Source organism: Pseudophryne corroboree (assembly GCF_028390025.1).
Source record: "Pseudophryne corroboree isolate aPseCor3 chromosome 2 unlocalized genomic scaffold, aPseCor3.hap2 SUPER_2_unloc_5, whole genome shotgun sequence".
In the NCBI taxonomy this organism is placed as follows: domain Eukaryota; kingdom Metazoa; phylum Chordata; class Amphibia; order Anura; family Myobatrachidae; genus Pseudophryne; species Pseudophryne corroboree.
This window is the reverse complement of record NW_026967492.1, coordinates 348,405-412,500: the sequence shown is the minus strand read 5'-3', so window position 1 is coordinate 412,500 and position 64,096 is coordinate 348,405. Positions and strand designations below refer to the sequence as shown.

At 53.4% G+C, this 64,096-nt stretch overlaps 1 protein-coding gene across 1 annotated transcript; it reads left to right on the top strand.

Annotated features, from left to right (window-relative positions):
* The first annotated feature begins 24,458 nt into the window (after positions 1-24,458).
* Positions 24,459-47,039, top strand: LOC134983071 (serine/threonine-protein kinase SIK1-like). Its single transcript, XM_063948767.1, has 14 exons — positions 24,459-24,650; positions 28,290-28,434; positions 28,514-28,630; positions 30,096-30,159; positions 30,901-31,062; positions 32,397-32,521; positions 32,618-32,741; positions 33,619-33,812; positions 33,928-34,050; positions 34,907-34,993; positions 35,076-35,199; positions 35,282-35,476; positions 46,009-46,159; positions 46,249-47,039. Exons 2-14 carry the CDS (start codon positions 28,291-28,293, stop codon positions 46,424-46,426), a joined length of 1,788 nt encoding a protein of 595 aa, XP_063804837.1. The 5' UTR covers positions 24,459-24,650; position 28,290; the 3' UTR covers positions 46,427-47,039.
* The last annotated feature ends 17,057 nt before the right edge of the window (positions 47,040-64,096 follow it).

The following is a 64,096-nucleotide window of genomic DNA, read 5'->3' as shown; positions in this document are numbered from 1 at the left end:
GCATTACAGCTTAATCATCGGGAACCCGAGTAGCGGGTGGAAGGGAGTTAAATAGCCTGCCTCTAATCTTCATTGGTTATATCTTTTGATTGATAGGTCATTCAACCAATCTTAATAGAGATGATCAATTTTTATTAAAATAATCAATTTTTTTGGTTATTGACAAATCTTAAATGATATTTGAACATACTGAGAATTGGCTGTGTATGTATGATGTTTATAATATAGTTTCTATACAGAGGAGCTGACTTATCATTAGAAATCTTCAATATCTCTTAATATTTAAGATTAGTTATTGTGGGTGTATCTGATTTTTTGAGGAATAGGTCCTATTCCTCAAAAAATCAGATACACCCACAATAACTAATTTGGTTACAGAATGAGAGAAAAACAAACAAAAAATATACAAACAATAAATATTAAGAGATATTGAAGATTTCTAATGATAAGTCAGCTCCTCTGTATAGAAACTATATTATAAACATCATACATACACAGCCAATTCTCAGTATGTTCAAATATCATTTAAGATTTGTCAATAACCAAAAAAATTGATTATTTTAATAAAAATTGATCATCTCTATTAAGATTGGTTGAATGACCTATCAATCAAAAGATATAACCAATGAAGATTAGAGGCAGGCTATTTAACTCCCTTCCGCCCGCTACTCGGGTTCCCTATGATTAAGCTGTAATGCGAAACGATCGTTAGGCAGGACGGGTCACGTTTAGAACGTGTCCGTCTCTTTGTTAGCTTTACCACTGTTAATATGGATATTTAGCCTTTACAAAGTTAATATATGTTTGTGCGTGTGTTCTTCCATATTACATTGCTGGATTGATTATATTAGCCAATAAGTGTGACGTGCTTGCTAGCAGCACGGGCACACTACTAACGGCTGAACTGCAGACGTATTCACACCGCTGATAGACACCTGAGAGCAGGATCTATCGAGCGTTTGTCTGCAATTACACAGTACACTTAGTCCAGTTACCCTCTGACCGCGTCAATCGGGAGATCCCGATCACGGTCAGCTGCAACTGGTTTGACCACGTGTATCGGAAAACGCCGACAGCGGTCTTCAGGACTACTATTACATAACCCTTGTTACCTGCATATACTTTAGTTACAGCAGGGAGATGCTTGCTGCAGCTTAATGTAATACTGGGCGCTGGGACACACTGAAAATGCCCTGAGATGCCTGCTATTATTAATTAAACATCCAATATTTAAACATATACTCAGCCCACGAGACAAGTGAACAACATAGGGTTAATCTTTATGTACCCCTTATATAAAACATTGATATGTAATTATGATTACTGATGGGGACATAAAATTATATACATATAAAGGACTATCATGTACAATAATTACATCATTCTTTATGAATAAATCTATTCAGCAGCATATTATCAATACTTTCTATTTTTGTGTGTGTCTCCAGATAAAGCTAAATATTTATCTTACTTAAAACCCTTTAAGAGGCCTAAGAACACTGTACGCTATTGACGTCTGGAGTACCGTAAGGGTACGCACGTTGCGTAACAATCGCTTAGCCGTAGTCGAGACGCTCACGCGTTACGTTCGCTCACGGCCAAGAGATCACAGGCAGGCCCGCTATTGGCTGCCGACTAACGTTATGGTTCGCTATAGCGTAGCGGACGCTCGGGACCACGAGGAGATCACCAGCGGCGCAGACGCTCACAACGATAAACCTTTACATGTAAACCATGAACAATGTATTATACAGAAAAACCTTAGTGTAGAGATAGGGTGTAGATGCAACACAATGTAACCTTATTAACTTAAATCTGTTCGAGCGTCTCCGACGCTCTGAGAATACTTAACACTATAAGAAATACACAAATACCGGGCTTAGGGTCTAACGCCTTATATGAATGTTATACTTGCAAAAGAATAATACCATACAAGTCATACACTACCAATATAACATAGACTAACTAACCAGATAACTACACAGGAAATACAATACAATACAAGTTCGTTTAAGGGAAAATGAGAGAAAGAGGAGAAGAGAGAGAGAGAGAGAGATATGGCCCACAATACCAATAAAGACAATATGATTGCGGAGAAAATTTACGCTCAAGGGAAACAATCGCATGCGCCTCTGGATATCCAGCTCCCGATTATCAGCAATGAGAACCGTTGAAGAGTGAGAGCTGGATATGATCGGCTTGTCTATTTATGCCCCACACACAATACTATTCAATGGTCCCTACAATCTCATTGTTCATTGGACACAGGAATTCGTCTTCGCATTATAACAAAAGGTCATAGGTTGATTCATACAGGTGGGCTGTGACTATTTCCAACTGCTCAGGTGGGTGGGAAACTAGGTTTCCCGCCGCATGGATAAGTAAGTGCAAATAATAGTAAAAGTACATAAACTTCTTATGTCCATAACTATTCGCACGAGCGATTAATCTGCTTCAAACCAACACCGGAATATTGCTAATTAAATACTCTTCCGATGGATACTAAACACCACTGTATAACCCTTGTCTGACCCTTCGTATCAAACAAAGAGGGATCTCTCTGTCTATGAACATGCTACCTTAACTAAACTTTCAGATTCTATCAAAGGGACCATAATCTACAAAATACATTATATAGTTAAAATATGTTACGAACGAGTCGCCCGCCAGACGCACATAAACTTTACCGTAAATGCGCACACTGTGCGCCCGCGGGTGCACGCAACAGCGAGTATGCGCACGCACGGCAGGGCTCATGAACGTGCAACAGGCACTCGCATGAGGTGCAAATATGGCAGTGTGTAGCGTGATATTTTTCTGACTTTGACAGTCCACCCTTTGGCAGTCAACAATAACTGCCACTTCCTAAAACATTTCAAAAAGAGAAAAATATATGTCAAGTGTAAATACATTTCTATGATTGGGTAGGGGAGGAGAGGAGAAGGTAGGAAAAGGGTATGACCTATTGAGATAGCAGAAGCATGTGTGTATGAATCCATGTTTGGGGGGGGGGTCATGTATCATCGTGCCGTACGTGTTTTAAATCAAGCTTCGAGGTATTGCGAAGTATACATTCGAATTCCTTCTTATCCCGTGGTACGGGTCTGTGGATGGGCTGTCAAACTTTACCGAGCTCTTTTCGGCTGTGGTTGTAACAAAATGGGGGAGCACATTTTAGTTGATGATACATGAATGGGGGAATATGTGATTGCTGATATCTGTGCGGGTATTCCCTATCGACTATGTGTGTAATTACCTGAAGGTTGTAGAGATGAAGATAAGACACAATTATGGTAAATGCAGTGGTATTCTATGTCAGGTTAATGAACATTTGTCGGTTGAAGTCTTGTTCGGTGTCTGTTGAATGCAGTCTTCTTTGGGCTTTTGCCAAAAGGTGTGGGCAAATAGCTTTGTCAATGTCCATAGACTTACAAAAGTGTTGGGCTAGCGTAATTTTAAAATTTCTAGGGAAACTGGGGGTCTATGGCATAGTTCATCAAATATCTGTGTATAAGGTTGTCAAAACTTCTTCTTTAATCCATCAGTTGTCTGTATACAGGGTCATCAAATTCCTCGTCAAAAGTGGGTCTTTTTACCTTGGAAAAACCGGAAAAACAGGTGAAAGAAACGGACCGTATAATCGCATTTTCATCACATCATTGTTTCTACAGTTGGGTCATAAATCAAATCCATTGGAATTACAATTTCCTCACTCCTTAGACTCATTACCCTGGTACTACGTTTGCACTTCATTAAAGCCTGACCGCATCTAAATATCAAGCCAATCGTTATGACAACACCTAAGATACATAGGAGAAACTTCCCTACATCCATTATGACTCCTTGAGCCCATTCTCCTAAACCAGAGAACCAATTTCGCGGGTTCAACCATGACACCCAACCAGTCAGCTCATTACCCACAGCAGCAAGGGTGAGATTGTGTCTCCTGCGAAATTCCCACTTTAATTGGAGAATATCGTCCATCTTTTGGTCTATGACCTCGACCGGATCCTCGGTACTATTCGTTATATATGTGCAGCATTTCACGCCGTACTGCGTTGCCAGTGTGACACAATATCCACCTGTTATTGCTGTGAGATAATTAAGAACCATTCTATGCTGAACCAGTTCTATTTTATAAGCTTGAAGTTCTCTTCCAGTATACCTAAACGTGTCATCATACATTTCTGTGATATTGTCTAACAAATTTGCAAGCGCAGAGATATATCTATAGTTCAGCACTCCTCTAGCGGTGCGAGTGAAATCTAACGCAAGTAGGACCTGAATCCCGGTGGATTCATGGATCATGTCAGAGGCCAAATGCTCTGTCCTTTCTGTCTGTTGCCTTTTAACTACGTGCTCGTAGTGGGTGTGAGTATAAGGAGCTTGGGCACCACGGTGTATATCTTTCATTTTGGCATGTGATACAGTCATTACTTCAGGCAGTACTTTTCCAATATAACACAATCCTTCAGAGTTTGGGGCAAGCCACTTATACGCCTTCCTCCCGCATATGAAATATGCATCATCGGGGAGAACATATGGGACGGAGTAGGACATTACCATATTACACATCTTCCATGTGAAATCTCCTAACCCTAATTCTCCCATCTGTCTAGTACACGTATCAGTTTGTACGATATGTGCACAGTATCCTGGTGATACCTCTCCAACTCTCGTAATCCTACTTCCTAGGGTGTACCTATATCGGAAAGATTTTTCTCTACTGGCTATGTGGCGTATAAGCTCTGTATCTGTCGGCATTCTATCTGCTCTATATGAAAAGGTCATGGTTTGGTTACTCCATGACACTTCCCAATTTCCCGGCTTTTGGGGATTGGAAATGTTAAAACATATTAGGGATCTATCCACAAGATATTGGTGGAGCTTCAAACTAGGAGGACTGGAGATATTAAACCTCCTGTCCACCGGTCTCCCACCCTTTAGCTCAAGTACCTCCCCTACCGTTAAAGGAAATGGTACTAGTCCTGATTTGCTATGACCTTGAGGTACTTGAGAGCATACCCAACAATCTGTTTGATTTAACACACTACCCACTAAGGAGTGATAGTCACTCAAGGGGTGCCGGTCCATGTGGATATTAAAACTGGATTGGCATTTCTTGATGCACCCATCCTCAACTACATTGTCACAGAGCCTACAGATACAGTTTTCTTCAGCTAACAATCCTTCACAATTCCTTCTATTGTCAATGCTATCGGATCGTTTTCTGATACTCGCCTTTACTTGTTGGTTAAGTTGTTCTTGGAAAACTACGCCTCCATCTTTGTCATCAGAACCCATTCCAGAACCTTTCTCGACCTCCATGGTACTCTCGCCGGAACAGACTGCTCTGGTCAACATCATGGTCAACAGGAAAATCCGGATCACAGTCTCTTGGGGCAAGTCCATCTTATAGGAGGAAACGAAGAAGAATGAGAAGGGGGAAAAAAATAATTTGAGGGAGAGAGGATGGGAAGTGGAAAAAAACAATAAAAGGGAACAGGGAATCGACAACTGCTTTTGATCTTGTGATTTTCAATGCTCAGGTGCCGCCTCAGTCCTCCTGGAACAGACACTCCAGTGATACAACTTCCTCTACCGTCTGTTCTGACAATGCTAAATTCCTTTGTCGTATAAACAACCCTTTATGAAGTCTAAGAACACTGTACGCTGCTTACTTAAGAAGTACCGTAAGGGTACGCTATTTGCGTAACGATCGCTCAGCCGTAGGCGAGACGCTCAAGCGTCACGTTCGCTCACGGCCCAGTGATCACAGGACAACACGTTATTGGTTATGACTAGAGTAATGATTCGCTATGGCGTAGCGGACGCTCGAGACCACGAGGAGATCACCAGCGGCGCAGACGCTCACAACGCTATACCTTTATGTCTAAACCTTATACCAATGAAATACACAGAATACCTTAATGTGAATACAGGGTGTAAGTGCAACCTTGTGTAACCTGACTAACTACAAAGCTGCTTGAGCGTCACCGACGCTCAAGTGAACACTTAACACTATAGGAAATACACAGATACTGGTTTAGGGTCCAAAGCCTATTAACTGTATTATATCTAATATACTTGTAAAAGGGGATAACAGTACAAATGATACACTACAATATAACAGAGACTTCCTAACCAAAATACAATACTATCTAATACAATTCAATACTAGTCTAGGGGAGATGTGAGAGAAAAGAGAAAGGAGAGAGAGAGAGAGAAATGGAGAGAGATGAGAGAAATTGGCTCACAGTAAGACAATGATTACGGAGAGAAACTTACGCACAAAGGGTATGATCGCATGCGCCTGGACATCCAGCACCCGATTTTCAGCAATGAGAACCGTTGAAGAGTGAGAGCTGGATGTGGTCGGCCTGCCTATTTATGCCCCACACACAATGCAATCCTACAGTCCCTACAATCCCATTGTCCATTGGACGTCGGAATTCGGCCCTGCATCATAACAAAAGGTCATAGGTTGATTCATACAGGTGGGCTGTGACGATTTCAAACAGCTCAGGTGGGTGGGGAACTAGGTTTCCCGCCGCATACTTGAGTATGAGTAAATAGTAGAAATGGACATAAACTTCTTATGTCCATAACTATTCGCACGAGCGATTAATACGCTCCAAACCAACACCGGAATATTGCTATTTAAATACTCTTCCGATGGGTACCAAACACTACTGCATGACTCCTGTTAGACCCTTCCTACGATACAAAGAGGGATTCCTCAGCTCAGGGACATTCTATATTAACCAAACTTTCAGAAACTATCAAAGGGATCATGATCTACAAACTACATTAATTGTGAAAATATGTAACGAATGAGTCGCACGCTACGACTACATAAACTCTACCGTAAATACGCATACCGTGCGCCCGCGGGTGCACGCTATTGCGGGTATGCGCCTTCACGGGAGAGCGTACGCATGCGCAGCGCGGACCAGTGTGCGGTGCAAATATGGCAGTGTGTATGGGGATATTTTTCTGACTTTGACAGTTCCTTATCACGGGACCTCTCTGGATCAGCAACCTTCTTACAATGGGACGAATGAACCCAAGTCTCTCTCTCGGCAACCTTCAATGCTGTAGTGCTAGTCAATAAGACTTGGTATGGTCCTTCCCATCTGTCAATAAGGCAACCTGAGCGTAGAAAATTCCGTATCATTACATAATTCCCAGGTTCAATGTCATGACAATTACTATCTGGTAAATCAGGAATCACTAACTTCAAATTATCATTCTGATTCCTTAGCTGTTTACTCATGTTAATCAAGTATTTTACAGTCACTTCATTGTTACACTTCAAATCATCCTGAGGGTTAATCATAACATGCGGTTGTCGACCAAACAAGATTTCAAAGGGAGACAGATTAAGAGGGGACCTGGGAGTGGTTCTGATGCTGTATAGTACAATGGGTAAAGCTTCTGGCCATGTCAATCCTGTTTCTGCCATAACTTTGCTCAGTTTATTTTTAATAGTGCTGTTCACTCTTTCCACCTTCGCACTCGCCTGTGGACGGTATGGAGTGTGCAGCTTGCTATCAATTCCCATCAACTTACACATTCCTTGAAAGACATCACCTGTAAAATGGGTACCCCTATCACTTTCGATAATTCTAGGGATACCATATCTACATACAAATTCCTGCACAATTTTCTTAGCAGTGAACATAGCGGTATTTGTGGCCGCCGGAAATGCTTCGACTCAATTTGAGAATACATCTATACAAACAAGTACATATTTCAAATTTCGACAAGGGGGTAATTGTATAAAGTCAATCTGTATTACCTGGAAAGGGCCGCCTGTAGGTGGGATATGAGATGGTTCTGTTGGTATTGCCTTTCCGATATTCTTTCTCAAGCAGGTAAGGCATGACATTGCTCTCTTACCTGCATGAGATGAAAATCCTGGGGCGCACCAATATGCTCTTACCAACTTGCACATTCCCTCCTTGCCTAGATGAGTCAGCCCGTGTGCTGCCTCAGCTAAACATGGAAGATATGCTCTGGGGGCCACTGGTTTACTTTGTCCATCCGTCCAGAGTCCTGAGGACTCCTGGCCATATCCCTTTGCCTTCCAGACTGCCTTTTCCTGTGTGGAACACAAATTTTGCATTTCACACAGCTTCTGTGTGTTGATGGTATTAAATACCATCAGTTGTGTGGTGTCTGTCTGTCTGGGGGTACCAGCTGCTAACTTAGCAGCTTCGTCTGCTCTGCTGTTACCAAGTGATACTGGGTCCTGGCTATATGTGTGTGCTTTACACTTGATAACAGCCACTCTGTCGGGTTCCTGTATCGCTGTTAGAAGCCTTTTTATGTGAGCTGCATGCGCTACCGGTGTACCAGCTGCCGTCATGAAATTTCTGAGGCGCCATAGGGCTCCGAAATCATGGACTACCCCGAATGCGTATCTAGAGTCGGTGTAGATATTGGCTGATTTGCCCTTAGCCAATTCACATGCTCTGGTTAGGGCGACCAGTTCAGCAACCTGGGCTGAGTGAGGTGGGCCTAGCGGTTCTGCTTCTATGGTGCCTTGGTCATCTACGACTGCGTATCCAGTACACAAGTCTCCCGAGTCCGACTGTCTGTGACAACTACCATCCGTGTAGAAGGTAAGATCTACATCTTCCAGTGGGTTGTCACTGATGTCAGGCCTTGCGGTAAAATTTTGGGTCAAATATTCCATACAATCATGTGTGTCCTCCTTTGTATTAAATTCTCCTTCCCCACCACTCTCATCCTCCACCCTTTGTGCCTGTCCAGGCACACCTGGGAGATATGTTGCAGGATTTAATGCACTGCATCTCCTTATGGTGATGTTTACGGGGGCCATTAGTGCCAATTCCCATCTTGTAAACCGCGCTGATGAGACGTGTCTGGTTTGGGCAGAATTTAGCAAGGCTGACACTGCATGTGGTGTATGAATTGTGAGGTTGTGACCTAGCACTACATCTTCGCTTTTCGTTACTAGCAATGCTATCGCAGCAACGCTTCGCAAGCATGTGGGGAGGGATCGCGCTACCGTATCTAGCTGAGCGCTGTAGTATGCTACCGGCCTGCTGGCATCACCGTGCTTTTGGGTTAGGACGCCTGCTGCGCAACCAGCACTTTCTGTTCCGTACAGCTCAAAGGGTTTCCCATAGTCTGGCATACCTAATGCTGGTGCCTGCGTTAGGCACTGTTTAAGTCTCTCAAATGCCATCTCGGACTCGTCTGTGTGCGAAATCCGATCAGGCTTGTTTGAGGAAACCATCTCCTGCAAAGGTAATGCTAGAATGGAAAATCCTGGGATCCAGTTACGGCAATACCCACACATTCCTAAAAACGTTCTGATCTGTTGCTGGGTTTGTGGCAGAGTCATGTCTCTAATTGCTTGAATTCTATCAGCGGTCAGGTGTCTCAGTCCTTGTGTTAGACAGTGTCCCAAATATTTTACTTTAGTTTGGCATAATTGCAACTTGTCTTTGGAAACCTTGTGTCCTGTGTCTGAAAGATGAAACAGGAGCTGTTTCGTATCTTTCAGGGACGCTTCCAATGAATCTGAACACAGTAGTAAATCATCCACATACTGTATCAATACTGATCCACTCTCTGGTTGAAAAGACTGTAAACAATCATGCAAAGCCTGGGAAAATATACTTGGACTGTCTATGAAACCTTGTGGTAATCGAGTCCATGTGTATTGGACTCCTCTGTATGTAAATGCAAACAAATATTGGCTGTCAGGGTGCAGAGGTACCGAAAAGAAAGCGGAGCAGAGGTCAATAACAGTGAAAAATTTCGCAGTGGGAGGGATTTGCATAAGGATGACAGCTGGATTTGGCACTACGGGGAACTGACTCTCAACTATTTTGTTAATCCCCCTTAGATCCTGCACTAGCCTGTAACCCCTCCCCCCACTCTTTTTAACAGGGAAGATGGGACTATTGGCTGTGCTGGATGTTCTTACCAGAATGCCCTGTTGTAGCAAGCGCTCTATTACTGGGTATACTCCTAACTCCACCTCTGGCTTCAGAGGGTATTGTGGGATTTTTGGAGCTATCCTACCATCTTTTACTTGCACAACTACTGGAGCTACGTTTGCCATCAATCCAGTGTCTTGTCCGTCTTTGGTCCACAGTGACTCTGGTATCTGGGATGTCATTTCTTCTACTTGGGATGGAGTCCTATTTGTCATAATGGTATGTGACATTAATTTTGATGGGGAGTCTAACATGTCTCGCACTTCCTGAGCGTGATTCTCAGGTATGTCCAAGAATACACCTTCAGGAGTACAATAAATGACGCACCCCATTTTACACAATAAGTCTCTTCCCAGGAGATTTGTCGGTGCCGATGCAGCCAGCAAAAAGGAATGCTTGGTATGTAAAGGCCCTATTGTAATCTCGGCTGGTTTGCTAACAGGGTAGTGCTGGACTACTCCCGTTACTCCCATGGCTGGAATTGTCTTACCAGTGGTTCTCATGCCCACTGTCGAATTTATCACTGATTTGGCCGCCCCCGTATCTACAAGAAAGTTTAATGATTTACCAGCTACATTAATTGCAATTTCGGGTTCACTTCCAAGACTTGCAATCAATTTTACTGGCTGCAGATTACAGGTATGGCCACACCCCTATTGGGTATGGTGACCTCCCTGAATCCCGCTGGCAGCAACTACTTGTGAAGGGGTTAAATGGGAACTACCAGAGGCTTGCCAGTCTCTGTTCGGGGGGTATCTTTTTGTTTCCCCTGCATGTGGCTCATAACTCCGTTTCTGCGGACCCTGCTCCCAATGTCGTGTGTAGTGTCGTTGTCTAGGGGGTTGATAAGACTTTTGTATGTTTCTCGATTTACAGTCTCGTGCAAAGTGTCCCTCTCTATGACAGGAATAACAGGTTACCACATTCGACTTACCCACAGGGTTTGGTGATTTATACAAAGGCTGCCTTGTGGTCAGGGCCTGTATACTTACGGCCATTAACTTATCACCTTGTAATTCCCTGTGTCTGGTGATATTCCGATCGTGATCCACAGCTGCCTCTCTCAAAGTAGCCACCGACAGACCTCGCCAACATGGTTGCGTGGTCTGTACCCTTGTCTTTAATGCCTCTTTTAAACCATCCATTAGTACAGATACTGCTACTTCTCGATGGTTTATGTTTGTTTTAATGTCCTCTATGCCTGTGTATTTTGCCATATCTAGTAATGCCCTGTGAAAATATTCTGCAGCAGTTTCTGACTCTTTTTGTTTAATGGAGAAAATCTTGTTCCATTTAACTACAGCTGGAAAATACTCCTTTAACTGTAAACTTATCCTTTTTACATTGTCTTTGTTGTACACATCTGTAAGAGGTACATCCTGATCCAATCCACAGTCAGCTAAAAATTGAGCCGAGTCGACATTGGAGGGTAAACAAGCCCTCAGCAATACCTGCCAGTCTTTGTTATTGGGCTCTAATGTGTTCCCTAGGTCTCTGATGTATTTCTGGCTAGCAACTAAGTCTTTCCTAGGGTCAGGGAATTCAGACACTATGGTTCTTAATTCCATTCGGGAAAATGGGCTGTACATGGCAATGTTCCTAACAGGAGTGACTCCTGACGTGTCAGTTTTCCCATTTGGCACTGCTATTACCCTAACAGGATTTAGTATAGCAACATCATTCTGTGTAGATTCTACAGCCTGTGGTGAAATGGTTTCAGCATAGTGTATGGTGCCGTACTTACCCGTAGATACGACCTCACCTGTCCCTCCGCTAGGGGCCTTTGTTACTAATCTTAAGGGTTGGGCCGTGCCTACTGTTGTTTCTGATATGGTGGCTGCTAGAGAGAGCGCCGATATTGTTGCCGATTCGTCCTCTTGATCACACTCCTGGGGAAAGTTCAAAACAGGGTACAACTTGCACGGGTTAATACTTGCATTGGTTAACTTATTAACATTTACACAGTTGCTAAGTGTTTGTTTGTTACACCCTAATGCGTCATTCTCCGCAACCAATTTCTCTCCTGATATGTATGGTGGCGGCGGGGCCGTGGCTATCAGTTTCCTGATAGGATTAGATCCCGCCGCCTGAGCCAATCCTCTCTGTATTTCACCCTCCTGTTGCCATAACTGCAAATAATCATAATGTTTGATTCGTCTCTTTGTTGATTTAATGAGACATATCCTCCTCCTTAGATTTTGTAACACTTCTGGGCTAAAGCTGCCTACTCTTGGGAACTTCTCCCCGTCATGTACCGTCATTCTCTCCCATTCATCACATAAAACCTCTGTGTGTGAACCGTATTTTTCACACATTACGTACCTTGCCGACCCGATTGGTCGGTTTACTGAATCAACCCGAACCGAGGTTGATCGCCCCCTACCTGAACAATTGGCCCCCATACCTGTAGGTGTTGCTTTCACCACCTCTGACCTTCAATCAGGGTCTTCAGCGAACCCTTACAAAAACCAAAATGTTCAAGATAGGCTGACGGTGGCGGTTTACCGAGTACCCCACTCACTCGCCCACGCCGACCAATACGACCTACACACTGCCCTAGTGCTGGCGTACTCGACCCAGGGCCCCTATGAACCTTTGTTTACTGGAACATGTGAGTGTGATCCGCAGAGCATTAACCCTTTCCAGTAACTGTTGGTTGTTGGATAATTCCTGAGTGACCAGCGAACTTCCCTTTAGAAAATAAAAAATTACACAAATCACGTCAGAATGTACAAATAGTGTTTATGACCCGTTTCGTACACAAATGGTACTGGTCAGATTAACTAATGCACACAATTGCGTGCGGTACAATCAGTCTGCACATAAGCAACTAATCTTATGTGCAGAGCGACCAGTGGAATCGAAAATTGCGGCTGCGAATTCCTTCAGCCTGAGCTTTATTGGCCTATATGGGTTCTGCACCAACCCCCTGGGTTGTGCTCTTTTCTCTATTTATAGCGGACTTCCTTGTCTGCTGTACCTGGACCTCCTGGTCTGTTCTGGACCTCCTGGTCTGTGCTACAGTATGACCTCCTGGTCTGCTATACTCTAATGCTCAGATTTTATGTTTAACAAGGGATGCCTCCCTAGCCACCATGCACGTCACTTACATGTATGTACCCTGCGAGAACTCGACTTCTTGTGGTTCAACCTCAAAAAATTGTATAAACTTATATATGCAAACACTCACTCACCACATGTACACTTTTGTTTCTATTTCTATTTCTATTTCTGTGCAGAAATTTTCTTTCCTTTAGACCAGATGTGTTGTAAATTTGGAGAAGGATCTGTTAGTCTAAATTTCGGACACTAAAATAGATTTGCGCTATTTATCGCGTTGCCACCTTTTCGCCTGTTACAATAACACTAGCGTGTGATTTGAGTTACGTGGGCGTACCCGGACGCTCCGTTGCGTAATATACGCTGCGTGCGTCGGCCTTTGAGTTGCATACGCGAGTCTCACCCTTTGTTAGAGACACGTGTACACAAAGCAAATATCCACCGTAACACAATTTTACACGTTTATCAATGTAGATGATCCTCGATCATCTACCGAACACCACACCAATCTCTCCTTGTATCTTTAGGTAGAGTTGCGTGCGTGCTTTGCAATTTATCCCTTAATGTATTACTTTTATACTTTAACTATGAAATAGCGACAAATCTCTCTTAGCACGTTTATCAATTATAAAATGGCAAACAGGAGAGTGATATATGAAAATACACGAATAAAAAGAAATGCAGATATGCGTGTGTACGTACGCAAGACAGAAAATAACGTTTTAAAAGACACTAGCGTTTTGTTCTTACCTCCTGTTCCGGATTCCCTCAGCACCCTTTACTAAGCGAAGCAGACGCTTATCCAGACAGCACTACGAGGAATATGATCTCCCGCCCTTTGCTGATAGATAATGTCTGCTGAAATTACCTAGTATAGATATGTGAAGGACGGACGAGCCGCCAATTGATAAAGCTAAATATTTATCTTACTTAAAACCCTTTAAGAGGCCTAAGAACACTGTACGCTATTGACATCTGGAGTACCGTAAGGGTACGCACGTTGCGTAACAATCGCTTAGCCGTAGTCGAGACGCTTACGCGTTACGTTCGCTCACGGCCAAGAGATCACAGGCAGGCCCGCTATTGGCTGCCGACTAACGTTATGGTTCGCTATAGCGTAGCGGACGCTCGGGACCACGAGGAGATCACCAGCGGCGCAGACGCTCACAACGTTAAACCTTTACATGTAAACCATGAACAATGTATTATACAGAAAAACCTTAGTGTAATGGTGGGGTGTAGATGCAACACAATGTAACCTTATTAACTTAAAGCTGTTCGAGCGTCTCCGACGCTCTGAGAATACTTAACACTATAAGAAATACACAAATACCGGGCTTAGGGTCTAACGCCTTATATGAATGTTATACTTGCAAAAGAATAATACAATACAAGTCATACACTACCAATATAACATAGACTAACTAACCAGATAACTACACAGGAAATACAATACAATACAAGTACGTTTAAGGGAAAATGAGAGAAAGAGGAGAAGAGAGAGAGAGAGAGAGAGAGAGAGAGAGATATGGCCCACAATACCAATAAAGACAATATGATTGCGGAGAAAACTTACGCTCAAGGGAAACAATCGCATGCGCCTCTGGATATCCAGCTCCCGATTATCAGCAATGAGAACCGTTGAAGAGTGAGAGCTGGATATGATCGGCTTGTCTATTTATGCCCCACACACAATACAATTCAATGGTCCCTACAATCTCATTGTTCATTGGACACAGGAATTCGTCTTTGCATTATAACAAAAGGTCATAGGTTGATTCATACAGGTGGGCTGTGACTATTTCCAACTGCTCAGGTGGGTGGGAAACTAGGTTTCCCGCCGCATGGATAAGTAAGTGCAAATATAGTAAAAGTACATAAACTTCTTATGTCCATAACTATTCGCACGAGCGATTAATCTGCTTCAAACCAACACCGGAATATTGCTAATTAAATACTCTTCCGATGGATACTAAACACCACTGTATTACTCCTGTCTGACCCTTCGTATCAAACAAAGAGGGATCTCTCTGTCTATGAACATGCTACCTTAACTAAACTTTCAGATTCTATCAAAGGGACCATAATCTACAAAATACATTATATAGTTAAAATATGTTACGAACGAGTCGCCCGCCAGACGCACATAAACTTTACCGTAAATGCGCACACTGTGCGCCCGCGGGTGCACGCAACAGCGAGTATGCGCACGCACGGCAGGGCTCATGAACATGCAACAGGCACTCGCATGAGGTGCAAATATGGCAGTGTGTAGCGTGATATTTTTTTGACTTTGACACTCCATATATTCATTAACATGATATTGTAATGTGGTATACCGTCAGATAGATTTGTGCTTATGTGGAAGGTATAGTAAAAATTAAAATAAGATCTTCACAGTGAAATTGATACAAATACCATCTCTGTCATAAACAGCTACAATATTGCAACAGCTGTAGCAACATTTCATGTAACCACAGAATAAAGTAACACACCTTTCTTACTGGAAGAATTAACAACACGCACATCAATACAGTGGTTCAGCTTTTTAATATCACATTAAGTCTGCACAATTAATAATTTTCATTTATTTTTTCATTTTTTATTTTTTCATTATCTTTATTAATAATTTTTTTCATTATTATTTTTTCACTTGCACATATTTCGTAAGCTTTAACATATACCAATAAAAGTTATTTTTTAATCAATTTGTGGTCCTCTCCCCTAAGGGGCGTGGACTTTTAGGATATACTAGTGTATTCGTTTTGAGTGTGCCCTTATACGGAATACTTTTTTCTCTCTAGTTTATTTAGAATAAATTCCATTCGGCAGGTTCCATGCAAGGATCTTCCAGTGGGATCTGTTGGACAAGTGGTCCGGGTAGCATCGTCAGATGCATCGGCTGATAACCCTGTCTCCGAGGGCCAGCGTGTCTCTGCTGTGGTGGCTGCAGAGTGCTCATCTTCTAGAGGGCCGCAGATTCGGCATACAGGACTGGGTCCTGGTGACCACGGATGCCAGCCTTCCAGGCTGGGGGGCAGTCACACAGGGAAGAAACTTCCAAGGACTATGGACGAGTCAGGAGACTTCCCTACATATAAATATTCTGGAACTAAGGGCCATTTACAATGCCCTAAGTCAGGCAAGACCCCTGCTTCAACACCAGCCGGTGCTGATCCAGTCAGACAACATCACGGCGGTCGCCCATGTAAACCGACAGGGCGGCACGAGAAGCAGGATGGCGATGGCAGAAGCCACAAGGATTCTCCGTTGGGTGGAGAATCACGTGTTAGCACTGTCAGCAGTGTTCATTCCGGGAGTGGACAACTGGGAAGCAGACTTCCTCAGCAGGCACGACCTCCACCCGGGAGAGTGGGGACTTCATCCAGAAGTCTTCCAAATGATTGTACACCAGTGGGAAAGGCCACAGGGGGACATGATGGCGTCCCGCCTCAACAAAAAGCTAAAAAGATATTGCGCCAGGTCAAGGGACCCTCAGGCGATAGCTGTGGATGCTCTGGTAACACCGTGGGTGTACCAGTTGGTGTATGTGTTCCCTCCTCTGCCTCTCATACCCAAGGTACTGAGAATAATAAGAAAGAGAGGAGTAAGAACTATACTCGTGGTTCCGGATTGGCCAAGAAGATCTTGGTACCCAGAACTTCAAGAAATGATCTCAGAGGACCCATGGCCTCTGCCGCTCAGACAGGACCTGCTGTAGCAGGGACCCTGTCTGTTCCAAGACTTACCGCGGCTGCGTTTGACGGCATGGCGGTTGAACACCGGATCCTAAAGGAAAAAGGCATTCCGGAGGAAGTCATCCCTACGCTGATTAAGGCGAGGAAAGATGTGACCGCAAAACATTATCACCGTATTTGGCGAAAATATGTTGCTTGGTGTGAGGCCAGAAAGGCCCCAACGGAGGAATTTCAACTGGGTCGATTCCTGCACTTTCTACAGTCAGGGGTGACTATGGGCCTAATATTGGGTTCCATTAAGGTCCAGATTTCGGCTCTGTCCATTTTCTTCCAAAAAGAACTGGCTTCCCTGCCTGAAGTTCAGACTTTTGTTAAGGGAGTGCTGCATATTCAGCCCCCGTTTGTGCCTCCAGTGGCACCGTGGGATCTCAACGTGGTGTTGTATTTCCTGAAGTCGCATTGGTTTGAGCCACTTAAAACCGTGGAGCTAAAATACCTCACGTGGAAAGTGGTCATGCTGTTGGCCTTGGCGTCGGCCAGGCGTGTATCAGAATTGGCGGCTTTGTCATGCAAAAGCCCTTATCTGATTTTTCATATGGATAGGGCGGAATTGAGGAGGCGTTCCCAATTTCTCCCTAAGGTGGTTTCAGCTTTTCATGTGAACCAACCTATTGTGGAGCCTGTGGCTACTCGGGACTTGGAGGACTCCAAGTTGCTGGACGTAGTCAGGGCCCTGAAAATATATGTTCCAGGACGGCTGGAGTCAGAAAAACTGACTCGCTATTTATCCTGCATGCACTCAACAAGCTGGGTGCTCCTGCTTCAAAGCAGTCTATTGCGCGCTGAATCTGTAGCACGATTCAACTTGCACATTTTGCGGCTGGACTGCCGCATCCTAAATCTGTAAAAGCCCATTCCACGAGGAAAGTGGGCTCTTCTTGGGCGGCTGCCCGAGGGGTCTCGGCTTTACAACTTTGCCGAGCTGCTACTTGGTCGGCAGTGGCGGAACTAGCGAGCGGTGGGCCCAGGTGCGACAAAATGCTTTGGGGCCCCCCCCCCCCACACACACACACACATCCCATCCAAGTCCACCCCCTCACCCCTGGAGAGGATCTGGTGAGGGGGACCTGCTCAGGGCCAGAGAAATGGATACCTAGCAACAGTGCCGTAACTAGACATTTTAGCACTGTGTGCAAGAAACGGCATCGGAGCCCCACCCCTGCATGCAAAACAGGGGCAGTGCGCGCCGTAGGCGCGCGCAAAAATACATAGTGGCGTGGCTTCGTGGGGAAGGGGTGTGGCCATAAAATAATACCAATTCATAAAACGGTACACAGTAGTCTCCATTATTCAAATTACGCCGCACAGTAGCACCACTACACCAGGTAGAGCCCCTTTTACACCTTACAGCGGACAGATTCCTCTTTTTACACATTACGGCAGACAGCGTGCACTTTTTACACATAACGGCAGACAGCGTGCACTTTTTACACATAACGGCAGACAGCGTGCCCTTTTTACACATAACGGCAGACAGCGTGCCCTTTTTACACATAACGGCAGACCGCGTGCCCTTGTTACACATAGCGGCAGACAGCGTACACTTTTTACACATAACGGCAGACAGCGTCCCCTTTTTACACATAACGGCAGACAGCGTCCCCTTTTTACACATTACGGCAGACAGCGTCCCCATTTTTACACATTACGGCAGGCAGATTCCCCATTTTTACACATTGCGGTAGGCAGATAACCCCTTTTTACACATAGCGGCAGGCAGTCCCCCATTTTTACACATTGCGGCAGGCTGATTCCCCCTTTTTACACATTACGGCAGACAGCGTGCCCTTGTTACACATTACGGCAGACAGCGTCCCCATTTTTACACATTACGGCAGGCAGATTCCCCATTTTTACACATTGCGGCAGGCAGATTACCCCTTTTTACACATAGCGGCAGGCAGATTACCCCTTTTTACACATAGCGGCAGGCAGTCCCCCATTTTTACACATTGCGGCAGGCTGATTCCCCCTTTTTACACATTACGTCAGGCAGTCCCCCCTTTTTACACATTGCGGCAGGCTGATTCCCCCTTTTTACACATTACGTCAGGCAGTCCCCCTTTTTTACACATTGCGGCAGGCAGGCCCAAGAAAGAAAGAAAGAGAAAGAAAGAAAGAAAAAGAGAAAAAGAAAGAAAGAAGAATTATGCTTACCCTCTCCGTCGGCTCAGGCTCCTCGGTGCAGCCGCGTTAGACGATTCCCGGGCAGTAGAGGAGGTGGAGGACGGAGGTGAAGGAGAGAGCCGCAGCAGCGCTGTGTTACTGGTGGAGGCGCTGCTGCTGCTGCCCCTCTGCTTCCCTATAGGCTGTTCTCGGAAGACAGCCTATAGTGAAGCAGAGGGGCAGCAGCAGCAGCGCCTCCACCAGTAACAAAGCGCTGCTGCGGCTCCCTCCTTCACCTCACTCCTCCTTCTTCCCCTGTCCGTGCCGCTGCTCCTCTCCGGGCGGCTGTGCGCTGTGGGCAGCGGTTTGCCTGCAGCGCACAGCGGCATGTAATGAGTCAGTTTGACTCATTACATGCTTGGGCCCCTGGACAGAGGCGGGCCCCAGTGCAACGCACTGCTTGCACTGCCGGTAGTTCCACCTCTATTGGTCGGGTTCAAACACTTTTGCAAGATTCTACAAGTTTGATACCCTGGCTAAGGAGGACCTTGAGTTTGCTCATTCGGTGCTGCAGAGTCATCCGCACTCTCCCGCCCGTTTGGGAGCTTTGGTATAATCCCCATGGTCCTTACGGAGTTCCCAGCATCCACTAGGACATCAGAGAAAATAAGATTTTACTCACCGGTAAATCTATTTCTCGTAGTCCGTAGTGGATGCTGGGAGCCCGTCCCAAGTGCGGATTGTCTGCAATACATGTATATAGTTATTGCCTAACTAAAGGGTTATTGTTATGAGCCATCCGTTGAATGAGGCTCAGTTGTTATTCATACTGTTAACTGGGTATAGTATCACGAGTTATACGGTGTGATTGGTGTGGCTGGTATGAGTCTTACCCGGGATTCCAAATCCTTCCTTATTGTGTCAGCTCTTCCGGGCACAGTATCCTAACTGAGGTCTCGAGGAGGGTCATAGTGGAAGGAGCCAGTGCACACCAGGTAGTCCTAAAGCTTTCTTTAGTTGTGCCCAGTCTCCTGCGGAGCCGCTATTCCCCATGGTCCTTACGGAGTTCCCAGCATCCACTACGGACTACGAGAAATAGATTTACCGGTGAGTAAAATCTTATTTTTCATTGCCGTAATCATGCATCGGATGGCCCTTGTGGATTGTACATTTGTCTCATCCTCGTCGACACTTGAGTCAGACTCCGTGTCGACATCTGTGTCTGCCATCTGAGGTAGCGGGCGTTTTTGAGCCCCTGATGGCCTCTGAGATGCCTGGGCAGGCGCGGGCTGAGATGCCAGCTGTCCCAAAGCTGCGTCATCGAACCTTTTATGCAAGGAGTTGACACTGTCGGTTAATACCTTCCACATATCCATCCACTCTGGTGTCGGCCCCGCAGGGGGCGACATCACACTTATCGGCACCTGCTCCGCCTCCACGTAAGCGTCCTCATGAAACATGTCGACACAGCTGTACCGACACACCGCACACACACACAGGGAATGCTCTGACTGAGGACAGGACCCCACAAAGTCCTTTGGGGAGACAGAGAGAGAGTATGCCAGCACACACCAGAGCGCTATATAACAGAGGGATTTACACTATAATGAGTGATTTTTCCCAATAGCTGCTTATTATCCTATTTGCGCCTAAATTTATGTGCCCCCCCTCTCTTTTTTACCCTTTCCGTAGTGTATACTGCAGGGGAGAGCCTGGGGAGCGTCCTTCCAGCGGAGCTGTGAAGAGAAAATGGCGCTGGCTGTGCTGAGGAAGATAGCCCCGCCCCTTCAGCGGCGGGCTTCTCCCGCTTTTTTAATAATAATTATGGCGGGGGATTAGGCACATATACAGTTTAGAACTGTATTATGTGCATTTTGCCACTTAAGGTATACTAATTGCAGCCCGGGGCGCCCCCCCCCCCCAGCGCCCTGCACCCACCAGTGACCGGAGCGTGTGGTGTGCTGTGGGAGCAATGGCGCACAGCTGCAGTGCTGTGCGCTACCTTATTGAAGACCGGAGTCTTCAGCCGCCGATTTTCTCCGGAATCTTCCGTCTTCTGGCTCTGCAAGGGGGACGGCGGCGCGGCTCCGGGAACGGACGATCGAGGTCTGGCCCTGTGTTCGATCCCTCTGGAGCTAATGGTGTCCAGTAGCCTTAGAAGCACAAGCTAGCTGCAAGCAGGTAGGTTCGCTTCTCTCCCCTCAGTCCCTCGTAGCAGTGAGTCTGTTGCCAGCAGATCTCACTGAAAATAAAAAACCTAACAAATACTTTCTTTTCTAGGAGCTCAGGAGAGCCCACTAAGTGCATCCAGCTCTGGCCGGGCACAGATTCTAACTGAGGTCTGGAGGAGGGGCATAGAGGGAGGAGCCAGTGCACACCAGATGTAGTACCTAATCTTTCTTTAAAGAGTGCCCAGTCTCCTGCGGAGCCCGTCTATTCCCCATGGTCCTTACGGAGTACCCAGCATCCACTAGGACGTCAGAGAAAAGGTGCTTCATCAAAATATAAAGTGCTTAGTGCTTCAATGATATACAAGGTACTATATGCCTATAAGCATTAAGTCTCAAATGTGCATACAAAGTATTTTATAATAGTGACGGCTACATACAGTGCATAGAATACAAGAAATATTAAAAAAAATACAAAGAATTATACAACTTGGAATAAACCAAGCCCTGTATATATACTAGTGACACTAGCAGGGGATGTATTATATATATATATATATATATATATATATACCATGCAGTGTGACCCGGCACTCCTCACGCTCCCCAGCGTTGTGAAATACTTGCCCCCGTGCCTTTGACCTCCTGGATACGATCCCCTATACAACGGCAGCAATGAGGGCGGCACTGGGAGACGTAGCAAATAAGTTGAAGAAAAAGTGCTTTAATTAATCTACGTTTCGGGGACACAGCCCCTTCGTCAGGATACAATATTAGACAATATTCAGTGTTTAAATACCTGTGCATAAGGAGGTTTCTCACCGCCGTCGCCCGTTGCGCTGCCCGGATCCCGGAACTGACGTCACTCCCCCCACAGGAAGTGATGCGTCACTGGTCCGTCTAGCCGGCGCTCTCGGGCTGTTGGAGATAAAGTAACCAAGGCAACGTCAACAACATTCGTGACCTCTTGATGAAATACAAAACATAACGACAAAATCCCTAATACTCCTGCCCTTAGAGTAACTATTGAGGAGTCTAGATTGGTAAGATTCACCCAAATCCTTATCAGAAGCTATAATCGGCCATAGTTGTTTGGTTCTAGAGGCTATATGGTTGCTGCTGGTACTGAATTGTGTTACCCAAGGTACCCTCCCTTTAAGTTGTTTGGGAACCTTGGGAGCCAGCAGCTGCTGCCTTGCTCTCCCTACGGCTTTTCGTTTGGCTTGTTCCAGAAGCTCATACGGGTAGCCTCTCTCTCTAAACTTAGTAGTCATTATTGCCAGTTGTTTGTCACGTTCTGCCGCTGTGTTAGTAATGCGACAGACCCGTAAAAACTGGGAATAGGGCAAACCCCGGATGGTAGCTTTCGGGAGAAAGCTATCGAATTTTAACAAATTATTTCTGTCAGTAGCCTTAGTGAACAGTTTTGTGCCAATTGTCCCATCTATGATGGTAATGCATACATCGAGAAAATTAATTTGTGTGCCATCCATCTCCATGGTGAATTTAATGGGGCTGGGTGAAGAATTATGCTGTTCAATAATCTCAATCAATTTATCTCTTGAGCCTCCCCAGAAAATCAGTACGTCATCTATATAACGCTGGTATAGACATAACTGTGAAGTAATAGTGCAATCCTGTAAGAATAATTCTCTTTCAAGTTCCCACATGTACGAATTGGCGAACGCCGGGGCCACAGCCGACCCCATGGCACAGCCAGTGCATTGAATGTAAAAATTGTTGTCGTACATGAAATAATTATGTACCAATGTAAACTCTAGAAGTGACAGAAAAAAATTCAATGTCTGGGCCAGTATAATGGGGATTATTGGTTATAAGATGTTTAACCTCCTGTACACCTGCCCCGTGAGGGATACAGGTGTATAGGCTCGCCACATCTATGGATGCTAAAGTGACCTCATGGGGTAGTGTCCCCATTTTCTCTAGTAGACATAACAAAGAGGATGTATCTTTCAGGTGAGTAGGTGTATTTTGTATACAGGGTTGTAGAAAACTGTCACAAAAAACTGAAACCACCTCACACAATGCCCCTCTGGCCGAAATTATGGGTCTGCCCGGCGGATTCACCGCATCCTTATGAATTTTAGGGATCACATAGAATACAGGAACCACCGAGCAGTCAACACACAATGCCTTGCTAACGCCTACCGAAATGATACCATTATCCACAGCTTGTTTCAAAATAACTTCCAATAACTCTGAGGAAGGGGAGATTTTTCCCCCCGAAACGTCACATTAAAAGCAGCCCTGCGGGGCTTGTTCACTGTTTAACCAGCGTGTGAAAGTCTCTGAGTGCCGCCCAATATATGGATTATATATATATTCATAGCAAATAAACGGCACTCACTGTCCATGAAAACAACCACCCAGGTGCCCTCCTTTAACAGTATATAGAAGATGCGGTTCTTTGGTAAGGATTGCTGCTCCTATCCCAATTGCAAAAAGAACCAGGCAGCACTCCAGGATTTGAAAAAGTAGATAAACGTGTATTAAATCACAACATGTGAATCAAACAGGCATAGTAAATACACCGACGTTTCAACGCCTCAACGGCGTTTTCCTCAAGGTGCTATGCTGCAAGTGAAGTAGTGTAGTGCTTCACTTGCAGCATAGCACCTTGAGGAAAACGCCGTTGAGGCATTGAAATGTCGGTGTATTTACTATGCCTGTTTGATTCACATGTTGTGATTTAAATAATACACGTTTATCTACTTTTTCAAATCCTGGAGTGCCGCCTGGTTCTTTTTGCAATTGGGATAGGAGCAGCAATCCTTACCAAAGAACCGCATCTTCTATATCTATATATATATATATATATATATAGATACCGGTGATACTGGCATGGGATGTATTATATATATATATATATATATATATAATGGTGATACTAGGCAGGGGATGTTTTATATATATATATATATATATATATATATATATATACTGGTGATACTAGGCAGGGGATGTATTATATATATATATATATATATATATATATATACTGGTGATACTAGGCAGGGGATGTATTTTATATATAATATATATATATATATATATATATATATATATATATATATATCAGTACTAGCAGGGTATATATATATATATATATATATATATATATATATATTATACAGGTACTAGCAGGACCTGTATACAGATAGCTATATAGAGCGCATTCTGCAAGGTAGCCGGCTGGTGGCGCTGTGTCCCCTCTCACGCGATGGCGTCACTAGTCTTCTACGCATGCGCGCACGGCTGACATTGATAGCTGACGATTACGGCGCCAGCTGCTCGGTGACGTACACTGCCGATCACCATGGAGACGGGACATCACCGCGAGCGTCAGAAGCCTCGGTCACCAGGCAACGGGGCGGAGTTCTGGAGGTTTCCGCGTCAGCATGACGTCAATGGGGCGGGGTTTTGAAATTACTGGGCGGGGTTACCGTTACAGGGAGTCTGAGAAACATGTGACATAGAGAGACGGGTGTATAATGATGTGACACCCGTACACCCGAGCATCGCCCGGCAGTAACAAGCGGACTCCCGACACAGAGCTTCAGGTGAGTGTGTGCGACACCCGCCCTGTATTACCTCTCCTGCCCCCATCATCTGCCCCATCTCCCCATTACTGCCCCCATCATCTGCCCCATCTCCCCATTACTACCCCATCATCTGCCCCATCTCCCCATTACTGCCCCATCATCTGCCCCATCTCCTCATTACTGCCCCATCATCTGCCCCATCTCCCCATTACTGCCCCATCTCCCCATCATCTGCCCCATCTCCTCATTACTGCCCCATCTCCCCATTACTGCCCCATCATCTGCCCCATCTCCCTATTACTGCCCCATCTCCTCATCATCTGCCCCATCTCCCCATTACTGCCCCATCATCTGCCCCATCTCCTCATTACTGCCCCATCATCTGCCCCATCTCCCCATCATCTGCCCCATCTCCCCATTACTGCCCCATCATCTGCCCCATCTCCTCATTACTGCCCCATCTCCCCATTACTGCCCCATCATCTGCCCCATCTCCTCATTACTGCCCCATCTCCTCATTACTGCCCCATCTCCCCATTACTGCCCCATCATCTGCCCCATCTCCCCATTACTGCCCCCATCATCTGCCCCATCTCCCCATTACTGCCCCATCATCTGCCCCATCTCCCCATTACTGCCCCATCATCTGCCCCATCTCCCCATTACTACCCCATCATCTGCCCCATCTCCCCATTACTGCCCCATCTCCTCATTACTGCCCCATCATCTGCCCCATCTCCCCATTACTACCCCATCATCTGCCCCATCTCCCCATTACTGCCCCATCTCCTCATTACTGCCCCATCATCTGCCCCATCTCCCCATTACTGCCCCATCTCCCCATCATCTGCCCCATCTCCTCATTACTGCCCCATCTCCCCATTACTGCCCCATCATCTGCCCCATCTCCCTATTACTGCCCCATCTCCTCATCATCTGCCCCATCTCCCCATTACTGCCCCATCTCCTCATTACTGCCCCATCATCTGCCCCATCTCCCCATCATCTGCCCCATCTCCCCATTACTGCCCCATCATCTGCCCCATCTCCTCATTACTGCCCCATCTCCCCATTACTGCCCCATCATCTGCCCCATCTCCTCATTACTGCCCCATCTCCTCATTACTGCCCCATCATCTGCCCCATCTCCCCATTACTACCCCATCTCCTCATTACTGCCCCATCATCTGCCCCATCTCCCCATTACTACCCCATCATCTGCCCCATCTCCTCATTACTGACCCATCATCTGCCCCATCTCCCCATTACTACCCCATCTCCTCATTACTGCCCCATCAACTGCCCCATCTCCCCATTACTACCCCATCTCCTCATTTCTGCCCCATCTCCCATTACTGCCCCCCATCATCTGCCCCATATCCCCATTACTGCCCCATCTCCTCATTACTGCCCCATCATCTGCCCCATCTCCCCATTACTGCCCCCCATCATCTGCCCCATCTCCCCATTACTACCCCATCTCCTCATTACTGCCCCATCATCTGCCCCATCTCCTCATTACTGCCCCATCATCTGCCCCATCTCCCCATTACTACCCCATCTCCTCATTACTGCCCCATCATCTGCCCCATCTCCCCATTACTACCCCATCATCTGCCCCATCTCTCCATTACTGCCCCATCATCTGCCCCATCTCCTCATTACTGCCCCATCTCCCCATTACTGCCCCATCTCCCCATTACTGCCCCATCATCTGCCCCATCTCCACATTACTGCCCCATCTCCCCATTACTGCCCCCCATCATCTGCCCCATCTCCCCATTACTGCCCCATCTCCCCATTACTGCCCCATCTCCCCATTACTGCCCCATCTCCTCATTACTGCCCCATCTCCTCATTACTGCTCCATCATCTGCCCCATCTCCCCATTACTACCCCATCATCTGGCCCATCTCCCCATCATCTGGCCCATCGCCTGCCCCATCTCCCCATTACTGCCCCATCACCTGCCCCATCTCCCCATTACTGCCCCATCACCTGCCCCATCTCCCCATTACTGCCCCATCACCTGCCCCATCTCCCCATTACTGCCCCATCACCTGCCCCATCTCCTCATTACTGCCCCATCACCTGCCCCATCTCCTCATTACTGCCCCATCTCCTCATTACTGCCCCATCACCTGCCCCATCTCCTCATTACTGCCCCATCATCTGCCCCATCTCCTCATTACTGCCCCATCATCTGCCCCATCTCCCCATTACTGCCCCATCATCTGCCCCATCTCCCCATTACTGCCCATCATCTGCCCCATCTCCCCATTACTGCCCCCCATCTGCCCCATCTCCCCATTACTGCCCCATCATCTGCCCCCATCTCCCCATTACTGCCCCATCTCCTCATTACTGCCCCATCACCTGCCCCATTTCCTCATTACTGCCCCATCATCTGCCCCATCTCCCCATTACTGCCCCCCATCTGCCCCATCTCCCCGTTATTGCCCCATCTCCCCATTACTGCCCCATCTCCCCATTACTGCCCCATCTCCCCATTACTGCCCCCATCATCTGCCCCATCTCCCCATCATCTGCCCCATCTCCTCATTACTGCCCCCATCATCTCCCCCATCTCCTCATTACTGCCCCCATCATCTGCCCCATCTCCCCATTACTGCCCCATCATCTGCCCCATTACTGCCCCATCTCCCCATTACTGCCCCCCATCATCTGCCCCATCTCCCCATTACTGCCTGCCATCATCTGCCCCATCTCCTCATTACTGCCCCCCATCTGCCCCATCTCCCCATTACTGCCCCATCTCCCCATTACTGCCCCCCATCATCTGCCCCATCTCCCCATTACTGCCTGCCATCATCTGCCCCATCTCCTCATTACTGCCCCATCTCCTCATTACTGCCCCATCTCCCCATTATTGCCCCCATCATCTGCCCCATCTCCCCATTACTGCCCCATCTCCCCATTACTGCCCCCATAGTCACCTTTCATTATCTTTCCCGTACTTAACATTAGTCCGCATCTCCTATTATCACCACCCCCTCGCCCTAATACTGCCTTCAGCCCCTCTGGTCACCACCCCTCGCCCCAATACTGCCTTCAGCCCCTCTCGTCACCACCCCTTCGCCCTAATACTGCCTTCAGCCCCTCTGGTCACCACCCCCTCGCCCCAATACTGCCTTCAGCCCCTCTGGTCACCACCCCCTCGCCCTTATACTGCCTTCAGCCCCTCTGGTCACCACCCCCTCGCCCCAATACTGCCTTCAGCCCCTCTCGTCACCACCCCCTCGCCCTAATACTGCCTTCAGTCCCTCTGGTCACCACCCCCTCGCCCCAATACTGCCTTCAGCCCCTCTGGTCACCACCCCCTCGCCCCAATACTGCCTTCAGCCCCTCTCGTCACCACCCCCTCGCCCCAATACTGCTTTCAGCCCCTCTCGTCGCCACCCCCCCGCCCCAATACTGCCCTCAGCCCCTCTTGTCACCACCCCCTCGCCCTAATACTGCCTTCAGCCCCTCTCGTCACCACCACCTCGCCCTAATACTGCCTTCAGCCCCTCTCGCCACCACCCCCTCGCCCCGATACTGCCTTCAGCCCCTCTCGCCACCAACCACTCGCCCCAATACTGCCTTCAGCCCCTCTGGTCACCCCTCCCCCTCTGACTCTGTTATCTGCCGCTGCAGGATGGTCATGATGAGGGACAGCTGTGGTGCGGGCAGCGCCCCCCGCAGGCCGCTCCGGGTTGGCTTTTACGACATTGAAGGGACTCTTGGCAAAGGAAATTTTGCAGTGGTGAAACTGGCGCGGCACCGAGTGACCAACACGCAGGTAACAGAGGGGGTGAGAGTCCTGGGTGGGGGGTGAAGTAACCGCGCCTCGGGGCTCACGCTGCTCTGCTCTTCCTCAGGTCGCCATTAAAATTATTGATAAAACGCGGCTGGATCGCGCAAATCTGGAGAAGGTTTATAGAGAGGTCCAGATCATGAAGCGTCTGCGTCACCCTCACGTGATCCGGCTCTATCAGGTGAGTGTACCATCGCCGCACTGCGCCTCACCGCGCCAACACATCACTGATATCCCCTGCGCTCTGGCAACACTACCCCTCTGCTGTGCCCCTCACAGCGCCAGCACTACCCCTGCGCCTCACCACGCCAACACATCACTGATATCCCCTGCGCTCTGCCAACACTACCCCTGCCCCTCACAGCGCCAGCACTACCCCTGCGCCTCACCGCGCCAACACATCACTGATATCCCCTGCGCTCTGCCAACACTACCCCTGCCCCTCACAGCGCCAGCACTACCCCTGCGCCTCACCACGCCAACACATCACTGATATCCCCTGCGCTCTGCTAACACTACCCCTCTGCTGTGCCCCTCACAGCGCCAACACTACCCCTGCTCCCTGCCCCACACAGCGCCAACACTACCCCTGCACCCTGCCCCTCACAGCGCCAACACTACCCCTGCTCCCTGCCCCACACAACGCCAACACTACCCCTGCGCCCTGCCCCACACAGCGCCAACACTACCCCTGCGCCCTGCCCCTCACAGCGCCAGCACTACCCCTGCCCCTTACAGCGCCAGCACTACCCCTGCGCCCTGCCCCTCACAGCGCCAGCACTACCCCTGCCCCTCACAGCGCCAGCACTACCCCTGCGCCTCACCACGCCAACACATCACTGATATCCCCTGCGCTCTGCTAACACTACCCCTCTGCTGTGCCCCTCACAGCGCCAGCACTACCCCTGCGCCCTGCCCCACACAGCGCCAGCGCTACCCCTGCGCCCTGCCCCTCACAGCACCAGCACTACCCCTGCGCCCTGCCCCACACAGCACCAGCACTACCCCTGCGCCCTGCCCCCACAGCGCCAGCACTACCCCTGCGCCCTGCCCCTCACAGCGCCAGCACTACCCCTGCCCCTCACAGCGCCAGCACTACCCCTGTCCCTCACAGCGCCAACACTACCCCTGCCCCTCACAGCGCCAACACTACCCCTGCCCCTCACCACGCCAACACATCACTGATATCCCCTGCGCTCTGCTAACACTACCCCTCTTCTGTGCCCCTCACAGCGCCAACACTACCCCTGCGCCCTGCCCCTCACAGCGCCAGCACTACCCCTGCCCCTCACAGCGCCAACACTACCCCTGCCCCTCACAGCGCCAACACATCACTGATATCCCCTGCGCTCTGCTAACACTACCCCTCTGCTGTGCCCCTCACAGCGCCAACACTACCCCTGCGCCCTGCCCCACACAGCGCCAACACTACCCCTGCGCCCTGCCCCTCACAGCGCCAGCACTACCCCTGCGCCCTGCCCCTCACAGCGCCAGCACTACCCCTGCGCCCTGCCCCACACAGCGCCAGCACTACCCCTGCGCCCTGCCCCTCACAGCGCCAACACTACCCCTGCGCCCTGATCCTCACTGATTGGCGTGCACCGGACCCCTGCAGCCACGTAACATGCTGGAATCTGTCCTTACAGGTGATGGAGACCAGAGACATGATCTACATCGTCACAGAGTACGCCAAGAATGGGGAGTTATTCGGTGAGTGTAAGAAACTATATATTTAGTGTGACTCAGACAGTGCCCCCCAGTGCCAGCGCCAGTGGCGGGGTATGGAGGAGGGGGCAGCGCCAGTGGTGGGGTATGGAGGAGGGCGCAGCGCCAGTGGCAGGGTATGAAGGAGGGGCCAGCGGCAGGGTATGGAGGAGGGGGCAGCGCCGGTGGCGGGGTATGGAGGAGGGGGCAGCGGCGGTGGCGGGGTATAGAGGAGGTGGCAGCGCCAGTGGCGGGGTATGGAGGAGGGGGCAGCGCCGGCGGCGGGGTAAGGAGGAGGGGGCAGCGCCGGTGGCGGGGTATGGAGGAGAGGGCAGCGCCGGCGGCGGCGTATGGAGGAGGGGGCAGCGCCAGTTTAGGGGTATGCAGGCGGGAGGAAGGGGCAGCGCCAGTGAAGGGGTATGCAGGTGGGAGGAGGGGGCAGCGCCGCTGGCAAGGTATGGAGGAGGGGGCAGCGCCGGTGGCGGGGTATGGAGGAGGTGGCAGCGCCGGTGGCGGGGTATGGAGGAGGTGGCAGCGCCGGTGGCGGGGTATGGAGGAGGTGGCAGCGCCGGCGGCAGGGTATGGAGGAGGGGCCAGCACCGGTGGCGGGGTATGGAGGAGGGGGCAGCGCGTCCGTGTAACTGCGATAGTTTATAAGGAGATACTGTATATACAGCGCTCTATGGGTGGGGAACACAGTGCTCTGATCAGCCCCTCCCCATTCTGAGCACCTACAATGTCCTGCAGATTACATGACTGTGCGTGGCCGCCTGTCTGAGGAAGAGGCCCGGGACAAGTTCTTGCAGATCCTGTCAGCCGTGGTGTATTGTCACTCCCAAAATATCGTCCACCGAGACCTCAAGACCGAAAACTTACTGCTGGATGAGAATATGGACATCAAACTGGCAGGTTAGTGCCCAGGGAACGTGGGGGATGGTGTGTAACTGGGCTTGATTGACGGGCAGAGAGGCCCGGGGGGGTGATAGAATGCAGAGATCCTCAGGAGAGGGCAGATGATAGGAATCGGAGAACCTCAGGGGAGGAGGAATGATAGGACCGAGAGAGCCTCAGAGGGGCAATGATTGGACACAGCCTCAGGAAGGTGGGTGATGGTAGGCCGCAGGTAGCCTCGGGATGGGGGGTGGACGTAGAAAGCTCCAGCTTAGGTGGGGGGGAGGGGTGTTGCAGAGGGCCTATGGGGGGGGGGGGGCAGATTATAGGACGCGGAGAGCTGCACGAGAAGGAGGATGGTAGGACGCAGAGAACCTCTGGGCAGGGGTGGATGGTAGGACGCAGAGAACCTCAGGGCAGGGGGGATGGTAGGACACAGAGAACCTCAGGGGAGGGGGGATGGTAGGATGCAGAGAACCTCAGGGGAGGGGGGATGGTAGGACACAGAGAACCTCAGGGCAGGGGTGGATGGTAGGATGCAGAGAACCTTAGGGGAGGGGGGATGGTAGGACGCAGAGAACCTCAGGGGAGGGGGGATGGTAGAACACAGAGGACCCAGTGATATGAAATGATGTAACTTTGGGGATGAAATGACTCAGAGGATCCAGGGGAGGATGGGTGGGAGGACACAGAGAGCCACAGGAGAGGGGGGATGGTAGGACGCAGAGAACCTCAGGGGAGGGGGGATGGTAGGACGCAGAGAACCTCAGGGGAGGGGTGGATGGTAGGACGCAGAGAACCTCAGGGCAGGGGTGGATGGTAGGACGCAGAGAACCTCAGGGCAGGGGTGGATGGTAGGACGCAGAGAACCTCAGGGCAGGGGGGATGGTAGGACACAGAGAACCTCAGGGCAGGGGTGGATGGTAGGACGCAGAGAACCTCAGGGGAGGGGGGATGGTAGGACGCAGAGAACCTCAGGGGAGGGGGGATGGTAGGACACAGAGAACCTCCGGACAGGGGTGGATGGTAGGACACAGAGAACCTCAGGGCAGGGGTGGATGGTAGGACGCAGAGAACCTCAGGGGAGGGGGGATGGTAGAACACAGAGAACCTCAGGGCAGTGGTGGATGGTAGGACGCAGAGAACCTCAGGGGAGGGGGGATGGTAGAACACAGAGGACCCAGTGATATGAAATGATGTAACTTTGGGGATGAAATGACTCAGAGGATCCAGGGGAGGATGGGTGGGACACAGAGAGCCACAGGAGAGGGGAGGATGATAGGACAAAGAGGGTCCAGGGGGAGGAGATGATGTAACTGTGTGATTGCCATAACCCATGTCCTTGTCGACAGATTTTGGATTTGGTAATTTCTATATGGAAGGCCGGCCCCTGAATACTTGGTGTGGCAGCCCCCCATATGCTGCTCCGGAGGTATTTCAAGGAAAGGAGTACGAGGGTCCACTTCTAGACGTCTGGGTGAGGAGACAAAGTTCCAGTGATTTCCATGGTGTATACATTATATGCAGATTGCGTATGATCCGTCCTGACTGTAGACTGTTTCTCTCCACATAGAGTTTGGGCGTTGTTCTGTATGTTTTACTCTGTGGATCGTTCCCCTTTGACGGACCAAACTTGCCAACCATGCGACAGAGGGTCCTTGAAGGGAGATTCCGAATCCCATACTACATGTCACAAGGTGAGAAAACCGGGAAGGGAGGGGGGGGGGGGGGGGGCAGACAGATGGGTTATAGGTGTGCGTGGAATATGCTTTATATGTAGTCTGCCCAAGTCATGGTAACACTTGGCCAGTGCTAGGACCTGGTGAGAACCCATTTTTGTGGCCAGTGCTAGGACCTGGTGAGATCCCTCTATTGTGGCCAATGCTAGGACCTGGTGGGATCCCATTTCTGCGGCCAGTGCTAGGACCTGGTGGGATCCCATTTCTGCGGCCAGTGCTAGGACCTGGTGGGATCCTTTTGCGGCCAGTGCTAGTACCTGGTGGGATCCCATTTCTGCGGCCCGTGCTAGGACCTGGTGGGATCCCATTTCTGCGGCCCGTGCTAGGACCTGGTGGGATCCCATTTCTGCGGCCAGTGCTAGGATCTGGTGGGATCCCATTTCTGCGGCCAGTGCTAGGACCTGGTGGGATCCCATTTCTGTGGCCCGTGCTAGAACCTGGTGGGATCCCATTTCTGCGGCCAGTGCTAGGATCTGGTGGGATCCCATTTCTGCGGCCAGTGCTAGGACCTGGTGGGATCCCATTTCTGCGGCCAGTGCTAGGACCTGGTGGGATCCCATTTCTGCGGCCAGTGCTAGGATCTGGTGGGATCCCATTTCTGCGGCCAGTGCTAGGACCTGGTGAGATCCCATTTCTGCGGCCCGTGCTAGGATCTGGTGAGATCCCATTTCTGCGGCCAGTGCTAGGGCCTGGTGAGATCCCATTTCTGTGGCTGGATACAGGGAATGTTTCCTGACCAGGATTATTTCTGTAGTAGAAGGAGGCAGATGTTTCTCCTCAGGACCTGGTGAGATACCACCACCTCCTATATCATAGTTCTGTTTCTTGCCCTCAGACTGTGAGTCTCTGCTCCGCCGGATGTTGGCTGTGGATCCAGGGAAGCGGCTGAGCGTTGCACAGATAAGGCAGCACCGATGGTTTCAGGGTGTCAGTCCCCAGACTCCTTTGCAGAATCCTCTCCCTACACCTTGTCTGCAGGTCCTTGCCATCATGCAGAATCTGGGCATAGACAGAGAGCGCACCCTACAGGTGAGTGGTGCATATTACATGTAACAGTATACTGTATGTAATTGTCCCTGCATGCGGCCTCGGACATTGTACTAGTGACTGGCGCCATATCTCATTGTGATCCATCTGTTCCCAGGCTGTACAGGACGACACGTATGACCATTACGCTGCTATCTATTACCTCCTGGTGGAGAGGCTTCAGGCGTCTCGTCTCGGACAAGTCTCTTCCCAAACGCCAGCAGCCCTGGACTGCACGAAGGTGATTATACTGTATGTTACATGTGTGTGGTGTGTATGATGTGTGTGTGTGTGTGTGTGTGTGTGTGTGTGTGTGTGTAGTCGGATAACGGGGACACGTATGTATCATGTATGTGGTTAGTGGTTGTCGTTGAGAGAAAATGTACAGTATGTATATTATTTGTGACTAGCGTGTGTCAGGTAAGGAGAATACCTATGTATAACGTGTGTGTAGTTGGGTGAGGAGGACACGTATGTATATTGTATGTGACTAGCGTATATAAGTGTAGTTGGGTGAGGAAGACATGTATGTGACTAGCGTATATAAGTGTAGTTGGGTGAGGAAGACATGTATGTGACTAGCGTATATAAGTGTAGTTGGGTGAGGAAGACATGTATGTGACTAGCGTGTATAAGTGTAGTTGGGTGAGGAGGACATGTATGTATATTGTATGTGACCAGCGTGTATAAGTGTAGTTGGGTGAGGAGGACATGTATGTGACTAGCGTGTATAAGTGTAGTTGGGTGAGGAGGACACGTATGTATATTGTATGTGACCAGCGTGTATAAGTGTAGTTGGGTGAGGAAGACATGTATGTGACTAGCGTGTATAAGTGTAGTTGGGTGAGGAGGACACGTATGTATATTGTATGTGACCAGCGTGTATAAGTGTAGTTGGGTGAGGAGGACATGTATGTGACTAGCGTGTATAAGTGTAGTTGGGTGAGGAGGACACGTATGTATATTGTATATGACCAGCGTGTATAAGTGTAGTACGGTGAGGAGGACATGTATGTGACTAGCGTGTAGCAGGGTGAGGACACGTATGTGACCAGCATACGTATGATAAGTAATGCAGTCTTTTCCCGTCCCTGCAGATCTCCTGTTCTGGGGCCCCCCCGATGCTGTGTCAGCCTCAGGCATCGATGGCAGATTATGATTGTGAGCTCAGTGGGCCACTGCAGGTGAGCTGGCTCCCACGTTGGGCTGTGGAGTAAGGGGCTGGGTATTAGGGAAGAGATCTGATCTCTGGTTATTACTCTGCAGTTGCTGCTACATCTGGGGGAGTCGCCGTCCTTAGTGGGGTCCACGTTGTCCCCTTCCTCTCCGCTGCCAGAAGAGCCACATGAAGCCGCCCCGAGAGGCAGATCTGAGAGACCAGCGGCTCCAAGTAAGTGTCGGCCACTTCGTGTTCTCCTGTCTCCTCCTCCTACCGCTTCCCCCGTCATCCATCTTTCCTTTCTTACTCACAGGCATCCTGGTCTCCGCGTCTGCTCCATCTAACAGCCTGGAAAGCTGTCTCCTGTCGTCCTGCGTCCATCCACCCCCGCTCAATGCTCAGTCTGCTACTCCTGTCCTGCAGTACCATGGCATCACTACCGCCAGCTGTCTCCTCCCGGTCACCTTCCAGGAGGGGCGGAGAGCGTCCGACACCTCCCTCACCCAAGGTATAAACGTGGCGGGTGACCCCTCCCTCCTCCTGCCGGGGTGTGAATGTAGAGGGTGACCCCTCCCTCACCCAAGGTATAAACGTGGCGGGTGATCCCTACCTCCTCCTGCAGGGGTGTGAATGTAGAGGGTGATCCCTCCCTCCTCCTGCCGGGGTGTGACCCCTCCCTCCTCCTGCCGGGGTGTGAATGTAGACGGTGACCCCTCCCTCACCCAAGGTATAAACGTGGCGGGTGACCCCTCCCTCCTCCTGCCGGGGTGTGAATGTAGAGGGTGACCCCTCCCTCCTCCTGCCGGGGCGTGAATGTAGAGGGTGATCCCTCCCTCCTCCTGCCGGGGCGTGAATGTAGAGGGTGATCCCTCCCTCCTCTTGCCGGGGTGTGAATGTAGAGGGTGACCCCTCCCTCCTCTTGCCGGGGTGTGAATGTAGAGGGTGATCCCTCCCTCCTCTTGCCGGGGTGTGAATGTAGAGGGTGATCCCTCCCTCCTCCTGCCGGGGTGTGAATGTAGAGGGTGATCCCTCCCTCCTCCTGCCGGGGTGTGAATGTAGAGGGTGATCCCTCCCTCCTCTTGCCGGGGTGTGAATGTAGAGGGTGACCCCTCCCTCCTCCTGCCGGGGTGTGAATGTAGAGGGTGACCCCTCCCTCACCCAAGGTATAAACGTGGCGGGTGACCCCTCCCTCCTCCTGCCGGGGTGTGAATGTAGAGGGTGACCCCTCCCTCACCCAAGGTATAAACGTGGCGGGTGACCCCTCCCTCCTCCTGCCGGGGTGTGAATGTAGAGGGTGATCCCTCCGTCCTCCTGCCGGGGTGTGAATGTAGAGGGTGACCCCTCCCTCCTCCTGCCGGGGTGTGAATGTAGAGGGTGATCCCTCCCTTCTCCTGCCGGTGCGTGAATGTAGAGGGTGACCCCTCCCTCCTCCTGCCGGGGTGTGAATGTAGAGGGTGACCCCTCCTGCCGGGGTGTGAATGTAGAGGGTGACCCCTCCCTCCTCCTGCCGGGGTGTGAATGTAGAGGGTGACCCCTCCCTCCTCCTGCCGGGGTGTGAATGTAGAGGGTGACCCCTCCCTCCTCCTGCCGGGGTGTGAATGTAGAGGGTGACCCCTCCCTCCTCCTGCCGGGGCGTGAATGTAGAGGGTGATCCCTCCCTCCTCCTGCCGGGGTGTGAATGTAGAGGGTGACCCCTCCTGCCGGGGTGTGAATGTAGAGGGTGACCCCTCCCTCCTCCTGCCGGGGTGTGAATGTAGAGGGTGACCCCTCCCTCCTCCTGTCGGGGTGTGAATGTAGAGGGTGACCCCTCCCTCCTCCTGTCGGGGTGTGAATGTAGAGGGTGATCCCTCCTGCCGGGGTGTGAATGTAGAGGGTGACCCCTCCTGCCGGGGTGTGAATGTAGAGGGTGACCCCTCCTGCCGGGGTGTGAATGTAGAGGGTGATCCCTCCCTCCTCCTGCCGGGGCGTGAATGTAGAGGGTGACCCCTCCTGCCGGGGTGTGAATGTAGAGGGTGATCCCTCCCTCCTCCTGCCGGGGCGTGAATGTAGAGGGTGACCCCTCCTGCCGGGGTGTGAAAGTAGAGGGTGATCCCTCCCTCCTCCTGCCGGGGTGTGAATGTAGAGGGTGACCCCTCCCTCCTCCTGCCGGGGTGTGAATGTAGAGGGTGACCCCTCCTGCCGGGGTGTGAATGTAGAGGGTGACCCCTCCTGCCGGGGTGTGAATGTAGAGGGTGATCCCTCCCTCCTCCTGCCGGGGTGTGAATGTAGAGGGTGACCCCTCCCTCCTCCTGCCGGGGTGTGAATGTAGAGGGTGACCCCTCCCTCCTCCTGCCGGGGTGTGAATGTAGAGGGTGATCCCTCCCTCCTCCTGCCGGGGCGTGAATGTAGAGGGTGATCCCTCCCTCCTCCTGCCGGGGTGTGAATGTAGAGGGTGACCCCTCCTGCCGGGGTGTGAATGTAGAGGGTGACCCCTCCCTCCTCCTGCCGGGGTGTGAATGTAGAGGGTGACCCCTCCCTCCTCCTGCCGGGGTGTGAATGTAGAGGGTGACCCCTCCCTCCTCCTGCCGGGGTGTGAATGTAGAGGGTGATCCCTCCCTCCTCCTGCCGGGGTGTGAATGTAGAGGGTGACCCCTCCTGCCGGGGTGTGAATGTAGAGGGTGACCCCTCCTGCCGGGGTGTGAATGTAGAGGGTGACCCCTCCTGCCGGGGTGTGAATGTAGAGGGTGATCCCTCCCTCCTCCTGCCGGGGCGTGAATGTAGAGGGTGACCCCTCCTGCCGGGGTGTGAATGTAGAGGGTGACCCCTCCTGCCGGGGTGTGAATGTAGAGGGTGACCCCTCCTGCCGGGGTGTGAATGTAGAGGGTGATCCCTCCCTCCTCCTGCCGGGGTGTGAATGTAGAGGGTGACCCCTCCTGCCGGGGTGTGAATGTAGAGGGTGACCCCTCCTGCCGGGGTGTGAATGTAGAGGGTGACCCCTCCTGCCGGGGTGTGAATGTAGAGGGTGATCCCTCCCTCCTCCTGCCGGGGCGTGAATGTAGAGGGTGACCCCTCCTGCCGGGGTGTGAATGTAGAGGGTGATCCCTCCCTCCTCCTGCCGGGGTGTGAATGTAGAGGGTGACCCCTCCCTCCTCCTGCCGGGGTGTGAATGTAGAGGGTGATCCCTCCCTCCTCCTGCCGGGGTGTGAATGTAGAGGGTGACCCCTCCCTCCTCCTGCCGGGGTGTGAATGTAGAGGGTGACCCCTCCCTCCTCCTGCCGGGGTGTGAATGTAGAGGGTGACCCCTCCTGCCGGGGTGTGAATGTAGAGGGTGACCCCTCCTGCCGGGGTGTGAATGTAGAGGGTGATCCCTCCCTCCTCCAGCCGGGGTGTGAATGTAGAGGGTGACCCCTCCCTCCTCCTGCCGGGGTGTGAATGTAGAGGGTGACCCCTCCCTCCTCCTGCCGGGGTGTGAATGTAGAGGGTGATCCCTCCCTCCTCCTGCCGGGGCGTGAATGTAGAGGGTGATCCCTCCCTCCTCCTGCCGGGGTGTGAATGTAGAGGGTGACCCCTCCTGCCGGGGTGTGAATGTAGAGGGTGACCCCTCCCTCCTCCTGCCGGGGTGTGAATGTAGAGGGTGACCCCTCCCTCCTCCTGCCGGGGTGTGAATGTAGAGGGTGACCCCTCCCTCCTCCTGCCGGGGTGTGAATGTAGAGGGTGACCCCTCCCTCCTCCTGCCGGGGTGTGAATGTAGAGGGTGACCCCTCCTGCCGGGGTGTGAATGTAGAGGGTGACCCCTCCTGCCGGGGTGTGAATGTAGAGGGTGATCCCTCCCTCCTCCTGCCGGGGTGTGAATGTAGAGGGTGACCCCTCCCTCCTCCTGCCGGGGTGTGAATGTAGAGGGTGATCCCTCCCTCCTCCTGCCGGGGTGTGAATGTAGAGGGTGACCCCTCCCTCCTCCTGCCGGGGTGTGAATGTAGAGGGTGACCCCTCCCTCCTCCTGCCGGGGTGTGAATGTAGAGGGTGACCCCTCCTGCCAGGGTGTGAATGTAGAGGGTGACCCCTCCTGCCGGGGTGTGAATGTAGAGGGTGATCCCTCCCTCCTCCTGCCGGGGTGTGAATGTAGAGGGTGACCCCTCCCTCCTCCTGCCGGGGTGTGAATGTAGAGGGTGACCCCTCCCTCCTCCTGCCGGGTGTGAATGTAGAGGGTGACCCCTCCTGCCGGGGTGTGAATGTAGAGGGTGACCCCTCCTGCCGGGGTGTGAATGTAGAGGGTGACCCCTCCTGCCGGGGTGTGAATGTAGAGGGTGACCCCTCCTGCCGGGGTGTGAATGTAGAGGGTGACCCCTCCCTCCTCCTGCCGGGGTGTGAATGTAGAGGGTGACCCCTCCCTCCTCCTGCCGGGGTGTGACCCCTCCCTCCTCCTGCCGGGGCGTGAATGTAGAGGGTGACCCCTCCCTCCTCCTGCCGGGGTGTGAATGTGGAGGGTGACCCCTCCCTCCTCCTGCCGGGGTGTGAATGTAGAGGGTGACCCCTCCCTCCTCCTGCCGGGGTGTGAATCTAGAGGGTGACCCCTCCCTCCTCCTGCCGGGGTGTGAATCTAGAGGGTGACCCCTCCCTCCTCCTGCCGGGGTGTGAATGTAGAGGGTGATCCCTCCCTCCTCCTGCCGGGGCGTGAATGTAGAGGGTGATCCCTCCCTCCTCCTGCTGGGGTGTGAATGTAGAGGGTGACCCCTCCTGCCGGGGTGTGAATGTAGAGGGTGACCCCTCCCTCCTCCTGCCGGGGTGTGAATGTAGAGGGTGACCCCTCCCTCCTCCTGCCGGGGTGTGAATGTAGAGGGTGACCCCTCCCTCCTCCTGCCGGGGTGTGAATGTAGAGGGTGACCCCTCCCTCCTCCTGCCGGGGTGTGAATGTAGAGGGTGACCCCTCCCTCCTCCTGTCGGGGTGTGAATGTAGAGGGTGATCCCTCCCTCCTCCTGCCGGGGTGTGAATGTAGAGGGTGACCCCTCCTGCCGGGGTGTGAATGTAGAGGGTGACCCCTCCTGCCGGGGTGTGAATGTAGAGGGTGACCCCTCCTGCCGGGGTGTGAATGTAGAGGGTGACCCCTCCCTCCTCCTGCCGGGGTGTGAATCTAGAGGGTGACCCCTCCCTCCTCCTGCCGGGGTGTGAATGTAGAGGGTGATCCCTCCCTCCTCCTGCCGGGGCGTGAATGTAGAGGGTGATCCCTCCCTCCTCCTGCCGGGGTGTGAATGTAGAGGGTGACCCCTCCTGCCGGGGTGTGAATGTAGAGGGTGACCCCTCCCTCCTCCTGCCGGGGTGTGAATGTAGAGGGTGACCCCTCCCTCCTCCTGCCGGGGTGTGAATGTAGAGGGTGACCCCTCCCTCCTCCTGCCGGGGTGTGAATGTAGAGGGTGACCCCTCCCTCCTCCTGCCGGGGTGTGAATGTAGAGGGTGACCCCTCCCTCCTCCTGTCGGGGTGTGAATGTAGAGGGTGATCCCTCCCTCCTCCTGCCGGGGTGTGAATGTAGAGGGTGACCCCTCCTGCCGGGGTGTGAATGTAGAGGGTGACCCCTCCTGCCGGGGTGTGAATGTAGAGGGTGACCCCTCCTGCCGGGGTGTGAATGTAGAGGGTGATCCCTCCCTCCTCCTGCCGGGGCGTGAATGTAGAGGGTGACCCCTCCTGCCGGGGTGTGAATGTAGAGGGTGATCCCTCCCTCCTCCTGCCGGGGTGTGAATGTAGAGGGTGATCCCTCCCTCCTCCTGCCGGGGCGTGAATGTAGAGGGTGACCCCTCCTGCCGGGGTGTGAATGTAGAGGGTGATCCCTCCCTCCTCCTGCCGGGGTGTGAATGTAGAGGGTGATCCCTCCCTCCTCCTGCCGGGGTGTGAATGTAGAGGGTGACCCCTCCTGCCGGGGTGTGAATGTAGAGGGTGATCCCTCCCTCCTCCTGCCGGGGTGTGAATGTAGAGGGTGACCCCTCCCTCCTCCTGCCGGGGTGTGAATGTAGAGGGTGATCCCTCCCTCCTCCTGCCGGGGTGTGAATGTAGAGGGTGATCCCTCCCTCCTCCTGCCGGGGTGTGAATGTAGAGGGTGACCCCTCCCTCCTCCTGCCGGGGTGTGAATGTAGAGGGTGACCCCTACCTCCTCCTGCCGGGGTGTGAATGTAGAGGGTGACCCCTCCCTCCTCCTGCCGGGGTGTGAATGTAGAGGGTGACCCCTCCCTCCTCCTGCCGGGGTGTGAATGTAGAGGGTGACCCCTCCTGCCGGGGTGTGAATGTAGAGGGTGACCGCTCCCTCCTCCTGCCGGGGTGTGAATGTAGAGGGTGACCCCTCCCTCCTCCTGCCGGGGTGTGAATGTAGAGGGTGACCCCTCCTGCCGGGGTGTGAATGTAGAGGGTGACCCCTCCTGCCGGGGTGTGAATGTAGAGGGTGACCCCTCCTGCCGGGGTGTGAATGTAGAGGGTGACCCCTCCTGCCGGGGTGTGAATGTAGAGGGTGATCCCTCCCTCCTCCTGCCGGGGTGTGAATGTAGAGGGTGACCCCTCCCTCCTCCTGCCGGGGTGTGAATGTAGAGGGTGACCCCTCCCTCCTCCTGCCGGGGTGTGAATGTAGAGGGTGATCCCTCCCTCCTCCTGCCGGGGCATGAATGTAGAGGGTGATCCCTCCCTCCTCCTGCCGGGGTGTGAATGTAGAGGGTGACCCCTCCTGCCGGGGTGTGAATGTAGAGGGTGACCCCTCCCTCCTCCTGCCGGGGTGTGAATGTAGAGGGTGACCCCTCCCTCCTCCTGCCGGGGTGTGAATGTAGAGGGTGACCCCTCCCTCCTCCTGTCGGGGTGTGAATGTAGAGGGTGATCCCTCCCTCCTCCTGCCGGGGTGTGAATGTAGAGGGTGACCCCTCCTGCCGGGGTGTGAATGTAGAGGGTGACCCCTCCTGCCGGGGTGTGAATGTAGAGGGTGACCCCTCCTGCCGGGGTGTGAATGTAGAGGGTGATCCCTCCCTCCTCCTGCCGGGGCGTGAATGTAGAGGGTGACCCCTCCTGCCGGGGTGTGAATGTAGAGGGTGATCCCTCCCTCCTCCTGCCGGGGTGTGAATGTAGAGGGTGACCCCTCCCTCCTCCTGCCGGGGTGTGAATGTAGAGGGTGATCCCTCCCTCCTGCCGGGGTGTGAATGTAGAGGGTGACCCCTCCCTCCTCCTGCCGGGGTGTGAATGTAGAGGGTGACCCCTCCCTCCTCCTGCCGGGGTGTGAATGTAGAGGGTGACCCCTCCTGCCGGGGTGTGAATGTAGAGGGTGACCCCTCCTGCCGGGGTGTGAATGTAGAGGGTGATCCCTCCCTCCTCCAGCCGGGGTGTGAATGTAGAGGGTGACCCCTCCCTCCTCCTGCCGGGGTGTGAATGTAGAGGGTGACCCCTCCCTCCTCCTGCCGGGGTGTGAATGTAGAGGGTGATCCCTCCCTCCTCCTGCCGGGGCGTGAATGTAGAGGGTGATCCCTCCCTCCTCCTGCCGGGGTGTGAATGTAGAGGGTGACCCCTCCTGCCGGGGTGTGAATGTAGAGGGTGACCCCTCCCTCCTCCTGCCGGGGTGTGAATGTAGAGGGTGACCCCTCCCTCCTCCTGCCGGGGTGTGAATGTAGAGGGTGACCCCTCCCTCCTCCTGCCGGGGTGTGAATGTAGAGGGTGACCCCTCCCTCCTCCTGCCGGGGTGTGAATGTAGAGGGTGACCCCTCCTGCCGGGGTGTGAATGTAGAGGGTGACCCCTCCTGCCGGGGTGTGAATGTAGAGGGTGATCCCTCCCTCCTCCTGCCGGGGTGTGAATGTAGAGGGTGACCCCTCCCTCCTCCTGCCGGGGTGTGAATGTAGAGGGTGATCCCTCCCTCCTCCTGCCGGGGTGTGAATGTAGAGGGTGACCCCTCCCTCCTCCTGCCGGGGTGTGAATGTAGAGGGTGACCCCTCCCTCCTCCTGCCGGGGTGTGAATGTAGAGGGTGACCCCTCCTGCCAGGGTGTGAATGTAGAGGGTGACCCCTCCTGCCGGGGTGTGAATGTAGAGGGTGATCCCTCCCTCCTCCTGCCGGGGTGTGAATGTAGAGGGTGACCCCTCCCTCCTCCTGCCGGGGTGTGAATGTAGAGGGTGACCCCTCCCTCCTCCTGCCGGGTGTGAATGTAGAGGGTGACCCCTCCTGCCTGGGTGTGAATGTAGAGGGTGACCCCTCCTGCCGGGGTGTGAATGTAGAGGGTGACCCCTCCTGCCGGGGTGTGAATGTAGAGGGTGACCCCTCCTGCCGGGGTGTGAATGTAGAGGGTGACCCCTCCCTCCTCCTGCCGGGGTGTGAATGTAGAGGGTGACCCCTCCCTCCTCCTGCCGGGGTGTGACCCCTCCCTCCTCCTGCCGGGGCGTGAATGTAGAGGGTGACCCCTCCCTCCTCCTGCCGGGGTGTGAATGTGGAGGGTGACCCCTCCCTCCTCCTGCCGGGGTGTGAATGTAGAGGGTGACCCCTCCCTCCTCCTGCCGGGGTGTGAATGTAGAGGGTGACCCCTCCCTCCTCCTGCCGGGGTGTGAATCTAGAGGGTGACCCCTCCCTCCTCCTGCCGGGGTGTGAATGTAGAGGGTGATCCCTCCCTCCTCCTGCCGGGGCGTGAATGTAGAGGGTGATCCCTCCCTCCTCCTGCCGGGGTGTGAATGTAGAGGGTGACCCCTCCTGCCGGGGTGTGAATGTAGAGGGTGACCCCTCCCTCCTCCTGCCGGGGTGTGAATGTAGAGGGTGACCCCTCCCTCCTCCTGCCGGGGTGTGAATGTAGAGGGTGACCCCTCCCTCCTCCTGCCGGGGTGTGAATGTAGAGGGTGACCCCTCCCTCCTCCTGCCGGGGTGTGAATGTAGAGGGTGACCCCTCCCTCCTCCTGCCGGGGTGTGAATGTAGAGGGTGACCCCTCCCTCCTCCTGTCGGGGTGTGAATGTAGAGGGTGATCCCTCCCTCCTCCTGCCGGGGTGTGAATGTAGAGGGTGACCCCTCCTGCCGGGGTGTGAATGTAGAGGGTGACCCCTCCTGCCGGGGTGTGAATGTAGAGGGTGACCCCTCCTGCCGGGGTGTGAATGTAGAGGGTGACCCCTCCCTCCTCCTGCCGGGGTGTGAATCTAGAGGGTGACCCCTCCCTCCTCCTGCCGGGGTGTGAATGTAGAGGGTGATCCCTCCCTCCTCCTGCCGGGGCGTGAATGTAGAGGGTGATCCCTCCCTCCTCCTGCCGGGGTGTGAATGTAGAGGGTGACCCCTCCTGCCGGGGTGTGAATGTAGAGGGTGACCCCTCCCTCCTCCTGCCGGGGTGTGAATGTAGAGGGTGACCCCTCCCTCCTCCTGCCGGGGTGTGAATGTAGAGGGTGACCCCTCCCTCCTCCTGCCGGGGTGTGAATGTAGAGGGTGACCCCTCCCTCCTCCTGCCGGGGTGTGAATGTAGAGGGTGACCCCTCCCTCCTCCTGTCGGGGTGTGAATGTAGAGGGTGATCCCTCCCTCCTCCTGCCGGGGTGTGAATGTAGAGGGTGACCCCTCCTGCCGGGGTGTGAATGTAGAGGGTGACCCCTCCTGCCGGGGTGTGAATGTAGAGGGTGACCCCTCCTGCCGGGGTGTGAATGTAGAGGGTGATCCCTCCCTCCTCCTGCCGGGGCGTGAATGTAGAGGGTGACCCCTCCTGCCGGGGTGTGAATGTAGAGGGTGATCCCTCCCTCCTCCTGCCGGGGTGTGAATGTAGAGGGTGACCCCTCCCTCCTCCTGCCGGGGTGTGAATGTAGAGGGTGACCCCTCCCTCCTCCTGCCGGGGTGTGAATGTAGAGGGTGACCCCTCCCTCCTCCTGCCGGGGTGTGAATGTAGAGGGTGACCCCTCCCTCCTCCTGCCGGGGTGTGAATGTAGAGGGTGACCCCTCCCTCCTCCTGCCGGGGTGTGAATGTAGAGGGTGACCCCTCCCTCCTCCTGCCGGGGTGTGAATGTAGAGGGTGACCCCTCCCTCCTCCTGCCGGGGTGTGAATGTAGAGGGTGACCCCTCCTGCCGGGGTGTGAATGTAGAGGGTGACCCCTCCTGCCGGGGTGTGAATATAGAGGGTGACCCCTCCCTCCTCCTGCCGGGGTGTGAATCTAGAGGGTGACCCCTCCCTCCTCCTGCCGGGGTGTGAATGTAGAGGGTGATCCCTCCCTCCTCCTGCCGGGGCGTGAATGTAGAGGGTGATCCCTCCCTCCTCCTGCCGGGGTGTGAATGTAGAGGGTGACCCCTCCTGCCGGGGTGTGAATGTAGAGGGTGACCCCTCCCTCCTCCTGCCGGGGTGTGAATGTAGAGGGTGACCCCTCCCTCCTCCTGCCGGGGTGTGAATGTAGAGGGTGACCCCTCCCTCCTCCTGCCGGGGTGTGAATGTAGAGGGTGACCCCTCCCTCCTCCTGCCGGGGTGTGAATGTAGAGGGTGACCCCTCCCTCCTCCTGTCGGGGTGTGAATGTAGAGGGTGATCCCTCCCTCCTCCTGCCGGGGTGTGAATGTAGAGGGTGACCCCTCCTGCCGGGGTGTGAATGTAGAGGGTGACCCCTCCTGCCGGGGTGTGAATGTAGAGGGTGACCCCTCCTGCCGGGGTGTGAATGTAGAGGGTGATCCCTCCCTCCTCCTGCCGGGGCGTGAATGTAGAGGGTGACCCCTCCTGCCGGGGTGTGAATGTAGAGGGTGATCCCTCCCTCCTCCTGCCGGGGTGTGAATGTAGAGGGTGACCCCTCCTGCCGGGGTGTGAATGTAGAGGGTGACCCCTCCCTCCTCCTGCCGGGGTGTGAATGTAGAGGGTGACCCCTCCTGCCGGGGTGTGAATGTAGAGGGTGACCCCTCCTGCCGGGGTGTGAATGTAGAGGGTGACCCCTCCTGCCGGGGTGTGAATGTAGAGGGTGACCCCTCCTGCCGGGGTGTGAATGTAGAGGGTGACCCCTCCTGCCGGGGTGTGAATGTATATGCTGTATTCCCTGCTCCTGATAATATTCCAGAATGAAGCACTGAGTACCACTCTGTATGTGCAGGTGTCTAATACTTACCTCTGTCTGTGCAGGAACCAGCGTCCTTCGCCAGCTCCGGAGGTCAGTCCGTGTCCGGGGTCTCCTGTGTCTCAGCAAGCTCCGGCACCGAGGGATCCCTGCCCGTGGGGGGCGCTGTGCAGACAGGTCACAGGGCTTATTACTGAGTGTGTTACAGCAGCAGAGGTGAGAGAGGGACCATGAGGAGGGGTAGTCGCTGACCGCGCTCGGTTAGGTGTAATGGGATGGACTCTAATCCTTGTGCTCTCCTCCAGGTTGCTGCAGATATCCCTCTCCTCAGCCGGTCCTCCGGAGCATCCAGCGGATTACTGTCCGGACCCCACGTTTCTCCCGGATTCCTCTAACAGCGTCACACACCCTCAGCTGGGGGTCCCGGAGGCCAAGCATTGGGGTGTGGTGTGTGACCCTAATACTGCCCAGTGTGCTGCCTAATAAGCTAGGGCTGGACCTTTACCTCTAACCCCCCCGTAGCCAGAGAGCCTCGCAATATATCTCATGCACAAGGGGGCGTCTCTGCGCTGGAGGGGTCTATACAGCAATAATGTCTAAGCACAGAACAAACGGAGAGAAGCGTCTGATATTTATACTGGAAATGTACCGAGGCCGGAGAAATGTATTTATTCTAGAACATTAATATGTACTGAGTCACTGGCCTCCGCTGCTGTCTATCCTCCACTGTCTATCCTCCACTGCTGTCTATCCTCCACTGTCTATCCTCCGCAGCTGTCTATCCTCCACTGTCTCGCCTCCGCAGCTGTCTATCCTCCGCAGCTGTCTATCCTCCACTGTCTCGCCTCCGCAGCTGTCTATCCTCCGCAGCTGTCTATCCTCCACTGTCTCGCCTCCACAGCTGTCTATCCTCCACTGTCTCGCCTCCGCAGCCGTCTTGGCCACCACTGTCTCTCATCTCTGGCCTCCGCACCTGTCTCTTTTTCGGAAGCGTGAATAATTATCGCACAAGTTCCAGTCTGTGACTGAAGGACACTAACGGCCAGGACTCATTTTTACTCCTAAAATGACTAAATAAATTATTTTTTTATACAAATTGAAGTTTGTTATATGTCTGTTATACCGGAGAGTGCTGCATGTGGGGCAAGAGAGAGGGGCAGAGAGAGTGCTGCATGTGGGGCAAGAGAGAGGGGCAGAGAGAGTGCTGCAGGTGGGGCAGGAAGAGAGGGGCAGAGAGAGTGCTGTATGTGGGGCAAGAGAGGGGCAGAGAGAGTGCTGCAGGTGGGGCAGGAAGAGAGGGGCAGAGACAGTGCTGCATGTGGGGCAGGACGAGAGGGGCAGAGAGAGGACTGGACATGGGGCAGGAGAGAGGGCTGCATGTGGGGCAGGAAGAGAGGAGCAGAGAGGGCTGCATGTGGGGCAGGAAGAAAGGGCCAGAGAGAGGACTGGACGTGGGGTAGGAAGAAAGGGCCAGAGAGAGGACTGGACGTGGGGCAAGAAGAGAGGGTCAGAGAGAGGACTGGACGTGGGGCAGGAAGAGAGGGCCAGAGAGAAGACTGGACGTGGGGCAGGAAGAGAGGGCCAGAGAGAGGACTGGGCGTGAGACAAGAAGAATGGGCCAGAGAGAGGACTGGATGTGGGGCAGGAAGAAAGGGCCAGAGAGAGGACTGGATGTGGGGCAGGAAGAGCAGGCCAGAGAGAGGACTGGACGTGGGGCAGGAAGAGAGGGCCAATGAGAGGACTGGGCGTGAGACAAGAAGAAAGGGCCAGAGAGAGGACTGGACGTGTGGTAGGAAGAAAGGGCCAGAGAGAGGACAGGACGTGGGGCAGGAAGAGAGGGCCAGAGAGAAGACTGGACGTGGGGCATGAAGAGAGGGCCAGAGAGAGGCCTGCATGTGGGGCAGGAAGAGAGAGCCAGAGAGAGGACTGGACGTGGGGCAAGAAGAGAGGGCCAGAGAGAGGACTGGACGTGGGGCAGGAAGAGAGGGCCAGAGAGAACACTGGACGTGGGGCAGGAAGAGAGGGCCAGAGAGAGGGCTGCATGTGGGGCAGGAAGAGAGAGCCAGAGAGAGGACTGGATGTGGGGCAGGAAGAGAGGGCCAGAGAGAGGACTGGACGTGGGGCAGGAAGAGAGGGCCAGAGAGAGGACTGGGCGTGAGACAAGAAGAAAGGGCCAGAGAGAGGACTGGACGTGGGGTAGGAAGAAAGGGCCAGAGAGAGGACTGGACGTGGGGCAAGAAGAGCGGGCCAGAGAGAGGACTGGACGTGGGGCAGGAAGAGAGGGCCAGAGAGAAGACTGGACGTGGGGCAGGAAGAGAGGGCCAGAGAGAGGACTGGGCGTGAGACAAGAAGAATGGGCCAGAGAGAGGACTGGATGTGGGGCAGGAAGAAAGGGCCAGAGAGAGGACTGGAGGTGGGGCAGGAAGAGAGGGCCAGAGAGAGGACTAGACGTGAGGCAAGAAGAAAGGGCCAGAGAGAGGGCTGCATGTGTGGCACGGAGAGGGCTGGACGTGGGGCAGGAAGAGAGGGCCAGAGAGAAGACTGGATGTGGGGCAGGAAGAGAGGACCAGAGTGAGGACTGGACGTGGGGCAGGAAGAGAGGGCCAGAGAGAGGACTGGGCGTGAGACAAGAAGAAAGGGCCAGAGAGAGGACTGGACGTGGGGCAGGAAGAGAGGGCCAGAGAGAAGACTGGACGTGGGGCAGGAAGAGAGGGCCAGAGAGAGGACTGGAGGTGGGGCTGGAAGAGAGGACCAGAGAGAGGACTGGACGTGAGGCAAGAAGAGAGGGCCAGAGAGAGGACTGGATGTGGGGCAGGAAGAGAGGGACAGAGAGAGGACTGGATGTGGGGCAGGAAGAGCGGGCCAGAGAGAGGACTGGACGTGGGGCAGGAAGAGAGGGCCAGAGAGAGGACTGGGCGTGAGACAAGAAGAAAGGGCCAGAGAGAGGACTGGACGTGGAGTAGGAAGAAAGGGCCAGAGAGAGGACTGGACGTGGGGCAAGATGAGAGGGCCAGAGAGAGGACTGGACGTGGGGCAGGAAGAGAGGGCCAGAGAGAAGACTGGACGTGGGGTAGGAAGAGAGGGCCAGAGAGAGGACTGGATGTGGGGCAGGAAGAGAGGGCCAGAGAGAAGACTGGACGTGGGGCAGGAAGAGAGGGCCAGAGAGAGGGCTGCATGTGGGGCAGGAAGAGAGGGCCAGAGAGAGGACTGGATGTGGGGCAGGAAGAGAGGGCCAGAGAGAGGACTGGACGTGGGGTTGGAAGAGAGGGCCAGAGAGAGGACTGGGCGTGAGACAAGAAGAAAGGGCCAGAGAGAGGACTGGACGTGGGGTAGGAAGAAAGGGCCAGAGAGAGGACTGGACGTGGGGCAAGAAGAGAGGGCCAGAGAGAGGACTGGACGTGGGGCAGGAAGAGATGGCCAGAGAGAAGACTGGACGTGGGGCAGGAAGAGAGGGCCAGAGAGAGGACTGGGCGTGAGACAAGAAGAATGGGCCAGAGAGAGGACTGGATGTGGGGCAGGAAGAAAGGGCCAGAGAGAGGACTGGAGGTGGGGCAGGAAGAGAGGGCCAGAGAGAGGACTAGACGTGAGGCAAGAAGAAAGGGCCAGAGAGAGGGGTGCATGTGTGGCACGGAGAGGGCCAGGGAGAGGGCTGGACGTGGGGCAGGAAGAGAGGGCCAGAGAGAGGACTGGATGTGGGGCAGGAAGAGAGGGCCAGAGAGAGGACTGGACGTGGGGCAGGAAGAGAGGGCCAGAGAGAGGACTGGGCGTGAGACAAGAAGAAATGGCCAGAGAGAGGACTGGACGTGGGGTAGGAAGAAAGGGCCAGAGAGAGGACTGGACGTGGGGCAAGAAGAGAGGGCCAGAGAGAGGACTGGACGTGGGGCAGGAAGAGAGGGCCAAAGAGAAGAGTGGACGTGGGGCAGGAAGAGAGGGCCAGAGAGAGGGCTGCATGTGGGGCAGGAAGAGAGGGCCAGAGAGAGGACTGGATGTGGGGCAGGAAGAGAGGGCCAGAGAGAGGACTGGATGTGGGGCAGGAAGAGAGGGCCAGAGAAAGGACTGGGCGTGAGACAAGAAGAAAGGTCCAGAGAGAGGACTGGACGTGGGGTAGGAAGAAAGGGCCAGAGAGAGGACTGGACGTGGGGCAAGAAGAGAGGGCCAGAGAGAGGACTGGACGTGGGGCAGGAAGAGAGGGCCAGAGAGAAGACTGGACGTGGGGCAGGAAGAGAGGGCCAGAGAGAGGACTGGGCGTGAGACAAGAAGAATGGGCCAGAGAGAGGACTGGATGTGGGGCAGGAAGAAAGGGCCAGAGAGAGGACTGGAGGTGGGGCAGGAAGATAGGGCCAGAGAGAGGACTAGACGTGAGGCAAGAAGAAAGGGTCAGAGAGAGGACTGGACGTGGGGCAGGAAGAAAGGGCCAGAGAGAGGACTGGATGTGGGGCAGGAAGAAAGGGCCACAGAGAGGACTGGACGTGGGGCAGGAAGAAAGGGCCAGAGAGAGGGCTGCATGTGGGGCAGGAAGAGAAGGCCAGAGAGAGGACTGGACGTGAGGCAAGAAGAAAGGGCCAGAGAGAGGACTGGACGTGGGGCAGGAAGAAAGTGCCAGAGAGAGGACTGGACGTGGGGCAGGAAGAAAGGGCCAGAGAGAGGACTGGATGTGGGGCAGGAAGAAAGGGCCAGAGAGAGGACTGGATGTGGGGCAGGATGAAAGTGCAAGGAAGAGGACTGGACGTGGGGCAGGAAGAAAGGGCCAGAGAGAGGACTGGATGTGGGGCAGGAAGAAAGGGCCAGAGAGAGGACTGGACGTGGGGCAGGAAGAGAGGGCCAGAGAGAGGACTGGATGTGGGTCAGGAAGAAAGGGCCAGAGAGAGGACTGGACGTGAGGCAAGGAGAAAGGGCCAAAGAGAGGACTGGTCTTGGGGCAGGAAGAGAGGGCCAGAGAGAGGACTGGACGTGAGGCAAGAAGAAAGGGCCAGAGAGAGGACTGGACGTGGGGCAGTAAGAAAGAGCCAGAGAGAAAACTGGACGTGGGGCAAGAAGAAAGGGCCAAAGAGAGGACTGGACTTGGGGCAGGAAGAGAGGGCCAGAGAGAGGACTGGACGTGAGGCAAGAAGAAAGAGCCAGAGAGAGGACTGGACGTGGGGCAGGAAGAAAGGGCCAGAGAGAGGGCAGGACGTGGGGCAGGAAGAGAGGGCCAGAGAGAGGGCTGCATGTGGGGCAGGAAGAGAGGGCCAGAGAGAGGACTGGACGTGGGGCAGGAAGAAAGGGCCAGAGAGAGGACTGGACGTGGGGCAGGAAGAAAGGGCCAGAGAGAGGACTGGACGTGGGGCAGGAAGAAAGGGCCAGAGAGAGGACTGGATGTGGGGCAGGAAGAAAAGGCCAGAGAGAGGGCTGTATGTGGGGCAGGAAGAAAGGGCCAGAGAGAGGGCAGGAATAAGAAGCCAGAGAGTTGACTGGACGTGGTGCAGGAAAAAAAGGGCCAGAGAGAGGACTGGACATGAGGCAAGAAGAAAGGGCCAGAGAGAGGACTGGACGTGGGGCAGGAAGAAAGGGCCAGAGAGAGGACTGGACGTGGGGCAGGAAGAGAGGGCCAGAGAGAGGGCTGCATGTGGGGCAGGAAGAAAGGGCCAGAGAGAGGACTGGATGTGGGGCAGGAAGAAAGGGCCAGAGAGAGGACTGGACGTGGGGCAGGAAGAGAGGGCCAGAGAGAGGACTGGACGTGGGTCAGGAAGAAAGGGCCAGAGAGAGGACTGGACGTGAGGCAAGGAGAAAGGGCCAAAGAGAGGACTGGACTTGGGGCAGGAAGAGAGGGCCAGAGAGAGGACTGGACGTGAGGCAAGAAGAAAGGGCCAGAGAGAGGACTGGACGTGGGGCAGTAAGAAAGAGCCAGAGAGAAAACTGGACGTGGGGCAAGAAGAAAGGGCCAAAGAGAGGACTGGACTTGGGGCAGGAAGAGAGGGCCAGAGAGAGGACTGGACGTGAGGCAAGAAGAAAGGGCCAGAGAGAGGACTGGACGTGGGGCAGGAAGAAAGGGCCAGAGAGAGGGCTGGACGTGGGGCAGGAAGAGAGGGCCAGAGAGAGGGCTGCATGTGGGGCAGGAAGAGAGGGCCAGAGAGAGGACTGGACGTGGGGCAGGAAGAAAGGGCCAGAGAGAGGACTGGACGTGGGGCAGGAAGAAAGGGCCAGAGAGAGGACTGGACGTGGGGCAGGAAGAAAGGGCCAGAGAGAGGACTGGATGTGGGGCAGGAAGAAAAGGCCAGAGAGAGGGCTGTATGTGGGGCAGGAAGAAAGGGCCAGAGAGAGGGCAGGAATAAGAAGCCAGAGAGTTGACTGGACGTGGTGCAGGAAGAAAGGGCCAGAGAGAGGACTGGACATGAGGCAAGAAGAAAGGGCCAGAGAGAGGACTGGACGTGGGGCAGGAAGAAAGGGCCAGAGAGAGGACTGGACGTGGGGCAGGAAGAGAGGGCCAGAGAGAGGGCTGCATGTGGGGCAGGAAGAAAGTGCCAGAGATAGGGCAGGAATAAGAAGCCAGAGAGGGGACTGGATGTGGGGCAGGAAGAGAGGGCCAGAGAGAGGAGTGGACGTGAGGCAAGAAGAAAGGGCCAGAGAGAAGACTGGACTTGGGGCAGGAAGAAAGGGCCAGAGAGAGGACTGGACGTGGGGCAGGAAGAAAGGGCCAGAGAGAGGACTGGACGTGGGGCAGGAAGAAAGGGCCAGAGAGAGGGCTGCATGTGGGGCAGGAAGAGAGGGCCAGAGAGAGGACTGGACGTGAGGCAAGAAGAAAGGGCCAGAGAGAGGACTGGACGTGAGGCAAGAAGAAAGGGCCAGAGAGTGGACTGGACATGGGGCAGGAAGAAAGGGCCAGAGAGAGGACTGGAAGTGAGGCAGGAAGAAAGTGCCAGAGAGAGGACTGGACGTGGGGCAGGAAGAAAGGGCCAGAGTGAGGACTGGACGTGGGGCAGGAAGAAAGGGCCAGAGAGAGGGCTGCATGTGGGGCAGGAAGAAAGGGCCAGAGAGAGGACTGGACGTGAGGTAAGAAGATAGGGCCAGAGAGAGGACTGGACGTGGGGCAGGAAGAAAGGGCCAGAGAGAGGACTGGACGTGGGGCAGGAAGAGAGGGCCAGAGAGAGGACTGGACGTGGGGCAGGAAGAGAGGGCCAGAGAGAGGACTGCATGTGTGACATGAAGAGAGGGCCAGAGAGAGGACTGGGCGTGAGACAAGAAGAAAGGGCCAGAGAGAGGACTGGACGTGGGGCAGGAAGAAAGGGCCAGAGAGAGGACTGGACGTGGGGCAGGAAGAAAGGGCCAGAGAGAGGACTGGACATGGGGCAGGAAGAAAGGGCCAGAGAGAGGACTGGACGTGGGGCAGGAAGAAAGGGCCAGAGAGAGGGCTGCATGTGGGGCAGGAAGAGAGGGCCAGAGAGAGGGCTGCATGTGGGGCTTGAAGAGAGGGGCAGAGAGAGGACTGGACGTGAGGCAAGAAGAAAGGGCCAGAGAGAGGACTGGAGGTGGGGCAGGAAGAGAGGGCCAGAGAGAGGACTGGAGGTGGGGCAGGAAGAGAGGGCCAGAGAGAGGACTGGACGTGAGGCAAGAAGAGAGGGCCAGAGAGAGGACTGGATGTGGGGCAGGAAAAGAGGGCCAGAGAGAGGACTGGACATGAGGCAAGAAGAGAGGACCAGAGAGAGGACTGGATGTGGGGCAGGAAGAGAGGGCCAGAGAGAGGACTGGATGTGGGGCAGGAAGAGAGGGCCAGAGAGAGGACTAGACGTGGGGCAGTAAGAGAGGGCCAGAGAGAGGACAGGGCGTGAGACAAGAAGAAAGGGCCAGAGAGAGGACTGGACGTGGGGTAGGAAGAAAGGGCCAGAGAGAGGACTGGACGTGGGGCAAGAAGAGAGGGCCAGAGAGAGGACTGGACCTGGGGCAGGAAGAGAGGGCGAGAGAGAAGACTGGACGTGGGGCAGGAAGAGAGGGCCAGAGAGAGGGCTGCATGTGGGGCAGGAAGAGAGAGCCAGAGAGAGGACTGGATGTGGGGCAGGAAGAGAGGGCCAGAGAGAGGACTGGACGTGGGGCAGGAAGAGAGGGCCAGAGAGAGGACTGGGCGTTAGACAAGAAGAAAGGGCCAGAGAGAGGACTGGACGTGGGGTAGGAAGAAAGGGCCAGAGAGAGGACTGGACGTGGGGCAAGAAGAGAGGGCCAGAGAGAGGACTGGACGTGGGGCAGGAAGAGAGGGCCAGAGAGAAGACTGGACGTGGGGCAGGAAGAGAGGGCCAGAGAGAGGACTGGGCGTGAGACAAGAAGAATGGGCCAGAGAGAGGACTGGATGTGGGGCAGGAAGAAAGGGCCAGAGAGAGGACTGGAGGTGGGGCAGGAAGAGAGGGCCAGAGAGAGGACTAGACGTGAGGCAAGAAGAAAGGGCCAGAGAGAGGGCTGCATGTGTGGCACGGAGAGGGCCAGAGAGAGGGCTGGACGTGGGGCAGGAAGAGAGGGCCAGAGAGAGGACTGGATGTGGGGCAGGAAGAGAGGGCCAGAGAGAGGACTGGACGTGGGGCAAGAAGAGAGGGCCAGAGAGAGGACTGGGCGTGAGACAAGAAGAAAAGGCCAGAGAGAGGACTGGACGTGGGGTAGGAAGAAAGGGCCAGAGAGAGGACTGGACGTGGGGCAAGAAGAGAGGGCCAGAGAGAGGACTGGACGTGGGGCAGGAAGAGAGGGCCAGAGAGAAGACTGGACATGGGGCAGGCAGAGAGGGCCAGAGAGAGGGCAGAGTGTGGGGCAGAAAGAGAGGGCCAGAGAGAGGACTGGATGTGGGGCAGGAAGAGAGGGCCAGAGAGAGGACTGGACGTGGGGCAGGAAGAGAGGGCCAGAGAGAGGACTGGGCGTGAGACAAGAAGAAAGGGCCAGAGAGAGGACTGGACGTGGGGTAGGAAGAAAGGGCCAGAGAGAGGACTGGACGTGGGGCAAGAAGAGAGGGCCAGAGAGAGGACTGGACGTGGGGCAGGAAGAGAGGGCCAGAGAGAAGACTGGACGTGGGGCAGGAAGAGAGAGGACTGGGCGTGAGACAAGAAGAATGGGCCAGAGAGAGGACTGGATGTGGGGCAGGAAGAGAGTGCCAGAGAGAGGACTGGAGGTGGGGCAGGAAGAGAGGGCCAGAGAGAGGACTAGACGTGAGGCAAGAAGAAAGGGCCAGAGAGAGGACTGGACGTGGGGCAGGACGAAAGGGCCAGAGAGAGGACTGGATGTGGGGCTGGAAGAAAGGGCAAGAGAGAGGACTGGACGTGGGGCAGGAAGAAAGGGCCAGAGAGAGGGCTGCATGTGGGGCAGGAAGAGAAGGCCAGAGAGAGGACTGGACGTGAGGCAAGAAGAAAGGGCCAGAGAGAGGACGGGACGTGGGGCAGGAAGAAAGGGCCAGAGAGAGGACTGGATGTGGGGCAGGAAGAAAGGGCCAGAGAGAGGACTGGATGTGGGGCAGGAAGAAAGTGCCAGAAAGAGGACTGGACGTGGGGCAGGAAGAAAGGGCCAGAGAGAGGACTGGATGTGGGGCAGGAGGAAAGGGCCAGAGAGAGGACTGGACGTGGGGCAGGAAGAGAGGGCCAGAGAGAGGACTGGATGTGGGTCAGGAAGAAAGGGCCAGAGAGAGGACTGGACGTGAGGCAAGGAGCAAGGGCCAAAGAGAGGATTGGACTTGGGGCAGGAAGAGAGGGCCAGAGAGAGGACTGGACGTGAGGCAAGAAGAAAGGGCCAGAGAGAGGACTGGACGTGGGGCAGTAAGAAAGAGCCAGAGAGAGGACTGGACGTGGGGCAAGAAGAAAGGGCCAAAGAGAGGACTGGACTTGGGGCAGGAAGAGAGGGCCAGAGAGAGGACTGGACGTGAGGCAAGAAGAAAGGGCCAGAGAGAGGACTGGACGTGGGGCAGCAAGAAAGGGCCAGAGAGAGGGCTGCATGTGGGGCAGGAAGAGAGGGCCAGAGAGAGGACGACGTGGGGCAGGAAGAAAGGGCCAGAGAGAGGACTGGACGTGGGGCAGGAAGAGAGGGCCAGAGAGAGGGCTGCATGTGGGGCAGGAAGAGAGGGCCAGAGAGAGGACTGGATATGGTGCAGGAAGAAAGTGCCAGAGAGAGGACTGGACGTGGGGCAGGAAGAAAGGGCCAGAGAGAGGACTGGACGTGGGGCAGGAAGAAAGGGCCAGAGAGAGGACTGGATGTGGGGCAGGAAGAAAGGGCCAGAGAGAGGACTGGATGTGGGGCAGGAAGAGAGGGCCAGAGAGAGGGCTGTATGTGGGGCAGGAAGAAAGGGCCAGAGAGAGGGCAGGAATAAGAAGCCAGAGAGGGGACTGGACGTGGTGCAGGAAGAATGGGCCAGAGAGAGGACTGGACGTGAGGCAAGAAGAAAGGGCCAGAGAGAGGACTGGGCGTGGGGCAGGAAGAAAGGGCCAGAGAGAGGACTGGACGTGGGGCAGGAAGAAAGGGCCAGAGAGAGGGCTGCATGTGGGGCAGGAAGAAAGTGCCAGAGAGAGGGCAGGAATAAGAAGCCAGAGAGGGGACTGGATGTGGGGCAGGAAGAGAGGGCCATAGAGAGGACTGGACGTGAAGCAAGAAGAAAGGGCCAGAGAGAAGACTGGACGTGGGGCAGGAAGAAAGGGCCAGAGAGAGGACTGGACGTGGGGCAGGAAGAAAGGGCCAGAGAGAGGACTGGACGTGGGGCAGGAAGAAAGGGCCAGAGAGAGGGCTGCATGTGGGGCAGAAAGAGAGGGCCAGAGAGAGGACTGGACGTGAGGCAAGAAGAAAAAGCCAGAGAGAGGACTGGACGTGAGGCAAGAAGAAAGGGCCAGAGAGTGGACTGGACATGGGGCAGGAAGAAAGGGCCAGAGAGAGGACTGGACGTGAGGCAGGAAGAAAGGGCCAGAGAGAGGACTGGACGTGGGACAGGAAGAAAGGGCCAGAGTGAGGACTGGACGTGGGGCAGGAAGAAAGGGCCAGAGAGAGGGCTGCATGTGGGGCAGGAAGAAAGGGCCAGAGAGAGGACTGGTCGTGAGGTAAGAAGATAGGGCCAGAGAGAGGACTGGACGTGGGGCAGGAAGAAAGGGCCAGAGAGAGGACTGGACGTGGGGCAGGAAGAAAGGGCCAGAGAGAGGACTGGGCGTGAGACAAGAAGAAATGGCCAGAGAGAGGACTGGACGTGGGGTAGGAAGAAAGGGCCAGAGAGAGGACTGGACGTGGGGCAGGAAGAAAGGGCCAGAGAGAGGGCTGTATGTGGGGCAGGAAGAAAGGGCCAGAGAGAGGGCAGGAATAAGAAGCGAGAGAGGGGACTGGACGTGGTGCAGGAAGAAAGGGCCAGAGAGAGGACTGGACGTGAGGCAAGAAGAAAGGGCCAGAGAGAGGACTGGACGTGGGGCAGGAAGAAAGGGCCAGAGAGAGGACTGGACGTGGGGCAGGAAGAAAAGGCCAGAGAGAGGGCTGCATGTGGGGCAGGAAGAAAGTGCCAGAGAGAGGGCAGGAATAAGAAGCCAGAGAGGGGACTGGATGTGGGGCAGGAAGAGAGGGCCAGAGAGAGGACTGGACGTGAGGCAAGAAGAAAGGGCCAGAGAGAAGACTGGACGTGGGGCAGAAAGAAAGGGCCAGAGAGAGGACTGGACGTGGGCAGGAAGAAAGGGCCAGAGAGAGGACTGGACGTGGGGCAGGAAGAAAGGGCCAGAGAGAGGACTGGGCGTGAGACAAGAAGAAATGGCCAGAGAGAGGACTGGACGTGGGATAGGAAGAAAGGGCCAGAGAGAGGACTGGACGTGGGGCAGGAAGAAAGGGCCAGAGAGAGGGCTGTATGTGGGGCAGGAAGAAAGGGCCAGAGAGAGGGCAGGAATAAGAAGCCAGAGAGGGGACTGGACGTGGTGCAGGAAGAAAGGGCCAGAGAGAGGACTGGACGTGAGGCAAGAAGAAAGGGCCAGAGAGAGGACTGGACGTGGGGCAGGAAGAAAGGGCCAGAGAGAGGACTGGACGTGGGGAGGAAGAAAGGGCCAGAGAGAGGGCTGCATGTGGGGCAGGAAGAAAGTGCCAGAGAGAGGGCAGGAATAAGAAGCCAGAGAGGGGACTGGATGTGGGGCAGGAAGAGAGGGCCAGAGAGAGGACTGGACGTGAGGCAAGAAGAAAGGGCCAGAGAGAGGACTGGACGTGAGGCAAGAAGAAAGGGCCAGAGAGAAGACTGGACGTGGGGCAGGAAGAAAGGGCCAGAGAGAGGACTGGACGTGGGGCAGGAAGAAAGGGCCAGAGAGAGGACTGGGCGTGAGACAAGAAGAAATGGCCAGAGAGAGGACTGGACGTGGGGTAGGAAGAAAGGGCCAGAGAGAGGACTGGACGTGGGGCAGGAAGAAAGGGCCAGAGAGAGGGCTGTATGTGGGGCAGGAAGAAAGGGCCAGAGAGAGGGCAGGAATAAGAAGCCAGAGAGGGGACTGGACGTGGTGCAGGAAGAAAGGGCCAGAGAGAGGACTGGTTGTGAGGCAAGAAGAAAGGGCCAGAGAGAGGACTGGACGTGGGGCAGGAAGAAAGGGCCAGAGAGAGGACTGGACGTGGGGAGGAAGAAAGGGCCAGAGAAAGGGCTGCATGTGGGGCAGGAAGAAAGTGCCAGAGAGAGGGCAGGAATAAGAAGCCAGAGAGGGGACTGGATGTGGGGCAGGAAGAGAGGGCCAGAGAGAGGACTGGACGTGAGGCAAGAAGAAAGGGCCAGAGAGAGGACTGGACGTGAGGCAAGAAGAAAGGGCCAGAGAGAAGACTGGACGTGGGGCAGGAAGAAAGGGCCAGAGAGAGGACTGGACGTGGTGCAGGAAGAAAGGGCCAGAGAGAGGACTGGGCGTGAGACAAGAAGAAATGGCCAGAGAGAGGACTGGACGTGGGGTAGGAAGAAAGGGCCAGAGAGAGGACTGGACGTGGGGCAGGAAGAAAGGGCCAGAGAGAGGGCTGTATGTGGGGCAGGAAGAAAGGGCCAGAGAGAGGGCAGGAATAAGAAGCCAGAGAGGGGACTGGACGTGGTGCAGGAAGAAAGGGCCAGAGAGAGGACTGGACGTGAGGCAAGAAGAAAGGGCCAGAGAGAGGACTGGACGTGGGGCAGGAAGAAAGGGCCAGAGAGAGTACTGGACGTGGGGAGGAAGAAAGGGCCAGAGAGAGGGCTGCATGTGGGGCAGGAAGAAAGTGCCAGAGAGAGGGCAGGAATAAGAAGCCAGAGAGGGGACTGGATGTGGGGCAGGAAGAGAGGGCCAGAGAGAGGACTGGACGTGAGGCAAGAAGAAAGGGCCAGAGAGAGGACTGGACGTGAGGCAAGAAGAAAGGGCCAGAGAGAAGACTGGACGTGGGGCAGGAAGAAAGGGCCAGAGAGAGGACTGGACGTGGGGCAGGAAGAAAGGGCCAGAGAGAGGACTGGGCGTGAGACAAGAAGAAATGGCCAGAGAGAGGACTGGACGTGGGGTAGGAAGAAAGGGCCAGAGAGAGGACTGGACGTGGGGCAGGAAGAAAGGGCCAGAGAGAGGGCTGTATGTGGGGCAGGAAGAAAGGGCCAGAGAGAGGGCAGGAATAAGAAGCCAGAGAGGGGACTGGACGTGGTGCAGGAAGAAAGGGCCAGAGAGAGGACTGGACGTGAGGCAAGAAGAAAGGGCCAGAGAGAGGACTGGACGTGGGGCAGGAAGAAAGGGCCAGAGAGAGGACTGGACGTGGGGAGGAAGAAAGGGCCAGAGAGAGGGCTGCATGTGGGGCAGGAAGAAAGTGCCAGAGAGAGGGCAGGAATAAGAAGCCAGAGAGGGGACTGGATGTGGGGCAGGAAGAGAGGGCCAGAGAGAGGACTGGACGTGAGGCAAGAAGAAAGGGCCAGAGAGAGGACTGGACGTGAGGCAAGAAGAAAGGGCCAGAGAGAAGACTGGACGTGTGGCAGGAAGAAAGGGCCAGAGAGAGGACTGGACGTGGAGCATGTCAAAGTCGAAAAATATTGCAGTACACACATCACGTACAAACTACACACAGATGGCCTCTACGCGTGTACTTGTTCTGTCGTGCGTGCACATACTCGCAGTTTGCGCATGGTCGCTCCCGTGGTCCTGCGCGTGGTATGGGTATTTACGGTAGAGTTTGTGAACGCATGGAGAGCTATCAAAACATTACATATTTAATCCAAATAGTGCACAATGTACACATAGGGGTATATTTACTAAGGTCCCGATTTTGACCGAGATGTCGTTTTTTCTTCAAAGTGTCATCTCGGTAATTTACTAAGCAAAAATCACGGCAGTGATGAGGGCATTCGTAATATTTTGGAAGTCCTAGGAAAAAATCACGAATCAATACACCATCGGTCAAATACGCCTGCAATTTTGTAGAAATCGTGAATTTACTAAAAAGTGCAAATCACAAACACTGCCGACAATAGCCAAACACTGCCGTGCTAAAATACAAATCGTGAAAAAGTGCTAAAAAAAACAGACCTGCTTTTGTATCCCGTGTTTGGATAGGCATGCACGGATCCATGAGATCCATGCATGTTTTTCAGTGGGAAGGGGATGGGAAAGTGTTAATTTTTTGAAAAAAAAATGCGTGGGGTCCTCCCTCCTAAGCAAAACCAGCCTCGGGCTCTTTGAGCCGGTCCTGGTTGCAAAAATATTGGTAAAAAATTGACAGGGGTTCCCCCATATTTAAGCAACCAGCACCGGGCTCTGCGCCTGGTCCTGGTTCCAAAAATACGGGGGACAAAAAGCGTAGGGGTCCCCCGTATTTTTGAAACCAGCACCGGGCTCCACTAGCTGGACAGATAATGCCACAGCCGGGGGTCACTTTTATACAGCGCCCTGCGGCCGTGGCATTAAATACCCAACTAGTCACCCCTGGCCGGGGTACCCTGGAGGAGTGGGAACCCCTTCAATCAAGGGGTCCCCCCCCTCCAGCCACCCAAGGGCCAGGGGTGAAGCCAGAGGCTGTCCCCCCCCATCCAATGGGCTGCGGATGGGAGGCTGATAGCCTTTGTTGTAAGTTATGAATATTGTTTTTAGTAGCAGTACTACAAGTCCCAGCAAGCCTCCCCCGCAAGCTGGTACTTGGAGAACCACAAGTACCAGCATGCGGCGGAAAACCGGGCCCGCTGGTACCTGTAGTACTGACAATGCGTAATTCCCTTGTCGTATAAACAACCCTTTATGAAGCTAAGAACACTGTACGCTGTTTACTTAAGAAGTACCGTAATGGTACGCTAGTTGCGTAACGATCGCTCAGCCGTAGGCGAGACGCTCAAGCGTCACGTTCGCTCACGGCCCAGCGATCACAGGACACGTTATTTGCTATGACTAGAGTAATGATTCGCTATGGCGTAGCGGACGCTCGAGACCACGAGGAGATCACCAGCGGCGCAGACGCTCACAACGCTATACCTTTATGTCTAAACCTTATACCAATGAAATACACGGAATACCTTAATGTGAATACAGGGTGTAAGTGCAACCTTGTGTAACCTGACTAACTACAAAGCTGCTTGAGCGTCACCGACGCTCAAGTGAACACTTAACACTATAGGAAATACACAGATACTGGTTTAGGGTCCAAAGCCTATTAACTGTATTATATCTAGTATACTTGTAAAAAGGGGATAACAGTACAAATGATACACTACAATATAACAAAGACTTCCTAACCAAAATACAATACTATCTAATACAATACAATACTAGTCTAGGGGAGATACGAGAGAAAGAGAAGGGAAAGAGAGAGAGAGAGAGAGAGAGAGATGAGATGAGAGAAATTGGCTCACAGAAAGACAATGATAACGGAGAGAAACTTACGCACAAGGGTAAACGATCGCATGCGCCTGGACATCCAGCACCCGATTTTCAGCAATGAGAACCGTTGAAGAGTGAGAGCTGGATGTGGTCGGCCTGCCTATTTATGCCCCACACACAATGCAATCTCATAGTCCCTACAATCCCATTGTCTATTGGATGAAGGAATTCGACCCTGTATCACAACAAAAGGTCATAGGTTGATTCATACAGGTGGGCTGTGACGATTTCAAACAGCTCAGGTGGGTGGGAAACTAGGTTTCCCGCCGCATACCTGAGTATGAGTAAATAGTAGAAATGGACATAAACTTCTTATGTCCATAACTATTCGCACGAGCGATTAATACGCTCCAAACCAACACCGGAATATTGCTAATTAAATACTCTTCCGATGGGTACCAAACACTGCTGTATGATTCCTGTTAGACCCTTCGTACGATACAAAGAGGGATTCCTTAGCTCAGGGACCTTCTATATTAACCAAACTTTCAGAAACTATCAAAGGGACCATGATCTATAAACTACATTAATTGTGAAAATATGTAACGAATGAGTCGCACGCTACGACTACATAAACTCTACCGTAAATACGCATACCGCGCCTGCGAGTGCACGCTATTGCGGGTATGCGCCTTCACGGGAGAGCGTACGCATGCGCAGCACGGACCAGTGTGCGGTGCAAATATGGCAACGTGCATAGAGACATTTTTCTGACTTTGACAGTCCACCCTTTGGCAGTCAATAATAACTGCCACAAAACATTTAAGGAGAAAAATGCAAGTCAGGGGTTAGTTGATTTCCATGGTGGGGTAAGGAAGAAGAGAGGAGTAGGTGTGAAGAGGGTATGACCTAGTGAGAAAGTAGAAGCATGTGTGTATGAGTCCATGTTTGGAGGGTCATGTATCATCGTGCCGTACGTGTTGTAAATCAAGCTTCGAGGTATTGCGAAGTATACATTTGAATTCCTTCTTATCCTGTGGTACAGGTCTGTGGATGGGCTGTCAACTTTACCGAGCTCTTTTCGGATTTTGAACAAAATGGGGAGCACATTTTAGTTGATGATACATGAATGGGGGAGGTATGTGGTTGCTGATATCTGTGCCTGTATTCCCTATCGTCTATGTGTGTCATTACCTGAGGGTTGTAGAGATGAAGATAAAGAACACTTATGGAAAATGCAATGATATTCTATGTCAGGGAAATGTACATCTGTCGTCGAAGTTGTGTTCGGTATCTGTTGAGAGTCGTCTTCTTTGCGCTGTATTGCTCCTTGGGCATGAGCAAATAGCTTTGTCTGAGCCATCAGATTTACAAAAAATGTTGGGCTAGCGTGAGTTTAAAAGTACTAGGGAAACTGGGGATCCATGGCAAAGTTCATCAAGTGTCCATTTCTCAAGTGGTCAAAACTTCATCTTTGGTGCTTGTCTGTTGTCTGTATAGCGTCTCGTCAACTTTCTCGTCCAAGGGGGTCTTTGTATCTTGGAGAAAAGCAGAAAAACAGGTGAAAGAAACGGACCGTATAATCGCATTTTCATCACATCATGGTTTCTATCATTGGGTCATAAATCAAATCCAGGTTAATTACAGTTTCCTCGCTCCTCAAGCTCATCACTCTTGTACTTTGTTTGCACCTCATTAAAGCCTGCCCGCATCTAAATATCAATCCAATCGATATAACGACACCCAAGATACATAGTAGAAACTTTCCAACATCCATTATGACTCCTTGAGCCCAGTCCCCCAAACCGGAGAACCAATTTCGCGGGTTCAACCATGACACCCAACCAGTCAGCTCATTACCTACAGCAGCAAGGGTGAGATTGTGTTTTCGACGAAATTCCCACTTCAATTGGAGAATATCGTCCATCTTTTGGTCTATGACCTCTACCGGATCCTCTGTGCTATTGGTGATATACGTGCAACACTTTATGCCGTACTGTGTTGCCAATGTAACACAATATCCGCCTGTTACTGCTGTAAGATAATTAAGAACCATCCTATGCTGAACTAGTTCTGTTTTGTACGCTTGAAGTTCTCTTCCAGTGTATCTAAACGTGTCATCATACATTTCAGTGATATTATCTAACAAATTGGCGAGTGCGGAAATGTATCTATAATTCATCACTCCCCGAGCGGTGCGAGTGAAATCTAACGCGACCAGGACCTGAATCCCGGTGGATTCATGGATAAGATCAGAGGCCGGATGCTCTAACCTTTCTGACAGTTGTCTTTTAACTCGGTGCTCGTAATGAGTGTGAGTATAAGGAGCTTGGGCACCACGGTGTATGTCCTTCATTTTGTCATGTGTAACAGTCATCACTTCAGGCAATACTTTTCCAATATAACACAATCCTTCAGAGTTTGG

Bases quoted from the DNA above. Each gene is read 5' to 3' on its own strand.
- LOC134983071 (XM_063948767.1), top strand. From the start codon at position 28,291: ATGGTCATGATGAGGGACAGCTGTGGTGCGGGCAGCGCCCCCCGCAGG. The intron at 28,631-30,095 runs GTGAGTGTACCA...CTGTCCTTACAG, and splicing joins ACGTGATCCGGCTCTATCAG to GTGATGGAGACCAGAGACAT. The intron at 35,477-46,008 runs GTATAAACGTGG...CTGTCTGTGCAG, and splicing joins CGACACCTCCCTCACCCAAG to GAACCAGCGTCCTTCGCCAG.